The 62,826-nt window shown below is 41.9% G+C and overlaps 2 protein-coding genes across 2 annotated transcripts; one reads left to right on the top strand and one right to left on the bottom strand.

Annotated features, from left to right (window-relative positions):
* Positions 1-6,233: 6,233 nt before the first annotated feature.
* On the bottom strand, positions 6,234-24,987 carry NDC80 (NDC80 kinetochore complex component). Its single transcript, XM_066625677.1, has 17 exons — positions 24,910-24,987; positions 24,017-24,127; positions 22,243-22,329; positions 21,203-21,329; positions 20,783-20,952; positions 19,586-19,688; positions 17,860-17,949; positions 14,536-14,629; positions 13,232-13,338; positions 12,941-13,085; positions 11,434-11,639; positions 10,478-10,630; positions 9,876-9,965; positions 8,655-8,747; positions 7,812-7,942; positions 6,790-6,892; positions 6,234-6,461 (listed from the first exon to the last, which is right to left on the bottom strand). The coding sequence occupies exons 2-17, from the start codon at positions 24,115-24,117 to the stop codon at positions 6,324-6,326; spliced, it is 1,938 nt and encodes a 645-aa protein (XP_066481774.1). The 5' UTR covers positions 24,118-24,127; positions 24,910-24,987; the 3' UTR covers positions 6,234-6,323.
* A 1,487-nt stretch (positions 24,988-26,474) lies between these two features.
* Positions 26,475-45,199, top strand: METTL4 (methyltransferase 4, N6-adenosine). The gene is made up of 8 exons (XM_066622812.1): positions 26,475-26,903; positions 29,235-29,297; positions 31,564-31,918; positions 32,284-32,353; positions 34,260-34,434; positions 35,058-35,164; positions 36,929-37,020; positions 43,523-45,199. The coding sequence occupies exons 1-8, from the start codon at positions 26,484-26,486 to the stop codon at positions 43,678-43,680; spliced, it is 1,440 nt and encodes a 479-aa protein (XP_066478909.1). The 5' UTR covers positions 26,475-26,483; the 3' UTR covers positions 43,681-45,199.
* The last annotated feature ends 17,627 nt before the right edge of the window (positions 45,200-62,826 follow it).

Raw genomic sequence — 62,826 nt, 5'->3', positions numbered from 1 at the left:
TGTTTGTTTTATGCAGGCAGCATAAGGACATTGTTGGCAGATGATAGCATAAATCACATTGTAGCCGATGAGCAGGTGAATGAAGTATTGGGTCCCTGAGGACAAGTTACAATGCTTGGTAGGCGGGTTATTTGGAATAAATTGTTTCTGTATATTTTCTCACTTAGCACTAGTACAAAACCTTGCAGACCACAAGACTCTATTTTTCTTGGAAGAGATTAACATGACTGCTCCCATGGAAGTGATTGCCCAACTAGTTATTCAGAGTGTCTTACAGCCCAATCCTATGCATGTCTATTCAGAAGAAAGTCACATTATAATCCATAGGACTTACTTCTGGGTAAATATGCATAGGATTGAAGACTTAACCCATTTCTGTCCAGCCCACAGGTGTACATATTTGAACCCTGTTGTGTATATGCAACTTTGGGCAGAAATGGCTTAGAGCACAATCCTAACCAGGTCTACTCAGAAGTAAGTTCTATTACTGCTAATTGGGTAAGAGGCACTTTTTCAAGTGGGTGCTCCTTTTTTTAGCAGGGGGAGAGTAACTGGCCCACCTCACCCCAGCACTGTCTGTTTTAGTGGCTGTCTGCTGGTATTCATTTGCATCTTTTTAGATTGTGAGCCCTTTTGGGACAGGGAGCCATTTAGTTATTTGATTTTTCTCTGTAAACCGCTTTGTGAACATTTAGTTGAAAAGCGGTATATAAATACTGTTGTTATTATTATTATTATTTTGTTCAGTAGGGCTTACTGTCAGGAAAGTGTGGTTAGGATTGCAGCTTTAATCTCTGAATTACAGTGTCACCAAGATCAAAATAGCCCTGAGAAGCTAGACTTTTTATGCCTTTTGTCCAAAGGGCAATGCTAGAAATATGTTGGGTCATCTTTTTCCCTTTGTACTATTTCCCATTCCCCCCCCCCCCCCGGCACCCAATTCCTTAGAAATTTCTTGGAGAAGCTGCACTTGCACTTGCATTATCAAAACTTGCTGAACATGGCATAGTGCTGGGGCATCATATCACTAAAAGCCATTTAGGCCAGGTCTCTCCATGGGCCGGATTTGGGGTTGGGGAGAATCCTTCCCCCTCATGAACGGAGCTTACCGTTCTAGCGTGCTGCAGCTCTTTTTCTCCTCAGATTAGGACATGGTGCTCTGGTCAGTTGCATCTGCCTGGAAATCCATTGGGACATTGCACCATAGATGCAACTGCCCAGAGCGTTGCCTTGTCTTGACCCGGTAAGAAGAGCCATGGTGCACCAGTGTGGTAAGTGCCGGTCGGGCTGGGGAAGCTATTCCCAGTGCACAGCAGTCTCCAATTTGGAGACTACTGATTTAGGCCAAGAAAAGAACAATGGCTTCTAGCCTGCCACCAAACCCTTAAGCTAATTCAATTTCCTAGACACCTTGAGTATCAAAAAGGTGTAGCAAGCAAGCCCCTTTGGAGAAATTGAAGACTTCTGCTGTCTTCTCAATCCTTGAATCAATGATGTCTAGGTTCAAAGCAGTCTGTGGGCAATCCTCAATTTAATCTCTCTCAAGAAAGTTGAACCAGCCAAACCCTGAGGAACTAAAGATAAATACTTTATTGCCATTGTACAAAGTACAATGAAATTCCAATGCACTCCAAGACACGGACATAAAAACATTTATACAACAATCATACAACACATTTAAATCCATTCCACATTCAATACTACATATACATCTATTTATATAAATATCTAAAAAAAAAATACTCCTGTTTCACTCAAAGATTTGATAGATAGTAAAACCCAGTAAACATTTGAAGATGCTGTGTTATCACATTCCTAGTAATTTTTAAGTTCATTGTTCAAAATGGTTATAGCTCTAGGATAAAAACTGTTCATAAATTGTGTGGTATGCATCTTAATAGATCTATATCATTTGCCAGAAGGCAGCAATTCAAAAAAAATATTAACTGGATGAGAATGATCTTTACGAATATCTTATGACTTCTGTAAATGAACTAATTGTTTATAATAAACCCTTTGGGGGACAAAAATGTAGAATAGGTCCCAGTTGACTCAGAAGATTGTTTTACCCCATCTTTAAAAACCCTATAAAAGTTAGGAAAAAGACTCCTGAATTGTTTCTTTCTTGCCTTCTCAACATCACCTGTTTGTGTCACCTGCTGTCCTGTATGACAACTTCCATCCCACTAGCTCCATACCAACCCAGGCACGTAGAAAGGTCACTTGCCTTTTTGCCCATCTTGCTGCTGTTTTCTTTTGCCTTCTCCTCCCTTCTCACTCTGCTGCAATTAAGCTAACTGTTCCTCTACCCAGAGCACTCAAAAAAGCACCTTCATTTTCTGCATTGGGCACTTTGTGAACATTGTTTGCCCCATTTTCCTCCAATGAATCACTTAACATGAGTCTTGAGGTCCAGGGGGTTTGCCTGTTAAGCCTGTTTAGGAAAAACTCTTATTCTTTGTCACTCTTGCTTGTTTTCTGGGGGCCCACTGGATCTTGGCTACATAGCTGATACCCTCTCCACCAATATTCCTTGTAAGGGGTCCGCAGAACTATGACATCAGCGAAAGGATCTTCACAGCAGTGCCTCCAGAAGCTTGGCAATATCACTGGACTTCCAGAAACACTGCTTCCCACTTCTATGTTTAGTGACAAGAAACCATCTCAGTGGATTAAAGAAAGGTGACCTTGGCCATTGACCCTTCTCCCTATCTCCTGCATACAGCCTGTTGACAGTGCAATTTGCTGCTTTTCCCTCCTGTCTTTTGAAGTAAATTGCCAGCTGACTCATTTGAGACCCCATGTCACATTTTGAATCTCAGTCTTTTATTTCAAGCGAAGTTGCATCTGTTTCTCTGTGCCATAGCTCTCGTTCACATTTCATTCATAGATAGCTTTTGCTTACTGCCCCTTGCTTACTGACCAAAGAGCATTTGTTCCATGGCTAAATATCCTCATTGCCAGAATATGCTAATATATCTCCACCTGTGCTTCTGCTCACCCCTCCTTTCCAAGAAGCCAACATCTGTTTGTGTTCCACTCACTCACCCTCTTTTCCGAAGCTAAAACATTCTCTCTGCCCCTTACTTTTAAGGCAGTGAACACTTAGATCACTGTTCATTTATTAGGTTGCATTCATTCCAATTCCCCTTTTCTTCTATTGTACACTTACCCCCTTCCTCCCATAAATACTGTGTTTGCACTTATACAGTGTTTGTCAACTCTGGTAAAAGCCAGCTTCCAATGGGGTGCATCACAAATGTACAGCTTGTACAAACAAGCTTTTCAGAGCATGCATAAGAACACTTGCATGTGTGGTAACCTATACCAATAAGACAAATCCAATGAAAATGTCACTATTTTATCTTACTGCAACCTTGAGATTAGATTAGCATGTATCAGTGGTTCTCACACATTCTCTCACACCAGGATCAATTTTTTAGAATGAGAATCTGTCAGGACGTGAAGTGATCTGAAGTGTTGTCATGACTGGAAGTGACATCATCAAGCAGAAAAATCTTAGGCTGCAATCCTACCCACATTTACCCAGGAATAAGTCCCATTTACTATCATTGTTAAAAGAATATACATAGTAGCTTGTTAAAAGTACAGGTCTGTAACATTTCCCCAAATGCAGTCACGTACCATAGTAGTATTAAGTCTAATCTATTAAAAATAAAACATTGAAATGAATGGGGACCCACCTGAAATTGGCTTGCGACCCACCTAGTGGGTCCCAACCCAGTTTGAGAAATACTGGCATATTATCTGGCCTTATGGTGTTATAATAGTAGATTAATATTCTTGTTTCATTGATATTGTACACTGTCACTTTGAGCAGGCTGTCTCACCATTTTCTCATGATGGAAACAATGGGAGATAAAGACACTGCTTTTGCTCTGCACATGCCTCTGAACTTGCCCCTTGCTTGTGAACTGTGTACAGAAACTGTAACTGGCACAGAATATTGTAGGTTACACTGACTACTTGTAAAAATGTGTTTAGCACCACTGAGAATCAATTGAAATAAATACTACTATTTTAGAATAGTCTGGTTTAAAACAATAACCCTAATGTGAATATTAAAGCTTGAGCATTTATCCAATAGAAAAGCAGCTTTTAATAGTCTGTGTAAAAACAAACCATGATGGTATATATTTGACTCTTCAAGGTAAAACATAACAACTTAGTAAGGCTATTACTAGGGAAAGCCCTATTTAATGCAGTGAAATTTCCTTACTATGACTTTGCACTGTAAGTCATGCATTTATTAGTATGGGCTTCCTATGACCCTAGTGGCTAACTAGTGATCACAGGTCCTGGAATCCAGATTTTAATTAGAAGTAGTTGTACTCCACTCTTTAGTCAACAAGTCTCTCAGTTTACATAAATCACTAGTTGAATGACTACAAAATGGTGGTGCTGATGCCTCAGTGGCTTCTTGTACTCTTCTGTGGTGGTTGCAAGGGACCCTACATCTTGAATGTATCTACCTCCTCCCTTATGGAGCTGCTGGTGATTATATTGTGAGGATAATCCAGAACCCACTTGGGGTTACCTTGTACTCTTATGTCTTCCAAACTACTAGAAGTCTGAAACAGAACTAGGCCATATACCACCAACTGATACACACATGTGCACACATGCACACACAAAGAGGAAAAGCCAGGAAATAGGTAAAAATAATTTACACTAGCGATATAAACAAAAATTTTAGCACTAGGTAAAAGGGTGGCCCTTAGAACTGTTGAAGAGGAAGGAGAAGCAGGATGTTGTAACCACAAATAGATAGACACAAATACTGTCTAGTGTTGAAGAGTTTGGGTGTCAAACCAAACCAATTTAAAATGTTAAATTGGAACACATGGGCAGAATAAAGCAACAGTTAACATAGTTACACTATACAGGGACTCTATAGGGGATTTTGCAAATAAATAACTACCCCTTCTTGAAGGAGATGAGGGTAGCCTACATGCATGGAGGTTATTCAATTTTATCTTCACAGCTACACTGAAAGTAGTTAGACCAGAAGTTCTCAAATGGTCATGACTTGATTTTGGGTGGGTCACAAAAAGCTGGGCAACACCACCTTGGATTCTGGCAGTGAGTGCCACCGTTTTCCAAGCCTGCATCAGTCGTGTATTGGAGAAGCTTTTCTCCCTCAGGGTCTAAAAGAGCAGCATGAGCAGGTGCAAAGGAGCGAGGCAGCTCCTCGCTTTTTTCATTTCTCCAGTGAGCATGGCTTTTTTCCTCGCTTTTTTCATTTCTCCAGTGAGCATGGCTGTGTTGATAGGGCAGAGCACAGCCTGTCTCTTGAATTTCAGGTGGGAAGCTGAAACTGCCCCTCCCCCCCTTGCCTTGGATAGGCTCCTTTGAAAAGCTAATTGCACAAAGTTTGGGAGGGAGGATTCAGAGCTCAGAAAAGGATCTTCCTCCCATAATGAAGGATTCACTTGGTGAAAGTTTTGATGTGCTGCAAAATGCAAAAAGTGTATTTCTTCCTATACAGAAACTAAATCACTGAGACACCCAGGAGAGGGAGGGGTGGGGGAACTGGACTGAGCATGTGGGTAATCAGAGAGAGGGTTAGGAGAGATGGGGTGGGGGGAACGGGTGAGTGGACTGAGCATGTGGATGATCTGTAGGGCTAGGTGAGATGGAAGACTCACGTCTTACAGGTGTGCAGACAAGTCTGGTTTTGCTCTGTCTGTAGGAGGCTTCAGGTTAGTTAGTGCCATGAACACTGATGGGCATATTCAAAATATATCGCCATGTTCAACACTAGCCAGAAGCAAGCACACCCTTTACACACACCTCATTACAAGAAGTATATTGAATTTTGCAGGTGGAGTGCTTGGTAGCAATGGTAGCATGGGACAGAGAATTGGAAAAGCTTCTGTGCTGGAATGTTTTCTTTTGTCATTTGAAGTTTATGGGTTCCTAGGTGAAAACCTGGAGGTGATGTCCCTTCCTGCTTAATGACATCACTTCCAGATATCACTTCTGGGCATGACATCACATCCAGGTTAATGACATCACATCCAGTGGGTCCCGGGCAGATTGTCATCATGAAAAGTGGGTCCTGGTCTAAAACGCCCAAGAATCACTGAGTTAGATCCATTGCTTCAGCTGATCAGTTCTCATCTATGACTGCTGAAGTGCTGAAGGAACAGTAAGAAGGGGATATTTACTTTCAAAATTTTTTATTCATATATGAAATATACATGTACCCATTAAACTAAAAAGTAACATTTATGCACAATACAATGAAACAAAAGTATATAATGCTTCTGAACCCTACAAGATGCTAAACTCTTTCATCCTCAGTTGTCTGAAGCATTTAAAGTGTCCATCTTCTTTTTGTAGCTGTCTAGTATTTCTCTCAAGTTAGCCAATGGTTCTTCAGACATAAATTCATGAAATTCTCTGTCAATCTTGGCGTTCTGTTCAGCCAGGTATTTCTAGATTAGAATTACAACAAGGCAAATTATAGTCTAGTACTGTGTTTAATATTTTGTTTAATTCCTATTTCAGGAAATGTATAGCTACATACAAGTTACCATGTACTAGCAGATTCACTGCAAAGCACAATTTCTCTGTAAATATCTTTCATAAAACGAAGCATGCAGTGATGAAATGTAGAAATGTTTCATGGGAACATATTTTGCTACAACTAAGCATGCAGATGGTGTGCAACTAGAGGAACTGCTTTTGCAAAAGTTAACAGAAAGGAGATTCCATGATTTAAGCAAATTGAATGACTATTTCAGCTTGTTTAGGATGAGTTACCTCTACAGATTCAAGGTGAGTAAATATCAGTTCCAGAAGGTGTTGTAGGTTTTCATCCACTTTCCTACTCTCTTCTGATGTAATTTGCACAACCACTTGGTATCTGGGAAACAAACAGAACTCTTAAGCCAATTGACATGAATTGGGTTTAGGCATATCTAACTCTGTGCTAGATTGTGGACTTTGTTTCTTGAACATTCTTTCAACACAGGCACCTTACAAGTTCTTGAGGAGTTTATAAAGGTACAATTTCAGATGTGTTGACATCATATTTTTTTCCCCTCAATGCATGAGGCGGCATCCCAACTAAACACTTATGCTCTCTGCAAATTGGAAGTTCTCCAGTTGGTATGCCACCCACTGTATCTAGGACAAATGAGTGAGGCCTGTAAAGAAAAACCACACTTAAGTTACATTCTTGCTATTTTCATATTGGCATCCTGTGTACTCTGATGCTACTTAGGAAGCTATATTTGAGGGGCAAAGGACAAATGCTACAATATGATTAAGACGTACAGAGAAACCTTATTTGTGCATTGTAAAGATTATACAGGGCAAATTATTGCCATCACTAGCATAATATACTTCAATCACATTACATTTCCCCCATCTCATCAAATCTAATTAAGGTTACCTAATGATTACATGGTGCCATCTCCTCCCACTTCCAATCTCACTTTTTCTTGAAGCTAGAGGTCTATGACTTTTATTTAGACTGCCCCATTCTAATAGCAATGAGATGTACATGTAACAATGTTTGCTTACATGCACATCCCTCATTACTGTGCCCTTAACTCTCCTTCACTACCTTTTCTTCACAGTGGTTAATTTACCACTGTTGAAATCTAGACATTAAGTAGTTTAGGCAGGTATCTTTATTGTTTATTTGTTGCCACATATAGCATTTATGCTGTACAAATAATGGAATTTACTTGGAAAACAATTATGAGACAGAATGTGTAATTAGTAAGCAAACTCTTAAAAGATTTAGGACGAACACAGCATCATAGCATTCACTTTACCGGCATCGGATTTCATGTAGTTCTTTCATAGCTTCACTGACACCCTCATTGACTCCACTTTCAAGTAAGAATCTATGTTTCTCCATCAGTTCCAGCTCTTTGACACCTTTTTCTTCTTCTTCCTCTGCTTCCTATAACAAACAATTTCACAATCTTTTTATGTGAAAACCTCATGTTCACCATAGATAGGGTATACAACAAAGGTTCCCCAACTCTCAGGAAGAGTTTGGGACCTAGTGTTTGCAGGAGGGGGCTGTGGAATGTTTCTTCCCCATAAAGCAGTGGCTCAAAACTTTAGGAGCCCATGGACCACAAAGACAAAAATAGGAATTGTGGACCACATGTGGCTGTGGCTGTGCTCCATCACAGACTATCAAATAGGATGGAAAATGGATCGCCCACAACCACAGTTGACACTTCAGTGGATGGGCTGTCCATTTTCTTCCCTCTTTGATGGTCCATAGAATATTTCTTGCTCAGTGAGACACTGGAAGTGATCAAAAGTGGTTCCCCCCCCCCCCCGAGACCTAGCAGACCACTTCTTAGGGTCTCACAGGTCAGGTTGGGAACCAGTGTAATAAAGGCTAAAACAGACTCACAGTGCAATCCTATGCATGTCTATTCAGAAGTAAGTCCTGCTGCACACAGTAGGGCTTCATTCCAGGAAGGTGCATTTAGGATTGCAGCATACAATATCAGAAAAATTCAGCCAATCAGAGAAGTGAGCTATTCTCTAATTCCATACATCGCCTATCAAAATGTACATCTGTATATCAATATAATGGATGTTGAAGAGTTGGCCTATTTGTCAGGGCAGGATATGTTTAGAAACTTTTCACCTACCTTGATTTTCTGCTGTGTCACCTCTTCTAGTTTTTGGGCTTCTTCTGTCAGCATTTTCACAGTGTTGTTTTGGTCTGCTTCCATTGTGCTTACCTTAAGGAATGTGCATTCAATTAGAAGGAACAAAAAGAAAGAGGAACAAAGGCTCCTCAGGAAATAGCTAATGCTTCTGAATTCAGACCTGGCTCACCTTTCGAAGTGTATTTTCTAGTCATGGCAAGAAACAAAGTGAACATGCTGGCTAAATGATTTCCAACAAGTTTGAAACACTAAGAACTTTGTGTCAGATTTTGCGTTTAAGAGATCCACCATGATAGTTTTTAAAAAGTCATTTCAGAGTAAAGTTTGGAAATACATAGGTTACATCTATCCAAATCAGAAGTTCAAGTGTAGTAGAAAAGAAGTTTCAATGCCCTGTATAGGGCCCTGACCCTTCCCCATTTTATTTTCATTTAACCCTCACTTTACTAGTTACTTGTACATGAAATCAATGCAGGAAAAAAAAAGCATGTGTACAAGTCTATGTTCAAGTCTCCTCTCTGCTAGCTGAATGGGAAGAGGTGGGTCACTTAGTTCCACAGTAACAGCATGAGTCAATCATGTGAGGCCTAGCTACAGTAAGGTGGCTCTAGGAAGCTTGTGTTTACTTCCAAATGTTTATTACTGGCCCTGTAGGGAATGAATTTTCTTATGTACACATGGTCTAATTTGTGTGAGTTTCCAGGTGGGTGAGGCAAGATCAGTTTGCCAATTGGCGAGTATTTGTATTTTTAAGTTTTATTCCTCCTTTCTCAAAATGACTTAATGTGGCTCACAAATGCAACAACAAAATTACAAGTAGCCATAACAAAAAATTATAGGGGGAGGGAGAGAGAAAGTAAAGATAAGTCTGTGCTTGTTTTGGGGTTTTCCTACTTGCATTTGATACACTGTTGATTTTATTATAATTGTTCTTATATATTTGTTTTTGGATTGTTGTACTGAAGTGTCTGACAGGATAAGATTTTGGAATGAGATTGCTTATGTAAGCATTTGAGCATAGTATTTTTGTGAAAAAATGACAGTATAATCAAAATCAAATTTGAGGGAAGAGTTTTGGTTTGGGAGGAAATATAAATTTAAAAATTTTATGGAATATAAAGTCTGCCTTATGAATATATTCTTTATTGCAGCACATAGAGGAGTGGATCTCTCATTAGGCCAAGATAGTTAGACACTCACCTGTTCTAAAGTATCCTCCAAGGCAATTTTTCTCTTTGTAGCATTAGCAATGTCTTCATTAGTCTTATTTATGAGATGTATAAGGGGAGCCTGCAGTAAAAATACCATTTTTTAAAAAAAATCAAAGGTTGTATGTTCAAAGGTAGTTTTTTTTTTAAGAATGGAGTATTCTTGTTTAGTAAAAGGTTTTTTCAGAAACTGATATAGAAGACATCTTACACCTTGAGGAATTTTGTCCAGCAGGTAACGCTCAAGGGAACCTACTTAAGGTTCCTATATTATAAGCAGTACCCATAGCATGATGCTTGTGGATTTACCCATCTGCTCTCCTGCTTTCCATATTTCCCCCTTACTCTGCAAGACCTTCCCCTCTCATCTCATGCTACTGCAAAGGACCCCCTAAACCTTAGAGGAGCTGGGGGGGGTTCAACAAGGAAGATGGGGTGGGAAAGCTGGATTCTGCAAGTGCAACACTCTGGCTATTACACTATATTTAAAGAGCTTGAGACCATTATGGATATCTAGATATACTATATGGATTTGAGACAAAACTCAAATGGCTAATGTATCAGAGTTTAAGTTACACAAATAGGCACACTTACCTGAATCTGAGTTTTATATTTGACTAGACAATTTCGACCTGAATCAGGATTAAATTTAATCTCAAAATCAGTGCCCCCAGAATTCTCGGTACTTAGAGGAATTAGTTTCAGCTTTCGAGCCAGTTTGTGGTAGTCTGCCAATTGAGCTTCAATCTGTTGAAGAGAAAAGGCACAAGCTTAAAAAATTTACAGCACAATCCAAACTGGCGCTGGAACAAGGCTAGCAGGCCTGCCCCATATCCACCATGAGTTTGGGGCTGCAAGCAGCTCAGCCTACCCTGGGTAGAGTCGCAGTAGCCCCAGTGGATCTACTCGGATCCGATTCACCTAAAGAGGTGGCACAAATCCAAGCAGCCCAGAGCTGTCCCAGGCACACCCTCCTCTGCCAATGGCACTAAAGTGGTTTACGGCACTTTTGTGACACTGGTGGGTCTTGCACTGGCCCATCTCCTTATTTGGACTGCACCCTTAGTAGTTCAAACTGAGTGTAAAGCTCCTCCAAAATGACTTATTTCTCAAGCATTTTAGTGAAGTTGTTGGGACCAGTTCACATTTGAATTTTAGCTCAGAATTTTTACTGGACATGCAGAACACCTTTTCCATATACATCTGCCCAGATAGCCACATTTTATAGAAGTTTCATTTGCATTTCCCCACCCCACCCCCCATGCCTTGCAAATTGTACAGTTTTGTCCTGCATCTTGTTCTGCTTCCTTTTCAAATGACTTGCTAAACACAAGGAGAAAAATGCAGGGCTACTGTCATGCATCACATCCTGGGCTACTCTAAAAGCCTTCAATGTAGGCAAAAAAGGGTTTCCTCATGATCTAGCATTCACCTTTTACCACTAGAATCCAGTCCTGCTAAAGGGAAAAAGGCAGAAGCAACAAAACGTGAACTTGAGGGGAGGGGGCAGAGAAAAATTTTTTGGAAAAGCCTTTTTGAGATTAACATACCGCCTCTTTTCCTTTAGCATATTTTAATTCCTCATTCCACAACTGATGTTGTTCTGCTTCCAGTTCTTTGGTTACTTTATTGACTGCCTGCTGCAACTCATCTCTTTCACAATTCAGTCTTTCAATATCCGCAATGGAGTACTTCTGGTTATCACAAATATGTTTCAGACGAGTGTTCTCCTGTTTCAATGCTTCAATTTCCATGGCTAAGTTTAAGAAAGAATATATTTCAAACTGTTAGGATGACAGAATGAAGAATGGAAAAAGATATAGGCATCTCACTGTGGATAGGTCTCCACCTTGTGGTCTTATCATGTCATGAATATGCATTTATGTGGAAAAAATTTCAAGATGTTTGAAATCCAACCTTTCTAAAAAAATTCTCAAGGAACTTATTGAAAGCTAATTAGCAATATTAATGCCTGGGGTCAGACTTGTGGACTTTCCCTCCAGTGTCTCCTCTGATGGCTTTGATAGCCTGAGCCTTGGCGAGGTCTTGGGGGTCTGTGTCATGCCCACCATCCAGGCCTCAGTCATGCCTCTTCCCTTGGAGGAGCATGAGGCAGTCCACAGGTACCATAGCATGGCTGTGGGAAGGCTGAGACATCAGCAGGCAAGGCCACATTGCTTCTGGCTTCACAAATGCTTCAAGGTCCTATAGCAAGGGAGTGTCAGAGTCTAGTTGTTGCTCTGGAGGAAGGTTGTGGCTTTTCCTGACATGAGGCAGGAAAGGTGCATCCCCAAGGCAGGTCAGGTGCATCCCCAAGCAGGCAAGGAAATGCCTCCCTTCTGTAGGGAAGTGGGTGGGGTAGCCTCTGAGGACTGCAAAGGCCCAGGCTGGGGATAAAAACTGGGCTTGTAATGAGGGTTGGGCAGACTCCCTGGAAGAACAGCAGAAGAGACTGCCAGATGTATTGAGGTGGCAGCCAGACAAGACCCATACCTCCAGAGACGCTCCTTTGTCTCCCCAAAGGATAGAGGACAAGAATGAGAACAACCTCCATCACACCTTTGAGGCCCCGGCTGTTAGCAGCCCCTTCCTGCCAAGGGATATCTCCCCAAGAACAGCCAGCAGGAAGGATAAAGTGTGGTTAAGGGGCAAGAGACCCTATCTGGTGAGCAACTCCTCAAAATTAAAATGGAAAAGAGACAGTGAACATTGAAATTAACTCATGCATTCATAAATGCATGTACATAGGCATTTGTATTCACAAGTCAAGGAAAAAACTGGCCACATAATTTGGTGTTACTAGTACTTTGCATCCTCTATACTTCATATTAAAAAATCTATTTTAGTTGTATAAAAATCATCATGACTAACTGCACATTGCCTTTATCTTTCCCCAGTAATTCAATAACAGCTCCTTTATTTCTATGCAGATCCTATTGAAGCTCTGTAGGACAGAGATTTGCAGAATGAAATTTCTAAAAGGACATGATTATTCTTTTTCATCCAAGAACTACATTTTAACACACAAGCTTTAGAGAATCTGCACTTTGTCCTTACCACCAGCCTCAAGCATGTCAGTAATGCCCTTTGACTTCTGACTGATACTGCTTGAGTGAGACTCCAGGGTGGTCATATAAGCCTTGTATTTCTGACTGTCTGCTTGTAATGATGATTTCAGTTTCCGCAGAGTAACAAGACGATCCTTTTTCATTGAAAAACAGAGGGTAGGAAGAAGATTGCCATTTAGTTAACATACTGCAATAAGATCAATTTTTTTAACCAAATGAGATAGAAGAAGTTTAACATAGCCTTAATATTCTTCCCAAACCAATGTAGCTATTTACTAACTGGTTCACTTTCTCTCTCCTTCTCACGTCTTGCAATCTCTTCATTCAGCCTTTTTTCTTCTGCTTCTTGAGCATATATGCGTTTTTCATCTATGTTAAATAGATCCTCTGAAAGAAAATAAATAAAATCAGAATAACTCTTTAGTTACTCATCACATCAGTGATACCAAATAGCAAGGAGCAGGGTAAAATAATACTTTAGGAACCAAGTCTAGTGTTTTCTCAGTTGCCACAAGCCACCTCATGGAACCAGTGGGATATTTTAAAATACAACAGGTATACATAAGAAATCGTATCACTTATATCAAGTTAACTAATTGAGAAATACACTAACCTAACTACAGGTTGAGACTAATTATTCGCGTGGGTTCCATTCCAAGCATTCACATGGATGGCAAAAAATGCACTATAGCAAATCAATTTAAAAAACAAAGTTTCTTTGCTCTAGTGATTTAAAAATAGCCTTGCTGACCTTTGTAATGTAAGATAAGAGTCAATAAGAAGACAATCCATCAATCGGTCATCCTCCAAAAGCTTACAAAGGCGCTTCACTCAGCCCCTGTCTTCACCAGTGCAAAATTATCACCTTTCTTTCATGTGCTCAGGGGGAAGGGAGGGGTCCACTGGAGAGAGAAGGACTGATGGATTGTCAGCCAGCTGCCCCCCCCCTCATTAAGGAGGCTATTGTTAATTGGTGATGAGTCAAATCCATGGATAAACAATCCATGTATAAATAGACTGGCCCTGTATACTTTCTGTGGGATACTCCACTTTAGTCAAAGGGAGCTAGGCAAAACAAGATGGTTTCAGCTATATCAGCATACTGTAGGTCAAGGTCAGTGGTTCTCACATATTTAGCACGCCCCCCCCCCCCCGGGACAGAATGAGAATCTGTCGGGACCCACCAGAAGTGATGTCATGACCGGAAGTGACATCATCAAGCAGGAAAATTTTTAGCTATCCTAGGCTGCAATCCTACCCACACTTACCCAGGAGTAAGTTTCCTTTACTATCATTGTTAAAGAATATACATAGTAGTTTGTTAAAAGTACAGGTCTATAACATTTCCCCAAATGCAGTCAGCCTTCATGGTAGCATCAAGTCTAATATATTAAAAATTAAATACTGAAATGAATGGGGACCCACCTGAAATTGTCTCACGACCCACCTAGTGGGCCCCAACCCACAGTCTGAGAAACACTGCTTTAGGTAATTAGACAAACTCATTCACTTTGGTATAAACAAATATTCTACTCAGCAAGCTACAGAAGAGAAGACATTCTACTAGATTTAAAAACTACTTACTTTGTTTTGACTGTACTTCAGCATCAAATTCTTCAAATGTATCTCCACCCTTCATAAAGTGGTCATAACATTTTATAGTGTAGTCTAAAAAAGGCTGACAAAATTATACAAGTCATCTTGAATCCACACAAGACTTTTTTAAAAATAGAAACAGATTAACACTATGCTACATACAAAATTATGCATGGGAAGGATAAAGTGGATAGAGAGATGCTCTTTACACTCTCACATAACACCAGAACCAGGGGACATCCACTAAAATTGAGTGTTGGGAGGGTTAGGACAGACAAAAGAAAATATTTCTTTACTCAGCGTGTGGTCAGTCTGTGGAACTCCTTGCCGCAAGATGTGGTGATGGCATCTGGCCTGGATGCCTTTAAAAGGGGATTGGACAAGTTTCTGGAGGAAAAATCCATTATGGGTTATAAGCCATGATGTGTATGTGCAACCTCCTGATTTTAGAAATGATCTATGTCAGAATGCCAGATGCAAGGGAGGGCACCAGGATGAGGTCTCTTGTTATCTGGTGTGCTCCCTGGGGCATTTGGTGGGCCGCTGTGAGATACAGGAAGCTGGACTAGATGGGCCTATGGCCTGATCCAGTGGGGCTGTTCTTATGTACAGGTCAAACTAGGTATATATTGGTTGTTCCTTGCTATCCATGTAGATAAAAACATATCTGTCCATGTAGATAAAAACGTTCCTTGCTATCCCCAGTAGAGAAAAACATCAGTGGATACCAAATCAGTGGAAAAATAGCTTTAAAGACCCACTTCCAGGTTTCTTGCTCCTCCATTGTTGCCCCAGAATGCATTGGTATAGACACTATACCACATTCAGCCACTAGATGGGGTGAATAATGGAATCTAATGGAATGAAATTATAGCATGAAGGTAGGAAATTGAATTCCGGTGCTTTTCCCTTGATACAAGTCATTTAAAGGTGGACCTTGGTATCAGTGGTGAGTCAAATCAGTGGATACAGAGGTCCCACCTGTATCAAAGTGGTGTTTTATGAACCACGGTTCCCTCTCATTTTCATTGTAAGTACATTTTACAGAACCAGCCAAATTTGTTGAATTTTGAACAAATATGAAAATGTCAAAATGATTTTGTATTTTGAAAGTCTACTGTATTCTGAACTCTGTGTTGGGCTGGCAAAATAACCTGTGCAGACTTGAGAAGCCCCATTGTGGGGCTTGGGGCTTTCCCCAGCAGGGGGGAAAGGAGACTTCTGCTCCCTTCTCCAAGTAGACCTATGGTTGCTTCCCAATGCCTGCTGGATACAGCAGCAGCTCCTTGGCGCTGCTGCTTCAGGATTGGGCTGTTAGTGTGAGTTACTTTTGAGCCAATATAAGACAGCACTGTAAGAATGCAATTCTATGCAAAGAGTAAGATACAATGGATACAATCAGACTTATTCCAAAGTAGGCATGCTTATAGGATTGATCTCAAGAGAACTAAGCAGGGGAAGTTAAAGCAAAGATACTATAGAGTGTGAACACAGAATTGAGAGAGTTTGGAAGTTGTGTCCATCAGGCTAGCTTTGCAAAGTGATAGACTGAAGGGATTCAAGAAGGAAGTTAATGGCTTCTAGGTGAATACAGGACATTTGACAGGTGTGGATAGACTTTTTAAAAAAGGTTTATTCTATGTGTATACAGCAACTACTTTAATTCCTAATATACAAAATGAAAGCTTTGCACAGATAATTAAAGTTTGCATACAGTTTAAGATATTAGACTACAAGGATATCATTTTACTTCATTTATATTCAACTCTTTGTTAGCCTCAAGAAAGTACCTTAGATACTCAGGTATAGCAAGTGAAATTTTTGCCAAGTAATCAAGCTCCAGTTATCACTTCGCCTTATCTCTGGGTCAGAGGGCAGAGCCTTTCAACTCTGAACAGTTCAGTTTCTCAGCTGAGCTGTTGCTCAGCTCAGGCAGGCACCTTGTTAGTTGCTATAGTTACTTTCCAGGGACATTCCAGCCAAAGTTAACCTTTTAATCTCCTTCCTTCTGGTGCAGCCTGGTTCTGCTTTGCAAATGCTTGCAAAGCAGGTCTGTTTTTTGAAACACCAGGATGGGACCCTCCTTCCCAGGCTACAATTCAGTGCACCATTACTTAAGAATAACACCCATGGAAAGTAGTGGGTCTACTTCCAAGTAAAAAGGGTTGCAAATATATACAGGTGCATTTGTCTGCTGTGAATTGAATTGCACACTCTCAGTTATGTGTTATGAGTTGTATGTTTTATGTAGAGCTTCTGGCTTAACACACCAGATACCTTAAAGGTATCTTTGATTCATGGTTCTCCTCATGTCCACCTTAAAGGTGAATTTGATTCATGGATCTCCTGCAGTGGTTCCCAACCTTGCATATCCCTTGGCAGCCCATTTCCATAAATTGTACCCTTCATATTAGCAAAATGTTTGTAATTAATACAAGCCTTCATCTCCTCTATATGAAAGTCCAAACTTCATGTATTCATCACATATTTTCTCTTTTCATCTGTTTGAAGAACAGAACAGAAGACTCTGCCTTTGCACTGTTTTGCACCAGAAGTGTGCTGAGAAATTCTGGGTGATTGATCACTTTTCATACTATCTTTCAGCTTTTTACTGTGCTGGTTTTCAATCAGTGGTTCATAGATGAATTGATGACCAAAAACTAGCTGTTTGTGGGGCTTTCACAGCCAACTAACTACCTCCCTTCCTGCCTTGCTGGTCCTTGCAAGGCATTCCTGCCTTGGAATGGCAGGAAGCACAGCCTGCCTTTTTCTGCCATTATTTCATTCTTTTTCAATTACCCCTAAAGGTCCTATTCAGTGTCCCTGGGAGTATGTGAATACCAGGTTGGGAACCACTGTTTCACTGGTATGTCGTTTACAGTGCACTTACTCTGATAGTGTTTACAAAAAAAGTGGTGAAGACCAGAATTTTAAAAAGAATAAAAATGTATCTTATGATCTCTTACTATGTTTTTAATAAATTAGAGACTACAGTTCTAAGGTAACAATTAGTGGTAGGTTATTTTTCAGGATCTGGCCTTGGGTAAAAACAGACAAAACTATAGTCAGAAACCCCCCTAAGTTTAACCCCTGACTTATCCAAGGGTCATAGAAAATTCCATGATTGTTGGCTCAAAACCTGCCCTCGACTTATCTGTGGAGTCGACTTATAGGTGAGTGTCTGCGTTAACAAAGAATATGGGCTTTAAAAATCTAGAACAAAGCTTTTTGGGGATAGATCTCAACAACAGTTGAAGTCTCATAGCATAATCTGTTCTACTTTTGCAATTTAGGGAAACATTGTTAAGATACCTTATTATGTACAATTTCATCTTCAGTCTCTCCTCCCAAGGTCTGCCCTTCATCAAATAATGGTGGGTTCTCCTTCAAAGTAGAATACAACTGGATAGGACAAAAATGATCAGATAAACATGCACAAATTAGTAATATCTCACGGAATGATGCCGTATTAAGATACTGGTTAGTTCCATAACAGACTACTGCATTGTAACAAAAAATGAAGATAGAAAGTAGTTTCCTTAAGAGAAAGAAAGGTATACAAGTTCACTGAACAACAAACAAATTAGGTGTTTAAAGTTCTTGTCAATATCAGATTTGCCACATTAGATGCTGCAAGTGCAGCAATAGTACATATGCTTACATATTTTCTATTACTGAACACTTGAGATGTGACCATGCCTGGTTTGGATTTTTATGTCCAGAAATATGAGAAAGATGAACCTTGAAGGACTCCAATTCAGCCACTGCTATTGCCTGGGGAAATTAACTGGGTCATTAACACAAGAGTCCCATTGGGTCATTAACACAAGGCCTTTTAAAGGGCTGGTTGGGGCTTCCATTGCCAGAAGTATTGCAAAATATCACAAAGGCCATCTGATTAGTGACAGAGAGTGTTATTATGAGAAAAAGAAAGCCCTGAATGGAAGTAACTCAGGTCCAAACAAAGCCACCCACTTTTACCATTTGGATGCACTTTTGCAGGAACAAGAAACTACCATCCCCAAACAGTAGCTCAGCACTTCCCAACTTGGCTTGCAACACCCTCAAAACCCGGAAGGAAGTGATGATGAAGTGAAATGCGTCACGCACTGACATCAGACACTTAACTTTCGAGTTCAGAAGGGTGTTCAAAATAGCGGTAAGAGGATGAGGTCAGGTTTTCCTCCCTGCCAGGCAGCAGGCAGCCTCCAGTGCCCTGGCAAGTGCCTTGCGACGCCCCAGGATGTCATGACGCACACTTTGGGGACCACTGCAGTAGCTGTATCCCAAATTTCTAACCACAAAGTCACCTCCAGCAAGACCTGTTAGCCTGCTTTTAAAGGCAATATATTCAAGGCAATACAAGGCAATGTACTATAAATACATTTTTTTCATATTTCACAACATGTTTGCTAACAATAATAGTGATGTTGAACTTGAGAACAAGACTACTTAATAGAACCCTGGAAACTAACCTGTTCTTGAGTAGAGGAACTTCTGTATGGCTTGAATATTGTTGCTTTAGCCAAATCTTTTCAAGGTAATGCTATACATTTTTCAACCATTGACAAAGCAGTTTAGAATTTAAGCTGCTAAGAATCTGACTGAAGAACCCACTAAATAAATTTTGATTCCAAAATTATACATATCCCAAGTTTAACCCACAGATATAAAATGTGCTTAAATTGTGTCCATTTACATTTTTTAAAAGATGAAAGTTGAATGCAAATCCAACACCTGCTAATTGGGCAAAGAGACACTTTTCAAAATGGTGTCCTCTTATATTTAGCAGGAGGAGAGCAACTGTCTCTCTTAACCCCAGCATGGCTTTTCCAGCGTCTGTTTACTGGTGTCACAGTCTACATCTTTTTTAGATTGTGAGCCCTTTGGGAACAGGACACCATTTATTGATTTGTTTTACCACATAAACTGCTTTGTGAGCTATTCCTGTTGAAAAAGGTGTATATAAATAATCATCATCATAATAACATTTACAAAAAGGAAATTGAAAATATTCTGACAGTTTTATTTATGATACCTTGAAACAATCTATCAACCAGACCAAAGCTGCTACAATCTGAGGCCATGTATGTGGTGCTCCCACTGTGTACATAGAGCTTTTTGACAATGCAAATGGATACCTACAGAAAAATACAGAAATTGAAATAATTGTAAGAAACATTTTAATTTAAACAATCAGAGGAGTCATTACAAAGTTCTATACAACATCTGAAAATTCAAAGAGAGGCATTTGTTTATGCAAACTGATCACACATAGTGGCATGAGAGTGCCAGTGCAGAAAGATATAATTTGGTTGGCTGCCAAGATCAAGCTGAAGTCTGATCTCTCTTCTTCTCCCTTCTAAATTTGGCCACCTAGTTTATAGATATACTCTTGTGCAATGGTAGGTGAGGACAAGCCATTTGTAACAATTTTTTGGGGGTGGTGGTAAAGATTGACAAAAAGGTGCATGTTTAGGCTCATATAACGTGTATTAGAATTCCCTAGACTCAAACAATTAACAGAAAGTACTAGTAAGTTTTTTTACATACTTGAAGAATGAATGACATTTCTAGTCTGATTATAGGTACCAAACTAGTAGACTATACAGTAGCAGTTCTATCTGGGATCTATGTGCTCTTAGATATTTGTCATGTTTAAGTGTACTTGATGAATAATGGAAGATTCTTTCCCTTGCATCCAACCTCTTGTATGTCTAGTGTGTTTCCTTTAGAATTCTGAGCCTTCAGGACGTAGACCTGTCTTTTCACTCTATATAAATCATATACATATACAAATACTGCTACATAAAATATAAGAATCTTTAATGATTATGGCTGCAATCTAAACACACTCACTAGTGAGCAAGCCCCACAATAGGACTTCCTTATATTTTTTACAAAGCATGTCTGAGTAGATATGCTTACGACTGCACTGTAGGTTTAATATTTGATTTTGTGGCCTGAGAACTGGGACACAATTAGAAGACTTGTACAAACGTAATTGATCAAGGGAAAAAATTTCTTATTCAGAAATAATCCCAATTATAATTAAGTGCTTGCTAAGCCCTGGAATCTCATTTTGCCTAAGTAGTCTTGTTTCCAAGATATAATTGGACACAATAGTTCAACATTTTCAAAGATGTAGTTTGAAGCAGTTAGTGTATACTGCATAAAATAGCTTTTGGATATTTCTTTCTTGCTTACAAAAAAGTATAAGAATTCTGGTACATACCCAAGCTCTTTAAAAATTCTTGGGATTTCTTCTTCAAACTTAGAGCTAGGAAGTTCATAAGAGTGGCAAAAGAGCCCATAAATAAAACTGAAGATTTTCACAAAGTCCCTAACTGATGGAGTCTGGAGTGACTTCACAGAAACAGGACCATATCCATAGGTTATAAGAAACTGAAAACAGAGAGAAATATAGCATACATGGTTGATTTCTTGCCAGACTGAGAAGCATGAAGCTATGCATGATCAAAATTAGGTGCTTCATCCAAATAAAATATTTGGGCAGCCAAATCCTAACCTGCACTGGCACAGTCAAGTTGCAGTATCCAGCACAGGTTAGAAGGCAGTTGGAGATCTCCTTAAAGTAAAGGGGATATATTTGTAGCCCTTACTTGAATGCAGGTATTTTACAAACATCACCTACATCACAGAGTTGCCGGATGCATTGCTGGACAAATGCTTTGTCATGAAGTGGTCTAGGCTCCTTGATCTTCTCCACACCCCCAAATGCACCATATTGGCTATTTCGTAAACTTCCAGGTCCACTAGTTCTAAAGTCAAAGCAGTGAGATTTTATGACTGTTAGCATTCTTAAATAACTATTTATGGGAACAAAATGATTTTGACAGGAAAACAAGAATTTCTTATAACCAAACAACAGCCAACAGGTCAATGTACTTCATCAGAACATTTGTCAGCGGAAAATGGAATGCTAGGTAAATAGTATCTGGTGCCCTTTAATTCTCTTTTGGCATTCAAGCACTGCTGTGTCCCAATGTTCTGCAGCACCAAGAGATAATTTTAAGAAAGCAGCAAGAAAGAGGCAGATGGTGATGAAAGTCTAGTGTTCACATCACTCTTGTGAAAGGAACTAGAGGGAAGAAAAGTGCAAGGCTGTCACTACCATTTCCTCCAGTTGAAACAGTGAGGAAGTCCTGGATTTTTGCTGCCTCCTCCTACCAAAGTGCCCAGTGCTTTCCCCCTCCCATTCCAGTGAGAGGAAGAGAAGGGGTAATGTTGGACAGCTGAGGCACACAGTGCTCTCAGTTTCATCCATCTCCTCTACTACAGTGGAAATGCTGCGTGCTACAGCAACTCAAATACTGTAACTTCTTTCCTAGGTTATTAGACTAGATAGGTCTAATAGGTCTGGTTTGATCCAGAAGGGCCGTTCTTATAGCATGATGCTCTTCACCCAATTTGAAAAAAGCCAAACATCGTTTTCCAAGATAAGAAGTCTACGGATGCCTTCATGGCATTCCCATCCAGCAGCTATTTATAGGAAAGGAAGGATAGCGCTCCACTCTTCCAGATTGGAAGCAACACTACAGTTACACAGCCTACTCTTCTAAGTGGCATTCTTAAATTCCCCCATGTTCATTTTCTTCTAGCTACTCTGCCACCTGAAGGCTATTCTAGCACCATGGTCATTGTACGACTTTAACATATGGTCTGTCACATTACCTTTTCCCAAAGAAGCTCGTTTTTCTTTCTGATGTTCCTGGTGCATACTTTCCCACACTCAGCTTTCCAAAGGCTGTCTTGTCTTGTCTTCAAATGAAAATAATGGTTTGGTATAAAAATCATTGTTAGCTATCATTTATTGTAATTTATTTAAGGCTATATGCTACTTTCCATCTTATGGCCCCAAGGCAGCTTCAAATGTAACTTAAAATAATAAGATATGACAGTACAGATAAACAAAACCAAGCCAAAAGAACAGATCAGTCTCTATAAAAATCAACATAGTACAGCAAGCACCTCAAATCAATGTACTATATCCTAAAAGCCTGGTACATAAGAACATAAGAACAGCCCCACTGGATCAGGCCATAGGCCCATCTAGTCCAGCTTCCTGTATCTCACAGCGGCCCACCAAATGCCCCAGGGAGCACACCAGATAACAAGAGACCTCATCCTGGTGCCCTCCCCTACATCTGGCATTCTGACTTAACCCATTCCTATAATCAGGAGGTTGCGCATACACATCATGGCTTGTACCCCATAATGGATTTTTCCTCCAGAAACTCGTCCAATCCCCTTTTAAAGGCGTCTAGGCTAGACGCCAGCACCACATCCTGTGGCAAGGAGTTCCACAGACCGACCACGCGCTGAGTAAAGAAATATTTTCTTTTGTCTGTCCTAACCCGCCCAACACTCAATTTTAGTGGATGTCCCCTGGTTCTGGTATTATGTGAGAGTGTAAAGAGCATCTCCCTATCCACTCTGTCCATCCCCTGCATAATTTTGTATGTCTCAATCATGTCCCCCCTCAAGCGTCTCTTTTCTAGGCTGAAGAGGCCCAAACGCCGTAGCCTTTCCTCATAAGGAAGGTGCCCCAGCCCCGTAATCATCTTAGTCGCTCTCTTTTGCACCTTTTCCATTTCCACTATGTCTTTTTTGAGATGCGGCGACCAGAACTGGACACAATACTCCAGGTGTGGCCTTACCATCGATTTGTACAACGGCATTATAATACTAACCGTTTTGTTCTCAATACCCTTCCTAATTATCCCAAGCATAGAATTGGCCTTCTTCACTGCCACCGCACATTGGGTCGACACTTTCATTGACCTGTCCACCACCACCCCAAGATCTCTCTCCTGATCTGTCACAGACAGCTGACACAAGTAGTGGTGAAACAAGTAGGATTTTAATAGATGCCTAATTAAATATAGTTTTATAAAACAGTTGAAAACCAACCATCTGGAAAGAGATGGGGCACTAGGGACTTCTGAGGTGGGGGAGGGAGTTCCAGAGCTAATGATACCACCAAGAAGGTCATCGCCTTTGTGCATACCAACCAGTAAGCCACCTGGGGCCCACAACATCTTGGACTTTTAAAGATCACAACCAGGGCTTTCAGCTGCATCTGGAAACAAACTGCACCTATTCAATCCCACCATTTCTGCAAAGCCTTCGATCCACCACCACCCCAACTATACTGTAAGTAATGTTAATTAAGTGTAGGTGATAAATATTAACCCTCAGTCTCTTACTTTCTCTCAGCACCCACTTCTCTTCCCATTATCTCCCTTGTGGTTCTTTTAAATTGTGAGCCTACAGGACAGGCACCCACCTTTATGCAAAGCTCCATGTACAGAAATGGTGCTAAACAATCATGCAATGATAATTCAGTACTACTATTTGGGAGCCAACCACTCACTTCTGAGTGGAGCGAAGCAAATGAAGGGATAAACGAAACCCTCTACAACAGGAACTACCTGTCTTGACTTACGGTTGTGGGGTATGAAGTCCCATCTTGTTGGTATCCTGTATCCTGAGAGGTTGGATGGACTGCCGGCAACTGATGCGGCTAGTGCTTGAACTGCGCCTCATTGCTGTAGAACTGCAACGCAAAGAGAAAGAGTTGCCTTTAGTCATAACTGGTGAGCAACAGGATCAGTGGGTGGGTGGGAGTGTCTGAGCAAGCGGACCCTGGCAGTTCCCAGCCCCTGCAGACCCAGAAGCTGTCAAAGAGCTAGGAAAACAGTCTCCAATGCCAGGCAAGCTCCCTCCCTCCCCAACAGCAAGTAATGAAGCCCAATGAAAGGAAGGGAAGCCTTCAGTCAAGCAAGCAGGAGACAGAAGTCACCACACCAGGAACCCCACTTGGGATTAGGCAGTGTGCCAATGGAATTGATGCAATAAGCCTATCCAAACTTTCCTGGGAGTAAGTCCTATTGACTATAATGGGACTTAATTCTGAGTAGACATATTGGGCTGAGAGGGGTGCTGTGTGGAGGAGCAGGGGGGAGGAATTGCTTTCATTCAGAGGAAAAAAGGGGAGGTAAAGAGACCAATGCTATGCATGTCTACTCAGAAGTAAATCCCATTATAGTCAATGAGGCTTACTCTCAGGAAAGTGTGGATGGGATTGCAGCCCCAGAGCCCAGTCCTCTGCCTGTCTACTCAGAAGTAAGTCCCATTAGAGTCACTGGGGCTTACTCCCAGGTAAGCGTGGACAGGACTGCAGCCAGAGTCAGTGCCCTCCCGCCCCGGGGGCAAAATGACAGCAGGCGGCGGCGTCCGAGCTGGGCCGCCAGGAAGAACGTCCGTGCCCCACAAGCTGCGCCTTAGCGGGGACTACGAGCAGCTCTCGGGCCCGCACGAGCCGCCGCCCTGCAGCACCTCCGTCGCCTCCCCAACGACGGTGCCTGAGGAGAGGCAGCTGCTCAGCTCACAGCGCGCGCCCCCTTCTCCGCCGCCAGCTTTCAAAATCGCCCGCCAGCCTACGTCAACGGTGACGTTTCTGAAAGCCTTGACGGGCGTGAAGAACGCGCGTGCGTCACTTCCTCTCAGGAAGTTGAACGCCATTGGCCGGTGCCTAGGAACCGTTTCTCATCTCTGCGGCGCGCCAGCAGGCAAGTCGATCCTCGTCTCTATGGTTCAGTCGGTTCGATGCTCCCGAGTCGCGGGGGGCGGGAGGCTAGTCGCTCGAGGCACGTGTTGTGGCGGCGCACGGGCCTCACCAGGGCTGCGTCCCTGTAAGCGAGGCGCCTCCTGGGCCGGAGTGCGGCCTAGTCCAGCTTCCTGTGTCTCCCAGGCGCCTCGGGGGGCGCCCAAGTCAGCCTACCTCTGAACTCAGGGGGCTGCACAGATCCCTCCTCCATCAGTCTGCCCTGCCCCCTTTGAGAGGCACCCAGGCCGTCACCACACAAGGTTGGCCACCCCATCTTAGAATATGTGTTCGGAGTGATAGTACCTGGCTGTTTATCCAGTGTGCAAAAAGAATTAGCCCTCAGACTTGAATGCTTTTTCACCACAGGTATTTTGCAAGGTCAGTGAGGTATCCCTTTCTGATAATATGGGATCTTCTGATTTGCTAGGTACTCCAAACTGAGAGGCGTGAATGAGGTGTTTGTGAGCTAGAGACCCTCTTCCAATTTCTTCTAAGTAGAATGCGGAGTAATATCTGAACTGCACTTTAAATACAAGAGATGGGCAGCCCAATCCTGAGCTGCCCGCGGCACCCAGGCTCGGCAGCACCGAGAACGGCTGCTGCCAGATCCTGCACGCCCCAGGCTACCACGGACGGTGCCTCGGGAGAAGGGGACTTTTGTCCCCTTCCCCCGGGTAACGTAAGCAGTCCTGCAGTGGGGCTACTCACAAAAGGTCACTGGTAAGGTAAAGGCGTTTGTGTATGGTGCAGAGCCATCCGCAAGCGCCTTGGATCCTGTGAAGCGGAGCTCCGTGGACCCACCTCCCTCCCTCCCCCGGCACGCCTCCAGCCCACCCTCCTCCCGGTGTCACGCCTCCCCCCCTCCGCCTCCTGCAGGCCTTCCCCCTTCTGGGAACACCTCCTCCCCGCCCCAGTCCCCATCCCCCACACATTTGCAGCAGTGCTCAGTGGCACAAAGCTGTGCCGCCGAGCGCAGGATTGGGCTCTTAGATAATAGGGTTCCTGCTGTTTAAACTAAGAAGAATAAAATGTGTACTTCTGCTGCATATGATTGGATAGTTCCAATTGATATCCAATGATAGTTCCATCGAAGTCTTGGAAGGAAATTAAAAGAAACAGTTTTGAATGATCAAACATCATATACTTCAGAGATTATTTTTCTGAACGCTAATAAGTCAAAATGTTAATAAGCTGAAATAAGGCTATAAGGATTGCTTCTTTTGTTTTCAGGGAAATAATGATTTTTAACCAATTATTTGATCCAGTCAAAGACTAATGCCTTGAAAACTCAAGAAGAGCAGACATGTCTATTGTGGTTTGTCTACCAGCTGGGTGGCTGTTGGACCATCTCTCCTTCATAAACAAGTCTGGCTACCAGTTGTGCCACCCCCATGACGACTCTGTTGGGGTCTTTTGTGATGATACTGCTACTGCTTCCTCAGATATGGAACCTGCTGTGTCTGCTACCCCAGGAACAGCAAGTTCTTACAGATCAAGTACTGTTTCTGATTTCAAAGATGCAGGAAAGAAAACAGGTGAAACAATAAAGGAAACTTACATATTTTGGGAAGAGTTTTTTAATGTGTTAAAGCCCCATATAACTGCATACTCTCAAGTAGAATCTCAGCAAAGGAATTCTGGACTTGGTCGAGAAGATGCTGGATCGGAACAGCACGAGGGAGCCCAGAATGGCAACTCTTACTCTGCAGCAAATGCCAAGAAGGTATAGCATAAAGAGACTTCTGATTACCAAGGTACTCTGCAACCAAATTTAGTTTAGAATTGTTTCAAAAAGACCATAGATCTCTTACTCATTGATGAAATAAATCATTGTATACTCTTCCTGGAGCCAACTTAAGTAGCCAGCTTGATGTAATCCTGGGCTTTGAATCTTCTGCAGAAGTGCAAGTAACCAGTGTGCTTCTCTATAATATGGTTACAAAAACCTACAAGGCTGCAACCCTAAACATACTTACCTGGCAGTTCCATTGAACAGAGTGGGACTTACTTCTAAGTAGACATGCATAGGGTTGCCCTGGAGAATTATTACAACATCTGTAAGCAGAGGAAAATCTGAGGATAGCACACAAGTTCCTGCAAGCAGAATTTTCTTACTTTTGTAGGCCAGGGTTGCTTAAGGTATACATTCTTTCTGAAATAGTAATGGTTCTGTTACTTCTGTGCCATCTTTAATAGTTACTAGTTCTACTAAGTACTATAAAAGAAATACATGCCTTCATTTTAGATCTGCCCCACTAATGGGCTAAAAAGGCACCCTTTAAGTTGTGGTTCTCTTATACTTAGCAGAAGGAGAGGAACTGCCCCTTGCTGAACCTATTCTCCATGACTCCATCTAGTTCTAGAACTATGTAAATTAGTGGTGAATTACTGAATCCTGTCTGAGGGCCAAATCCTATCCAACTTTCCAGCCCTGGTATAGCCATGCCAGTGGGGTATGCACTGCAACCTGTGAAGGGCAGGTTGTTACGGAGCCCTCCACAAGGTAAGGGAACTTTTGTTTCCTTGCCTCGGGGCTACATTGCAGCTGCACCAGCACTGGAAAGTTGAATAGGATTGGGCCCCAAGTTAATTCTGTAAGGGCACAATCCTAACTGGCACATAGGCCGGCATAAGTCCCCCGGGAGGGTTGCAAACATGCTGTAAAGCACATTTGTGCCTCTGTGGGAGGAAGCTGCGTTGGCACATGTAGATGCACCAATGTGCGGAGGCTGGCAGAAGCCTCTGCGGCGGCTTCCTCGCCGCCGCTTGTGTCAGCGCACCCGTGCAGACACAAGCAGCAACGGTAGGCGTGGGGGGTGGGAAAGAGACAGGAGGGGGGTGTTTCTGGGTGGGGGGAAGGCGGGTGATGGGCAGCCCCGGGGGTGGGCATGTGGAGAGCCAGGGGCGGGGCTGGGACCCAGCAGTTATGCCAGATCCCAACCCCTGTCCCCAGAGAGAACAGAGTGGCTTCCAGCCACTCCACTCTCCTCAGACTTGCGCCACCTCCAGAGGTGGCGCAGGTCCAAGGAGACCCATTGGAGCGAGCAGCTGTTACCCTGGGGTAAGGGAAAGAGCTTCCCCTTGCCCCTGGCTGAGCTGCTGCAGCCAACACACCTGTGTTGGATGTAGTGCAAAGCTCCTGGCTTGCTCCAGTGCAGGTTTGGATTGCACCCTAAGTTAACTATGTCTTCTGCCAAAAGGTATTTCTTTTTAAACTTACTGCTTATCAATGTCATTAGGTAACCGCAAGATAAAATTAAAGAGTGGAAGAGAAATCTTGGTACCATTTTCCTCCTAAAGGTATGCCCCTCTTTAGAACATTTAGGGTGCAATCCTAAGCAAATTTCCAGCACTGACATAGCTGTGCCAATTTTGCATGTATTGTATCCTGCAGTGGGGTGGCAGTCAAGGAGGCCTCCTCAAGGTAAGGGCATGTCTGTTCCCTTACCTTGGGTCTACACTGCAGCTAGGTCAGTGCTGGAAAGTTGGTTAGGATTATGCCCTTATTTTCTTATTTTTAGCTGTCATGGCTACTGACATTTATTTTTGCCTTCCATGGTAAAAAAAATAGCAAACCCAAAATAGCTTACAATAGTAAATTAGCATGGGCTTATATGGGAATTGAACTCAGGATCTTTCATACCCAAGATGAAAATTATGATCCTGATCCAACAGGCCTGACCTCAGTCGTTCTGAGGACGCACCATGGCACAGATTTAAACTAAGGGCACTGTGGTGCCTCTCAGTACTAACTACCATGTTGGCTGCAGCTGGTGAGTAGGTAGTGCTGGTATTGGTAGGGATCCATCAGTTGCCTGACCATATAATTCCTCCTATTGATGTCATCTGAGTATGTGGCCCAGCTTCACAGAAGCAGCTCCCATTCGAATAGGAAATGTAGGTGACAGAGCTTTTGGTTATCTCTTTTTCTCCTGTTTTGGAATGCAAATTCATCACAGAATTGACTTGTAGCCTACAGTTTAAGTCACTGAATGCTGTGTTGTTTGCATTTAATAGCAGCACTACTTACATTTATGCATGTTGTTGACTTTAGAAACGAAAAAGAAGAAGTGAACTCAACCATGGCGAACGTGCTGCATTAGAATATCATTTAAAGGTAAGTTTGAAAAAGAATCATGATGGGGAATTGTTTATTAAGAATTACACTTCCATTACTGCAAAATTTATACCTGCACATTTATTGTGTGCAAAAGGCTCTGTGTACCAAGAAAAGTTTAATGAGCATATTTCTCACATAAAATGATTAATTCTGCAAGCTGGCTAACTTGAGAGACCAAGAATCTGGTCATATCTCCTTCTCATTTCAGAGCCCAGTGCTGAGGTCCGTGGCACGGCCCCACGCAGAGGACCTCAGTCGCAAACGTGCCATAAAGCACGTTTGCAGGGCTTACCACCGGGCTCCTGCCGGAGCTAGCCCAGCTCCAGCCGGTGCTGGGCTAGCATGAGGCGGTTGCCCGGGTTCCGCAGTCTCCTGGACTGCTGGGCTGCAGAATGGGAGGCGGGGGCATAGCCGGAGGCATTCCTGGGAGGGGTAAGGTGGGTGGGAGGCGTGTCGGGGGAAGGGGAGAGGCAGATCTGCAGAACCAAGCTCTGCAGGATCCAAGGCACTCGGGCAGGGCTGCTCGCCCTACACGAGCGCCTTTACTTTAGCACTGACCTTTTGGTCACCGCTAAAGTGAGTAGCCCCATTGCGGGGCTGCTTCCCTTACTAGGGAGAAGGGGAGGAATTCAGCAAACACTCCTTGGGTTTTTTAAAGCAATCCCCTCTGTTGCTACCACACCTGCCCCTGTGTGTATGTGTGAGAGAGAGAGCAAGAGCAAGAGAGTGAGCTCCACCTTGCTGCATGTGATCTGGCTGCAGAGGTTTTTCACCCCCTCTTCCCTTCTTCAGCCTCTTTGCTGGCTCCAGGAATGTTACTGTTCCTTGCAAGGGGAATCTCTTCCAGGGCTCCAGGGCTATTTCCCTGCCTGGGTGAGGCAGAGCCTTTTTGTAGTGTTTTGGGCTGCCTGGAATCAGTGAGTGAGCGCAGGGCAAAGGAGCGCAGATGCCAGCACAGGGCAAAGGTGTGTGTGACTTTCAGTGCCCCCACCCCATTGAGTTGAGAGAAATCCGCAGATAAAAAATCAGTGGATAAATAGGCTGCACCTGTATATGAAATAAACAATAAAAACAGAAATGTAAAACAAACAGCTGCAGCAATCAAATTCCCCTAATCCTTTACAGTCTCCTTCTGCAGGCCGCAAAGGTGAAGGAGCCATAGCAGACCATTAAAAGATTGTGGGCAAGACTTTGCAAAAGCTGTTTTCACAAACTTATGTATATGGTGGAGTCACTTATCTTGCACAACAACAATCTGCCACTAAGCCATGGCTTTTCAAACTGGGGTGTCACCTGTGGGCCCTGGTCTCTGCCCTCTTAAGGGGTGGGGGCAGCCAGGAGGCAGGGAAGATCACAGGGGCTTGTGAGATCACAGTACACTTACCAGAGCCTCCTTCAGCAATTGCTTCACTTTTGCAGCTTCGGGGAGCCCTGCAGACAGTCGCGCAGGGCCCCCCCCACACCCAGGAGGCTGCAGGAGGCTCTGGTAAGTGCACCCAAGCCCTGCAGCCCCTTGAGCTGCCCCCCCCGACTTACAGTGGTTTTCAAACTCCCTGAGATTTTGAAAACTGCTGCATTAAACTGAAACCAGTCCTCTCATGAGTGGAAGAGACTTTTTTACTAGTAGAAGCCTTTGAATCCAAGCCATTATTTATAGAGCAATACATTGGTGTATTTTAGATTGGGCTATTTCAGAAGATACTTCAATGTCTCAGTCAGACCCATGTGATTTAGGTTTCATGGTCTCCCCTTGTATCTGGCCTATTTGGATAATTACATTGGGCAGTGGTTCAGATGAATGCTCCCCCACTCCCCAGCAATTAAGAAAAGTGGCCAGGGTGTGAGGAGAGAGGCCAGAGTGCACAAGCATTCTAAATGTGCAAATCCTTAATCTCATGGGACTGGTTGGAATGATAAGAGTATCAGTCAACTATCCACTTCATGTATCTGTGGCCTTCTCATATTGTAGTTTCAGATTTTTCAAAATTTGCTTGGATTATATTGTGTTTTCTGTTGTTAGTTCAAATAATCTTAGGCTGCAATCCTAACCACACTTTCCTAAGAGTAAACCCCATTGAGCAAAATAGGACTTACTTCTGAGTAGACCTGGTTAGCATTGTGCCCATTATATTACAAGTCTCGGTCACAAACTGCAAACTCTGAAGTCAACTAACACCTGTATCTGAACTGGAATTTTAAATTTACTTTTTCTTCGGCATCCTATTTCAGTTGTTTTTCTCTCTTATCTTTTGTTACTATACAGATCAGTGGGGTTATTTCAGAAGGTACAAGAATTTTGGTGCAGGAGGGACTCAGAAGTGGTTTCCTTAAGTTAAGGTCTACTGAACAGATTGGGACCAAGACTCATATTTTTGCACTCAGTGACTGTGGTTTGGCAGAATTATGTGAGATGGCAAAACAATTTTCTTCTGTGAATGAAGCTGTTTCCGTAACAAAAGAGGACATCTCTGCTCCAGAACATGTTCCAGTTTCCTGTATCACAGAAAACAACACAGCCCATGCAAAGATAGTGACAGTAATTGGACAGAAGTACCTGTTTCCTCCCAAAAGCAGTTTTCTTTTATCTGATATTTCTTGTATGCAGCCCCTTCTGGACTGTAAGTACATTTCCAAGTAAAATTGCCTGTTAGTAGAACTCTCTTCCCTTAATAAATGAGAAACATTTTATGGTACATTTAAAATTGACATGTTGTCCAATTAATTTGATTGAATATGAAATTGAGACATTGCAGTTTAATCAGAAGTACATCTTTTATCTTTATGTGCATTCAGAGCTGTCAGTAAAAACTTACAGTGGGATTGAAAAATAAATTTTGATTACTGTTTCAGAAGTCAGGAAAAAAAAGCACATTTCTATTTCCTGAAAATGTCAGAAAATCAGATACTTGAGTTATGTCTTATTTAATTTATGTGCTTGATTTTCAGTGCTGAAAAACCTTTCTTTCTTCTGTTTTCCTTCTAGATAATAAAAAATTTGGAGTGATTGTGATTGACCCACCATGGGAAAACAAGTCAGTTAAAAGAAGTAATCGGTAAGTTTTCAAATGTTAAACGTAACGCACGCACGAACACACTTTAACAGCTCACCTTTAGTATTGCTGCAGGACTTGCGTTATAGCTTTATTTTAGTTCCACATGGGCCAGCCACATGCGGCTTGTACCAGTGAAGCAATGAAGATTCATACATATATGTACCAGGATATCTACACAGATCACAGAATCCATTACACTGGCTTAGGTAGTAATTAACTAGGGAATTAACCAGGGAAACTTTACTGTGTTTTAGTTTTTCTTCTAGTTGGAAATCTGAATGTAATGAGTTTTGATTCTTAGCATTCTTTTAAGTGAAATTGCTGCATTAGAACGCGTGAATTGCTTCTCCAGTGGGATACTGTAGTTTTGTATTAGTAGAACTTCAATTAAATTGAATCACTTTAATATGAAAGCAGTGGGGAATCTGGCCTTATATATTATAATGATACTGTGGTTGAGAAAGTGGGGAAAGGTGAGATTTCAGGCTGCGGTTTAACAGCGGGATGTTTTTGAACTGATTTTTTAAAAATAAGAGTACTTTATAATTGTAAACATGTTCCTAGAAGCAATATAACTTTGAAAGCACTCTACTATTTCAAGGCTGATCAAAATGAATGGGATATGTGCCTGTGGAATGTTTTGCTAGATTAAAACTTTTCAGGTGTGTGCCTAATTAATCACATTTTTAAAAATGTGCCAGGTAGGACATCAGTTGTGGAAATTTGGAGCAGACCTATAAATCCTTTAAACTAAGTGATGAGACAAGTTAAAGCACCATCATTTCAGTTTGTGTTGTATTGTGTAAATGCTTTGTGTTGACTCAAGGCCATTCCTGTCCTTCCAGTGCCGATGCAGCTGCAGTGCTGCTCCGAGGTAAGGGTAACAGACATTTCTTATCCTGAGAAGGCCTTCCTGATTGCCCCCCCCCCACTACAGGATGCAGTACACTCCCTGTTGGCATGGCTGCATTGGTGCTGTAAAGTTGGATAGGATTGGGCCCACATACAAATATAGTTACTGCCCCACCCCGGACTATACGGTTGACATACAAGCATTTCCGTGTGGATTCTAATTCCACTGTTATTTGAATGATGGGGGGAAGGTGGTATCATCCCATTTTGTTAAGTAGGGAGGGTGGAGAAAGGAACAAGCTGTTAATTCCAAGATATGCGGGCTTGCTCGTAAGCCCTGAATGGAAGGAACTTAAACATACTTTTCCCGATCTTCTCTACTCTGAATTTTCTACACCAGTGCATTCCACCCCATGCAAAGCAAGCAAGCCAAAAGCCCTGCCATATTGGATTTAGGCAAATTGTATCACCTGAGAAGATTCTTGGAAGAAAGGTAGTGCTTATGTACTCATTATGTCTGCTTCCCTTGAAGTTCCCAGTTTATTAATTTTGGCAACGTCGGCCAAATTCTACCCGTTTATATAGTACTCTGTAGTAATAATGACAAATGAAGAAATGCAATAGAATTGGTTTCTGTTTGCATTCATAATTCACTGTTCTATAGTGTGTTTGAAATTGACTTCAATATAGGTTACAAAGTACAAAAGCATTAATAGTTCTACACGTACCACTTCTCTACAGTCCTGTATGAATACTCTGAACTGCAAATAAATATTTCAATGTGGATATAATTTTTATATGCTTTAGAACGTCTGATTTTGGGGAAGGATAAATATTTTAATCCATATTGCTGTGCCTGTTGGATCAGAATGTAAAGAAACAAGCATCCCTGGTGCCAGCAGATTTCACCACTGGATGTCACTCTTGACTCAGATATTATAGGCATGAGAAAATGTTTGTAGAAATGATCAAAGTAAGTGTGATGCTTTATCAGGGCCTGTTTTCCTTGCTAGCTTCGGGTCAGCTCAAATGTTCTATGTACATCCACATGTAGGTATGGTTACTTGTCACCATGGCAAATCAAGCAGATTCCTGTGCCAGCCCTGGCGGCCCCAGATTGTCTTGTGGTCACGTGGGTCACTAACAGACAAAAGCACCTGCGTTTTGTAAAGAATGTACTTTATCCCCACTGGTCTGTGCGTGGAGTAGTTGAGTGGTACTGGGTGAAAGTAAGTTGCTGAAACATTTCTCTTTTATCCTTCTGCAAGTTTTGAAATCCTTTCCCAATAACAGTATTTTTTAATGTATGGATCCCATTTAAAATACATTTTCATTTGTTTGTGTATTATTTCTATTATCTTCTCTTTCAAGGATCACTTACAGTTGGGGATATCAGTCAATTAAAGAATTCTTAATAGATTAATCATATGACAGTATGAGTTCAGTTTGAGTACTGAAATCTACATAAATGTACATATGCATGAGACTCTTAAGAAAAAAGCAGCATGTCTTGGTTTTCAGATTGAGGGTGTGTGCATGTTTCATGGCCAGCATAATCTCAAGAAGCTGCAATCCTCCTCCTGTATGGGACAGAAGGTGGAATACCTCTTCTCAGATAACATTTCCCACTTGTGGTTTTTGTAAATTATTTTTTGCAATAATACATAATAAGAGATCTACTGTCCAATGGCAATCCTAGTGCAAATATAACTCTTATTTCACTTTTACTCACTCAACATGTGCATAGATTAGACTGAGTGACAGTGAAAGTTTTACTAGGTTAAATGAATTGAATAAAGTTTATTGCATTGATTTGCACTTGCAAAATTGATTTTGAATTTCTTTGTATCAGGTTACAAAGTCTGGAGAGTTTGTCTTTCCATTAGATTCATTGCACAAGAAACCTTATGAAGTTCTCATTTTGGGCAGAGTCCAAAGAAATCCAAATGTACCATTAAGGTATAAGTCTATTGATTTCTTTATATTATTAATGTGCGCTATTATTATATGACATTCATTAGTGGTACTCAGCTGAGGTTACAAACAAGCTCTTAGGACTGGGCAAGACCCTTTCCTAGCATACCAATTTGGAATTTGAAGTATGCCTTGTACAACTGTAAGAAAGCGTCAAGCTGTAAGAAAGCAGTAACGTATTGTGGCCCTTATTTCTCTATATTTATATAGCACCATCAATGCTATATTTATTTATATAGCACTTAGCAATGGAAGAGAAGACCTGTCCTAAGAGTCTCACCATCTAAAATAGACACACGGGATATAGCAGAAGAAGAAGCAGGGAGAAGAGTGATACTGGGCAATTTAGGGAAGAACATGCAGTTGTTTCAGGTACATGTACCTAGAGCGTGTTGCAGTAAGACAGAAGGACTGGGGTAGTGCCAAAGGCTTCATGGATGAGGTGGGTTTTGAGGAGGAATTAGAAGGAAAAGGCATCTCTCTGATGATCAGAGAGGGCATTCCAGGCATAAGCAGCAGCAAGAAAGAGGGTTTGGAGCCATGAGGGGAACAGAAGACCTTTGAGTGTCTGAGGGTAATTGAGCCAGAGGAGTGAAGGTCATAGTAGGTTACTGTTTTCCTTGATGTTGCAAAATTCTACTTTTCTGGCTATGATTTTGGGAGGACTTGCCAGCAGATACCACTAAATGATAGTCAGTAGTTTCTAAAAACTTGAGTGAGATGTCAGTGAAACAGTTGCATACGTTTCCTCTGTTTGCTCCTCCCTCCACCACTTTCCCTCCCTCCTTGCCTCCTTTGTGCTAATATCTAGAGTAGACTGTAAGCCCATCAGGACAGGAACCTGCATTCTTATTTTACACCAGCTGTCACACACATTGATTGTGCTATATAAATAAACATGTATGTGAAACGAAAACTGGGAGCAAAGAGTAACTTAGGTTTATGGCTTGGTGAGGTATTTCTCTCCCCTTTCCTCTTTTGAACAGGCAGCCTCTTTGCTATATTACAAACACAGCAACCTACTTGGGGAACTCCCTTTTCAATTTTCTGTTTCGCATAGGGGTATTAGTGTTAAAGAAACACAACATAATTAAAGTTCCCTTAGTCTCACTGAGCTAGGTTCGCAGTCCTTTGGCCCCTGGCCAGGGTCTGTCCCTGAAAAGGCTGAGAGCTGGTGGTTTAGTACAGCTACTTTGATGTATACAGGTGGGTAAATTTAACTAACCCCAGCCTAGACAAGAAAGGATTATTGTAATAAAACCGGAACTCTCCTGCTGACATTGTATAAATTGGGTATCTCTTATACCCACCTTGATTTCTTTGACCAAAAGGCTGCAAACAGTCCTTCCATCTCATGTTAACAACTCTGGCCTATTGGTTGTTGCTGCCAAATAAGTTTTTTGTTCCCTTCAATTAAATAGAGATCTGTTTGTTAAGAGCAGGCAATAGTCTACAGCTGAAATGGATATATTAGTTGTGTTATATTTGTCTTCTTCCTGTAGTCTTCTTCCTTTATTGGTTTTTTTCAGAAGCTTAAGCAATTTCATAAGCTATCCTTTATCTTTCAGAAAAACAAATATACTCTGCAGTTATTTAGTTTCCGCTGAGGCTTACCATACAGTGTGATAGTGAGAGTACCTTGGTCCCTTATTCTGCTTGAGAAAAAAAGTATCCATTGAAGTATGGGTCTATATCAAGATACCGTATTTGTGTTTCTCACTTGAGACTTTCCCCTTCTGTTTTATGTAGCATTTCAGAAGACGAAACACTTCACATTCCAGATCATAAATTAATTGTGAGTGTGCCTTGCACTCTTCATTCACATAAACCTCCTCTTACAGGTATGTTCTTGAAATAACTCCATAAAGCTGAATATTTTCATTTTCAAATACAGATATCCGTTTGGCTAATTAGTGGCTTGAGAAATTTTGTTCCTTTGTTTGTGTTTTTAGTTTCCATCTGCCCCTAATGCATAGTGAAGCTGATAAAAAAATATATCTAGATTTTCAATATATGTGAATTTCATTCTCTGTTTCCAGCTTTGAATCTGGACCGTTTAGATCAGAGATACAACTGCATATGCTTTATAATTGTCATAGCTACTTTAAAAAAGAGTTTGACCATGAAAATCATCTAGTTGTATTTGTTTAGTGTTTACCTAAAAAGATTGCATCTGAAGAGGGTCTAAATAGAGCATCATCTTGTGCATCTTAATGGCAGTTTGAGAGGTTTGGGTAGATTCCATGTTGGTCTAGGATTCTATCAGTACCACTCAAACTGTTGATCTTAACATTAGTTTGTTAACTTGAGCAGTCATTGTGGAAGACTGAACCTTGTATTTTATCATGGCAAGCAAGTTCAGTCTGAATGAGAAAAGTGCTGCCAAGCAATACCAGTTGGTAAAGACTTGGAGGAAGAGTTCTTTCCTTTTGGTTTCTTCTCAGGTTAGGTCAACTTAGGTCATTGCAGTAGCTATGACCTAAATTCAGTTCTGATTTCAAACTACTCCTGCTGATTATTAAGGACCAAATTTTGAATCTAGTTTTGAAATTCTCAGTGGATGGTGACATATCTTTCAATCAGCACACTCAAATTATGCTAGAAATTCAGATTTCCAGTTTGTACCACAACCATCCCTGATTTATTTGCAAGGCTTTTAGCCAGAATATTTTTAAAATGCAAAATTATTTTAAGTCTAAAGCAAACTAGAAAAAATTGCACCAGAACCTCATAGTCTTATGGGTATGAATACAAAGGTCAAAATTCAGTGTTTTCAGATGAATAAAGCCGTTCACGTTATGAAGTTTGAAGTTATGTTTCTTACTGCTACTGTGTACTGAATAAACTATTATTAGTCAAGGAAGAGGTCAAGAAATCTTTGTGGATGTTTCTTGAATAAAGCAACTGTGAGTGACACCTTATTAAAAAGTACAAACAAGCAAGAAACAAAGTTCATCATGTTTATCATACATAAATATTATATATTTAGTATATAAATATAAATGATGGTAATATCTGCATCATTTATTAAAGGACATAGTGCAAAGAAAGTGACAAGAGAAAAACCCAGCATGTGATCAGGAGTGAGGAATGCATTGTGTGCATAGAAAAGCTAAATGATTGACTCTGCAAACCCTAACACACTTACTAGGAGTAAATGTGCTTAAGATTTCACATTAAAGCTTCCATTCTATGGGCATGGCACACCTCACTTGCATCAGGCTGCATGAAGTTCAGCTTATAAAGGAAGAACCACATTCAAAGTCCTGATAAGAAGAAAATCAATTTTTAAGGCAAAATTTTTAAAAAACTGTTAATGAAGGAGGCTATGAAATTTCCAAAAATATCCAAAATACTGGATAGACTCTGATAAAATTAGCATTTCTAAAGGGTTGCCAGGACTATACAGAGAATTCAGATATGGATTTCAAACTATTGAACTCCAGACTGGGGGCAGGGAGTATATTTCACTATTAATGTCCTCTAAGTTGCTGAAGTGCAAAAACCGGATAAGAGTGACAAATAGTTCCTAGATTTGCCAGAAGAGGGAAGTGGTTTCAAATTCATAGCTGATTTTGAACAGTATGAAAATGAGCAGAAAGTTGGGATGAAATGAAATCCTGATCATCTATATCAGTGGTTCCCAATGTTTTTTTCACTTGTGTACCCCTTGGCAGTCCATTTCCACAAATTGTACCCCTCTTATTAGCAAAATGTTTGTAATCAATATAGTTATTATTTCAGATTTTATGTTTTTAACTACTAATCCATAGCTGATAAAACATGAATTGATGAGCAGAAAGTAGCAGTTGCTGGAGCTTTCACAGCCAGCTAGCTGCCTTCCGTCCTGCCTTGCCAATCCTGCAAAGCATTCTAATACAGACCTGCCTTTTTCTGCCATTATTCATTTATTTTTCAAATACTTCTAAAAGTCCTGGCAAGTTCCCCTGGGGATACATATACCCCAGGTTGGGAACCACTGATCTGTATGTATTGATGCTTCATTTTAAGGATCAACAAGTGTCGCAATATTAGTATTTATGCTACTGTCAACATTGTAAATTTCCCTTGGCAGCTGTATAGGTTTGGAGACCAGGCCTGGCCACAGACTCCCTCTGCTGGAGTGGCCCCAGAAGATAGTGGCCTCATTCAAGGATATCGGTGCTCTAATCCAGGGTCCCAGAGCTCTGAGGAGGGAGCAGACTGGTCAAGTTCTCCACCATTTGACCAGTCTGTTCCCTCCTTGGATGGTGGGTGGGGTCAGCCGTGCCATTGGTTTCAAGTCTCTCCTTGCCATCAGGCTGCATTCCCAGCCACAAAGCATCACCATCAGCTTGGACTGGCCCTAAAAGCCTTTTTTTCTTGAGTTCGGCTGCTCCTTTTCTGGCCTAAACAACCCCTCTGTTCCCCATAAAGGTCTTTGCCATCTGCCGGTGGCTCCTCCCTTCCAGCCACACTCAGCCTTCCTCTGTTTCCCAGGCTACTTCCCCTACCCTCTCCTTCCCCCATTGCTTTCCTGGTGATCCATAGCCTGACTCCAGCCTGGCTGAGCATTCCTTCTCCTATGTCAGCCCTGCACCCCAGCACCAAAAGTGCCTACAATGGTTGTGGAACCTTTGCAAGGCCGTGCCCAGGCCCAGCTCTGCAAGCTGTTGGCATTGGCTGCAACTCCCCTCTCTCACTCAGTAAGTCCACCCCCAGACAATCATATTTCTTCTTATGTTGCAGAATACGAATGTTGATATATATGTAGTCATTAAATGACTGATTATATCAATTTATTTCTCTGAAGGAAGAGGAATTGGCATATTAAAGTAAGCTATCAAAAAGCGGCATCTTGTTTCCTGCAGTGCATTTAACCATGAAATCCTGACATTAGGAGTTTCTTATGATATGTTTTCTGGGTTTAAGGCTCCCAGCTTTGATGTATCATTCTAAATATATTTAAACTATGAAAATATAGAAAATGAAATTCAATTCCGATTACTGCAGTACAATAGGCTTTTTCTGGTTCTGCTTGTGATAGAAGTAAAACATGAATCTGATAAGTACTGTATGTAAAAGACAGGTTTGAATTTCTGATATTTCATTCTGCTAACTTTGGAACTTTGCTCACCTTGAGGGGTAGTCCAAGCTATTTCATTTTTGTTGTTGTCGTCCTGCTAACAAAGGTTTCTGTTCTCCTGCTAGCAAATGTTTTTCAGCAGCGTCTTCTCCTTGTAAAGGAGAGACCTCATGAGGGATCTGGTCTCTTATGATGGTGTAGAATTGTCCCAATGAACAGACCTTTGCTGTAACCTCCTTACCAAGCCCAGCCTGGCTGAGCCACAATCACATAATTGTCAGGTGACTTGAGTTGGTGAAGAGACAAAAGACTGTAAAGTGAGAGCAGGCTGATTCCTCATATCACAACCTTTCATCCCAGTTGTTCCAGGCTTAGAATAGGTAAGATTAAGCCTGGAGCATTGATATCCCTATCACCTTTCTCCAAACCTAGGTTGGTTGGATCACACTGGTCCTCTGTTGTTAACTGTTCTTCATTGTTGCTATTCTTGCTAAACCCCTGTCACCATTAATGGAGGCTGCATAGCAGCGGAACGTGGTAGAGTGTTTCTTTAGAAATGTTTTTTTTTACCAGTGCGCATACAGTAATGAACTGGAAGCAGGAACAGGAACGCAAAACAGGGATTGGGCAGCCATGTCTTACAGCATGATCCTATGCATGTCTGCTCAGCCTCACTGAGTTCAGTGAGACTTACTTCCAGGTAACCATGTATAGGATTGCAGCCTCAAACTATGATCTGCAAAGCTCTCCTAAATCTGCTAAGACTTGTGCAAATGTTAACTTTTATTAAATTGTCTAGCCTTCCCGATGAAAAGATTCCCTTTTCTGACACCAGATGAATTGGCAACAGTGGCATTTTATGGGCAGAAGCAAACCTTAGCAATAACCATGTAAAACAGTTTCATGGTATTTGTGTAGGAAACCAAAAAGAGCAAAAAGAGATGAAATGCTCAGTTCTTGCACATAAAATCAGAGAAGTCTGCAGAGAGGGGAAGAAGGAAAATTGGGTTGAAAAGAGAATGCATATAGGTAGGGTAGGAAATTTATACCACAAAGTTTTCACCCTGTAGAGCTTTTCATTCATTTTTTTTTTCCAAGTAGAGGGTACAGTTTGAAGTGCAGGGTTGACCTGAGCATTTTTCAGCCTGGGTCTGCCTTTGAATATGGATCAGAAACTTTGGGCACAATCCAAACTGCATCTTGGGCTGATGCAAGTCCCTTGCACTGGCCCAGGAGGGTCGCAAACGTGCCACAAGGCATGTTTGCGCCTCCTTAGGAGGAAGCCGTGTCAACGCATCCAGATGCGCCGACACATGGAGGCTGAATCCAGCCTCTGTGGTGGTTTCTGTGCCAAGGCTTACATCAGCCTGGCTGGTAAAAATTTTCCTGCTTGATGATGCCACTTCCAGTCATGACATCACTTCCGGTGGGTCCCGACAGATTCTCATTCTGTCTCAGTGGGTCCCGTTGCTAAATGTGTGAAAACCACTGGACGAAGCATTGTGAAGATGAGTACCTTGTAGGATTGAACCACAACTATGCTCTATCTGTGAGCTCTTGGCCTGGAATAAGGTTTCACCCTTTTCCCCCAAATAGGTTCTATGCTTTTAACAGCTCTAAGCATAAATTCTCAACAGGTGAACTTTTCCTAGTTTCTTAGTGATGGGACAAGCCTACCAACTGACAGCCCAATCCTATCCAATTTTCCAGTGCCAGTGCTGCTGTGCCTATGGGGTATGCACTGCTTCCTGTGTTGGAGGTGCAGTCACAGAGGCCTCCTTAAGGTTTGGGAACATTTGTTCCCTTACCCCGGGGCTGCATTGTGATTGCACTGGTGCTGGAAAGTTGGATAGGATTGGGCTATGAATTGGGTTCCTGCCATGTTAAAGGTACAGAGAAAATTGTGGCAATCCTATCATAATATTGGCTATGAACCTAATTAAATAGGGTTACCAGATACAAAGGGAGACAGAGTGCCTATACTTTTAACCATTGTATAGAAGAGGGAATTTTGGCAAGTGTAGCTTTTCAAACCCTTCCATGTTGAGCTGCACCTGCCCAAACTCCCTCTTCTATACAATGGTTAAAGGTATAGGCACTATGTATCCCTTTGTATCAGGTAACCCTATAAATAAACAGGAGAGTGACTTTATGGATGTGCCGACAGTTTTTGAATTGAATTTTGTCAACAAAATTGTATTCTGTAAAGTGCTGAGCACTGTAACTGTGATCTGAGCTGTGAAGATATTTGAAACTTTTTGGTAAAAATTTGCTGAATGATTGATTGCCTTCTAAAGTGGACACTGGATACCAAATGTGATCACTGCTTTCCAAAGCCTGGGCATCCTTTTTAAAAGGGATTATAAAATGTATCTGATTGTACATACTTAATTTACAGTGCAAACAGTTAATCATCTATTTAAGCAACTAGATAAATATCTTTAGCTAGTGCAGAACTGATTTAATTGGTGGCTTTGTCCCAGGCAGTCCTAGGAATAAGAGTTCTATAGGAAGCAGTTAAATGCAGCAGACTCAATAAACTCTAATCTCAAAGTCTAAGAGTCCACAAAAGGAAGCCACAATAATGAACTCATACAAGCATGGGTATGCACTAATACAATATAAAACAACCCCCAGTCATTAAGCATTCATCTCTAAGGCTGCATACGTAAGAGTAAATGCTATTAAAATGGTTGGGCTTAAGTGAAAGCATACATGTGTTGGATCTGCCTGTGAGCATTTTTCCCTGGGAGTAAGTTTTCATTAAAATCAATTGGTACTGACATGTTTCGGCTCATGTCTCTTAATTTCTGTTTTTAAGCTGAAACTTTCACTCCCAAAGAAGGGATTTTAAAAACATTCTAGGTACAGCTGGCCATGCATTTTTTGAAAAGCTCACTTCTAGTCAAGAGATGTTAAGGCAACAACACTAGAAAAAAAAAAATCAGAGGTCATCTGTGGAGGTACTGAAATCCTCATTCCCTGTCTCCGAATGAATAGCGATAAATCAGAGCGACTGAAAGCGTTGACAGTATTGTTCATACTCTCAAGGTCATTTATTTCATATGCCTTTCTTGACTATAAATAGTAAAGCTGGCTGATGAAATCCTTGAAATTAATTTGGTCTCCTTTTTTTTTAATGAAACGTTCTTTTTTTCCCCCCATATTGCAACAGCTTAGAGGAAATTGATTTTTTTTTAAAACCACTTCTATTTCATCATCCTTATCCTTGTGTTTCTTTTTTTCTCCATCTCTTCTTCTTCCCCTCCCCCATGAAGAGATCTTAAAAGAATATACCAAGCCAGATGTGGAATGTTTAGAGTTATTTGCTCGGAACTTACAGCCTGGCTGGACCAGTTGGGGCAATGAAGTTCTCAAATTTCAGCACTTGGACTACTTCACTACTTTGCAGAAAGACAACAGCTTTGCACAATGATAAAGTGACAACAGCTATCTGTGTGGTGTGTTTTCTCTTTCTGAATTTCATCTTTCCCATGAGGGCTACATCAAGTGAAGTATAGATATAGTATACTGCTATAGTATAGTATAGATGCTGGAAATTAACATTTTTAAAAAAAAAAATCCTTGTGATAGCAAGAAGGTGATGCCTTCAAGTGCAAAATTTGGTCTTTTTGTAACTGGATTTCCTTTGGCAGTATGAATTTTGCAGTCTATGTAGAAGATAATACACATATGCATGTCTACTTAGAAGATAATCTACCCGGTCCATTGGAGTTTACTTTTGGGACATTGTGTTAGGATTGCAGCCTTACAGCACAATTCTATTCATGTTTACTTGGAAGTCTCAATTCATTCAGGCTTACTCACAGGTAATTGTGCATGGGATTGCAGCCTAAAGGCCCAATCCTATCCAACTTGGGCCCAATCCTATCCAACTTTCAGTACTGGTGCAGCCACAATGCAGCCCTGAGGTAAGGGAACAAATATTCCCATACCTTGATGAGGCCTCTGTGACTGCCTCCCCACCACAGGATACAGTGATACAGTTGGCACAGCTGCATTGGCACTGGAAAATTGGATAGGATTGGGCCCTAAGTCATTTGGACCACTGTTAATGGCAGCCCTCAAAACTTGGGCATGCCCTTTCAGTTGGGTTCCAGGGTCTTTATATGTAATGGGGCCCACCACATGTAGATCTCTTACCGAGTGGTCGCAAACCAGCATGTGTGAATGTGAGTAAAAGAGAAGAGAGAATAAATGTATTTTAAATGAGCAAGGCATACTCATTATTGTATGCCAGAAGTAGTTGTGGGTCTGTTGAACTGAACACTGAACTGCAATCTTAGGCTGCAATCCTATGCACATTTTCCTTGGAGTAAGTGACATTGAACTCAATGGTCTTACTTCAAAGTAGACATGCATAGGCTTGTAGTGTTACTTTGGGACCAATGGATGGCACCCAGAACAACTCTTCTGTGAGTAGAAATGCCCTCCATGATTGCAACCTCAGAAGGGGCATTCTGCTCACGAAAGGTCCATTTGAGCAAGCGGAATATTCCTTTCATCCTCTGATGAAGCTGGCCTTCATGAGGTGCTTGTCATTCACAAAAGTGTAACTCTGGATCCTCACGTGTCTTTATTTTAATGCTTTTCTCTGATACATTCAGGATTTAGATTGCATTGACTATGTATTCTTCTGATGTTCACTCTTCTTTAAAAAGATGTTCTACAATAGTTAATACAATAATTAAAATCCCCCCCCGAACTGATAAACGGTGTATATCCTTCTTTCCCCTGAGGGTTTGCTCTGAAAAAAAAATTGCTCTAATAAAAATTACCATATGTTTGTATTCAAGACTGCAAGAAGAGAAATATTTCAAGAAGAAACACTACTATTTATAAGAGAGCAGAATAAATCTTACCCTGCTACAAATTCAATAAACTTTGAATTGTTCAGTAGTCTGTTAAATTTTTAAATAAGCTCTGGAAATTCACAAGTGGACTGTTTTTTGTACTGTAATAATAAAAAAAAAATCAAATTTTGGGAATACTTTTTCTTGATACATTATTTACAGGCCTTTTATTTTCCAGTTGTGCATTTGATTTTAAATGCTTTCTTATTTTACCCTGTAGGACATTCAGAGCTAAAATAATGTCTTTTTTATTTTGGTGGGAGGAGGCAAGATACAGAACACAAAGAGAATGAAACTATCTGCTGGTGCTTCTTTTAACTTTTAGGTAGACAGCCATTTGTTTGTCCTTATAGCAACCAGGGGGCACATCATATAGGCACTGTCCAGAAAGTTCCTGTAGATATTCCCAATGGAATCGTTGCCATTTTATCCTTTTGAACACTAGACCCTATGCTATATACAGCTGACTGGAACTCCCTGAGGAACCCTTCTGTACCCTACACTTTGCAGGACTGTGGTCTTAAAGCCCCCGGCTATGCAGAGTTAGAGTCAAACCACACATTACTTTGAATGCATGATTTATTCCTGTATGCTTTTGATAAACAGCACATGCAAGGTGCACAAACCAGATCAGAACTGTGGTGGGAGGCCTGATGAGTTTTCACGCTTTGCCCATTCTGTGGTTCTGATCTGGATCACACATACTACTTCAGGAAAAAAAGAAAGCTTCCACACGGACACCCACAAGCTGGAGTAAGTGGATAGAGGGAAAAGAAAGACCCATCCTACAGTAAGTGTTTTGGCTAGATGGATTGTCAGAGGCTAGGTTTTTTTTTTACCTATAGGAAAACGGGCAGAAATACCAATAGAGTAACCTGGAGACATCAGGGACTCCATACATTCATATGAAGGAGCATAAATTAGCAGAAGTGTTTAGCTGGAATTTCCTCACTTGTTCTTCTGCTGGTGACAGAGTGTCAGTCTTTTATCAGCAGTGAGGGAGTAAGACAGGGAAAAGAGGAAAATCTTATTTATTGAGATCTAGCAACTTGAGACCTCAACCTGTCTAGAATTGCATCAGATAAAATTTGTCTCATCAGATAACCACAGTGCCCTTTCTTTCCCGTCATTACTTTCTTTGAGTTATTGAAGAAAGGAGAACAGATCATCCACTGGAAAGGTTATGTGAGTGTGAGTGTAATGAGAAGGAGGCTGGAACAAGGAAGTTTTCCAAATGGTAGAAGTTTCCAAAACAAGGTAGTTTTCCAAATAGCAGAAGTGATCAGGTGAGACCAGAGAAATGGGAGCAAGCATGACTTGTTTCAGGGGTGGCTGTTTTGGATCAAGCCGGGGGGGGGGGGGGGTCAGGAACAACTTTACATGTCTCCCAGAGAGAGGAGGATGGGTGAGACTGAAATGTATCCAGTAATAGTTTTTAGAATTAAGGAGAATCCAGTCAGCCTGAAATTGATGCGTTGGAAGCCCTTGTCTCCTAATTGAAGATACATGGGATGCTCAGTGCATAAATCCAGTTGCTCAATGGTAAGAGGAAGACACTATAGGTATGCTCCAGTGTGCTCTCTTTTTCCATAATCATTACATTTTGTGTTAAAAGCAGCATTGCAAATTGGTTCTGGACTAAAGTCCTGTTTAACAGTGAACAACTTGCAGCTAAGAGAAATATTGCCATTATTAGAAAGAACAACTTCATTTTGAAGATATTCTAAAGTCATTTAGGGTATATAGGGAATGTTATAATCAAACTTATTTTTTAATGAAAGTGAAGGTTGGAGTTTGATTTTAAAATGTCAAATTAGCATATGACCTTTACTTATTTTTATACTCTAATAAGCAAAAATATGATTGGTAATGCTTTAGGAGATATTTTTGGAACAGGTCTATTGATGGAGGCAAACGATGAAATTAAATTGCATAGAAATCTTCCAGCAGCCCCAAGAGGCCTCCTGTTTGAGAAGGTTAAAGCTGATGCGTAAAAAAAAGTATTTGTATGATCAGTATCTTCTCCTGTAAGTGTTTTGCTTGCAGTTGAGCTCGGGCTTAATATCGAAAGGAAAAAAAAACCACCACCCCCCCAAAAAAACTGTACCCTAAGACATTACTGTGGTTATTTAGGAGATAACAAATGTGATGATTTGTTTACTATGTTCATCATCCTCCAACCATCATTTGAGATAGGCAGGAAATACAAATTGGGACTTCTACACAAATCATTAGTAATAGAAGGAGTGCTGAAAGATGTGGGGGCATAGAATCATATTTATTCATGTCATTGAAAGAGGACTCGACGATGACTCACTTTATGGATCTTTGAACTCGTGTGCATTGTTTGTGAAGCCTTTCTTGACTTTGTCTAAGGTGACTTTCAACAGTGCGGTTATTCTGGACCTGTGGGCTAAGACCCACTGGTGCACTGTGAGAAAGACATTAATTTAGGTGATTAAAAGCTGTGAGGCTGTGGCATACCTCCTTATTAGTCTACAAGAACAGTTAATTCTGCCGTGTTTATCCATTAGGAGTTATTGAATGATCCAAACTGACCTGACACATAGATATGCCAAAATGTTCCATCCTCTGAAGAGGCTACCTGCTCCGTATCTGTGTGAGTCACTGCCTTCAGCATGCCTCCTACCAATCAGGAGAGAATGCTTGGAGTAGTGATTCACACAAATGCAGCAACAGGTCTCTTTGGCAAGCAGATAATTCTGCATCTAGTGTGAGAATTTGGGAGTGTGTACTTCAGGAACGCCAAGTTCAGAGCATTGCAGAAGATCAACAAAGTAAACAGTAATATTGCTTCTGCCCAATCAATGAACGTGTCCCAGAACCTCTATTCAATAACACACTCTACTGCATATAATTTTTCACCCAGTAAAGAACAATGCAACCTTTTCCCTGACTGAAATGATACTTAAATATTATTATCAGTCATATCTTACAGCTCCTGTAAGCATTTAAAAATCTATTGCACACCATTGGTCACTGCAGCCCTATTTTGTGTATATATAGGCTGTGTGTTTCTGTGCTTCATTTACAGTGCAATCCTATGCACGTCTACTCAGAAGTAAGCTCCATTACATTTAATGGCACTTAGGCTGCAATCCAACCCACACTTACCTGGGAGTAAGCCTTATTGACTATAATGGGACTTACTTCAGAGTAGACTTGCATAGGTCTGGACTCTTATTCCCTAGCAAGTTGTATAGGACTGCAGTCTTAGCGCCCAATCCTATCCAACTTTCCAGCACCGTTGCAAGCACAATGCAGCCCCGACGTAAGGGAACAAATGCTCCCTTACCTTGTGGAGGCCTCTGTGACTGCCTTACCACCAAAGGATGCAGTGCACGCCCCATTGGCACAACTTCACCAGCACTGAAAACTTGGATAGGATTGGGCCCTTAACTGCCTATAAAATGGAAACTCTTTTTCCTATCCTAGTATCAGTTTGGCAGACCTGATTCTTTAGAATAGCTGAAAATCTGGTTTCTTAGATTCTTGAAAATTTTGCGTCAATTTGATGGAAAGGCCCAAAGTTCAAGTCAGTAGAAGAGCAGTAGGATCTCTTGTAGAAAGCAAGGGAAAATAAAAATGAATATAAACAACACACATGAATGAAACGATAACCGAAACAAATCAAAACAAATAAAAACTTGAAAGATGCCAGCTGGAAGTCAGCTAAGAAGTAACGTCAGGTCAGTGGTGGAGCACATGCTTTGCATAAAGAAGATCCCAGCTTCAATTCTTAGCATCACCATGTGGGGATGGAGAAGACCCCTGAGAACTTACTGCTGCTCACTGTGTAAACTATACTGGTCTAAATGGACCAATAGTCTGTGGAATTCAGGTTTTCAAGGTTCAAAAGGGTGCCCTGTGTGCTCATATGAAGGAATAACACCTAACAGAAAGGAGGGTCCATTACATAGTACTTACATAGTCCAAGATGTAGGTCCCATTTTGTCATACTCTCTGTAAAGCCTCCTTCCACTATTTGAAAACACCCCTGCCTGCTCCTGTTAATGTTTCTTGCCTGTTCCTGTGTTTGGGGAAAGTCTGGTGAGATCAAGAGAGGAGGTAAAGAGTGAGTGGGCAAGCAAAACCAATTTGGAAGACTGACACCAGTTATTTCTCCTTAAAAATCTCATTGGTTGAGCAATTTGTAGCAACAAATGCACCATTTGGAAAGGTTACATCAGGAACAGATGTTGGGAACTCTGCTAAAATGGAGGAATTGCCTGTTACTTATTCCTGAAATGTCAGCTTTAGGTCTTCACAGACAACCTAATTAGGGATCTGATTTGTAAGGAGCGCTTTGTTGCAAATAACCCTTTCTGAGTCAAAGTAAAAACAAAAATACAAATTTTAAAAAAGAATAGTTGTAAATAAAGTCAAGGGCACTGCTGTTTTTAAGGTTCCCAATGCAAGCCTGCTAGGATGCTATCCATTGCCAGCATCATTTTTTAATCCATCCAATCATTATAAAATGTTTTCCCAGTGAAATATAATTGTTTTCATTTAAAAATCATGGCACAAGACATCGAGTCTGAGACCAGATGTGACACTTAAGCATTTCCTACTCTGATGAACCAGACAATCAAATAATGTAATTAGTCCCCCCATGAGAAGCAGGCAGAAGTCTGATAGCTTTCCTATTTAAGAATCAATAAAATGGCAACATGGTAAATCTGTCCAGGCATCAGTAATATAAATGCTTTATTGTGGAAAAAAAAATGAAGCATCATAAAGGCCTGATTAAGGAGGATTACTGATATCTTCATTTGTGATGAGCAGTGATTAGCAAATAGTGCATTCCTTTTCTCATAACATAAATGTCTGCAAAGGAAGGCAAACAGTAGTTATACCAGTGACTGCCAGGCAAGAATGCTGTGCAAGATTCATTCCAGTGATATAGTACTGAGGCTATTGGGGGCCGGCTTCTCAACCCTTGTAAAATGTCAAATGCTCTTATGATAGCAGGGAAGCTGGGCCAGTTTGCAAGAAGGTCTGCTGGATTCAAGGATTAGCACACTGCAAGATTTCCCCCTCTCCATCTGTGGTTTTATACATAATAATGGGCTCTCGTCCCTGCAAATAAGAAATGCTATAATGGACAAAGAGGCACATTTTGAAGGGCAGGCTCTTTTAGATTTAGCAAACTGCAACCCCCCTCCTTCCAATTCATTGCAGCAGAAGGTCCTCCCAGTGGTTGTTGCTGGTGGCTCCCTTGTGCTTCTCTTCAGATCATGAGCCCCTTTGGGACAGGGAACTATCTTCCCATTCTTTTTGCTATGCAAATGGCTTTGATAACTTTTTGTTGAAAAGCAGAATAGAAACACTCATAATGATGTACAATTGGATATTGTTTTTGCACTATGGGAGGAGACATCCAGTATTTATTTTCATTTCTCAGAGTCTGATCATATGGTTATCCTATTACATTTCTATACGACTTTTCTTCCAAGAATGGAATTTAGGAGAGTGTACACAGCATGACCATTTAAGAATTAAAATGAGAACCTTCTATTACAATGGTGAAATGTTTTTTCACTTCCGTACCTCTTGGCAGCCCATTTCCATAAATTGTGCTCCTCATATTAGCAAAATGTTTGTGATTAATATAGTTGATGTTATTTCAAATTTATATCTTTTCAGCTACTGATCCATATCTGATTACACAATCTGATGTCCAGAAACTAGCAGTTGGTAGGGCTTTCATAGCCAGCTAGCTCCCTTCCTTCCTACCTGGCAAGAATACCAGCCCAGCAAGGCATTCTAATACAGACCTGCCTTTTCCCGTCATTATTCAATTCTTTTTCCAGTACCCCTGAAGGTACTGGCAAGTACCCCTGTGGGTGCATGTACCCCAGGTTGGGAACCACTGCTCTATTATAAACTACAGCATACTCCACCCTTTCAATTTCTTACTTGGTATTGTGCCCTGCAATAAAGAAGCATGCATGTTTGAGTGCAGTAAAAAGTGAATAAGGGCGTAACCCTAACCAACTTTCCAGCGCCAAGGTAAGGGCAATGCAGCTCCGAGGTTTGTTTGTTCCCTTACCTTGAGGAGGCCTCCATGACTGCCACCCAACTGCAGGATGCAGTACATGCCCACTGACACAGCTATATTAGTGGGAGAAAGTTAGTTAGGATTTGGGCCTAAGAGTTATTTCTTCTGGAATATGGGGCTGTATACAAAGTATCCACCTGATTTCTAGGTGGTCTCTCCCATCCAGGCACCAAGCTAGATCTGCTCAGCTTCAGCAGAGTAGCTACACTGCCTTCAGAGCAGATAGGGATGGACTATTCCCCACTCCATTTCTCCCTAGAAAGACATCAGGAGCTGCCACTTGCAGATACATTCCTCACTCTTTACCTTGGAGGGATGTGGATGCTTGCATTTGGAGAGCCCATTGTCATTTGATTGCAGGATCTCCCCAGACCCAGGAAAGTGAAAATCACCACACTTGCTCAGGGCGGGATGGTGGGGTTCTCACATTTCTACTGTCTTGTCACATGTTCCTGGCACTGAACAGTGGTGTCACTAGGGTTCGCGTCACCCCCCATGCAGTTGACGGGGCAACACCCCAGATGGTGGGCATGGTGATATACCATCACTCCGCGCCCACTAGTTTTTGGCTGTACCTTTTGATAGAACAAAGATAGAACACATTCTGCATGAAATTACACATTGATTGATATATAACATGATGGTATTATTCTTCCAAATTGTGATTTTGTGATTTTGGTCAGTAGTGGTATAACACGTACACACACCCCCCCCCCCAGGGTGTCAACTTACTAACACCTTATTGCAGCAGTTCTCAAACTTTTAGCACTCGGACCCACTTTTTAGAATGATAATCTGTCCAAGACCCACCAGAAGTGATGTCATGGTGGGAGTGACATCATCAGGCAAATTAAAATAAATAAGTATAAATAATTAAAGTAAAACAAATAATTAAATAAGCAGAAGCCAGCCCTGGTCCACCAAGTGAATTTCCTCTGTAGCCTGCCTGTAATAACACCCCCCTCCAAAATCAGTAAGGTTTTTACTGATTACTGATTACTGATTACTGATCAGTAAGGTTTTACTGATTACTACCCAGTGCCCAGTTCAATTGTTTAAACCAGATCACTGTCAGGATCCACCTGGCTTTGCAAGTCACAAAAAAGTTCACCTTATCAGCTGAAGCCTATGTTTTGATCCTTTTTAGTGGGGGGGGGGAGGGCTGCCTTTTGGAGCATTTGTTGAGCTCCAGTTCCATCAGATCAGGACCATTCTGGTGGCTTCCCATTCCCCTTTGCAGGGCCTGACCACTAGCCAAGGTACGTTTGCTTACTTGCAAGTAAACGCAACCATGAGGATTAGTTTCACTTTCCATAGGGCTCAATACATTCGTCTGCTTGGAGGGAGGAACTTCCTTCTCAGGTGTTTTTGTAGGCTGCATTCATTGGATCAGACCATTCTGGTGTCGTTGGATTCCTCTCAGCCTGCCCTTTCTGATGGACTAAGGCAAGGTCACCTACTCAAAAGTAAATGCGCAATACAGCTCAGTTTCACTTTCCCTAAGGTTCCATGCATTTTTTGTTCTCCAGTTTTTTGGCCATCAGGTTTGATAGTAAGGAGATATTTCACTCTGGTTTTTTGCATTGCATTCTGCTGGAAATTCTACATCCAACGGTATATAACATAATAGTATTACTCCTAACCACTGCGATTTTAGCATGTCACCCCCTCCCCAGTGCGCATCACCCCCTGTGCGCATCACCCGGTCCGGCCTGCACTACCCACACACCCCTAGCGACACCACTGGTACTGAAATAATATTCCAGCTCTATGGCTGAGACTTTGATAAAATAATTAGCCCTGAATTTTGTACATGCTCAGCAGTACTCTTATTTTTCATACATGCACTCACACCCACATGCATGAGCCTATGGGGAAAAAAGCCCTTTGGTCTGTTTCCTGGCTCAACTTTAGTTATCTCATTTTGAAGTTTTGTTTTTGTGTATGATACTGGTGCTACTTCTTGCCTGTGGCTATGATGGGAAAGTGGTGATTGCTGCACACTGTGATGGCAGGCAGTCTGTTTTGCACAGTCTTCAGTTTCATTGCCTCTGAAAGACTGTTCCCAGGCTTTGCGCACTGGAGAGGACACTCTGTTCCAGAACCATAGTCTTCCGAGACTGAAGGATGCCATTCAAAGTGTTAGGGTAGTTTTGCTCTCATTTGCACAATGCCCTGCTGTCCTTGTGAACTGAAGCCCCAGAAGGCATTATTCTTTCACTTTGTAAAGTAATCCAAAGTTTAAACAAGCACTAGGGGGTACCTGCTACTTTCTATATGTAAAGGTTGAGTGGATGTCATAGATGTTGAGCTCATACGGTGAGAGTTAGGGAGGATAGTAGCTTCATGGGGCAGAAAAGGCACTAAACACTAGGACTGACATGCATTGATCCACAAAGAGAATGATAGAGAAATGGCTAGTTGAGGATGGCCACAATGGACTTTGAAGAAAAGCAAGCAGCCTGATCCTGTTTAGGATTAGGAATACCCAAGTGCATTGATTTCAATAGTGTAGCTGGGGAGGGGTCACAGGGGTTACAGGACCCCAGGCAGCACTCTTCCAGGGGGACAGCAGTGTGACCCCTGCCATAGCCACTGGGGTCCTTCCTCCCTTACTTGCCCCCATTGCCCCTCTGAATGTGGCTGTGCTCTGCTCATGTCTAAAGAATGTCCAGGAAGCCTCCACAGGTTCCAGAAGTCTGTGTCCAAGAAGCCTCTCTGGGCCTCAGAAGACCTCCTAAGGCCTTAAAATGTCACTTCTGGTTTTAGTGGAAAAGCAGAAGTGAGGTTATAAGGCCTCCCAAAGGCCTTAGATGGCCATCAGAGGCCTGGGGAGGCTGCATGTGTCCTCCCTCGGCCTAAGAACTATCCACTGGATGTGACTGGAGAACAGCTCCAATCACATTTGGAGGGAGCACAGGGATGGCCTTGGAAGATGTGCCCTGGGGCAACACACCTTCTAACTATGCCACTGATTGCTTTGCAGAGGTTTAGACATACCTAACTCAGGGCATAATCCTAACCCACTTTCCAGCACTAACATAAGGGCAATGCAGTTCCTAGGTAAGAGAACAAACATACCCTTACTTTGAGGAGGTCTCCGTTACAGCCACCTAACTGCAGGACACAGCACATGACCCATTGGCATCGCTATGTCAGTGCTGGAAAGTTGGTTAGGATTTGGGCCACAGACTGTTAGTTGAAGCAATCATACTTCAGGCAAAAGTTGATCAGTGTTTATTGGTTTCATCAGCACAAAGAATTTTTTTTTTTTTGCTTTCACTTTTAGTCATTATTATAACCCATGACCAAAACAAAAATTTCATTATGACAAATATTCTCTCCCTCTCACATTTGTACAAACAAGGCACTTGCTTGGGGCAGGCAAATCTCCTCATCTCATATAATATAAACCCATGCAAATAGCTCTGCAGGCTTCCAGACTTGCACTAATATTATAATGAATAAACATTTAGAGTGGGGTATTTAAATGTTGTAGGGAAAAATGTGATAAATGAGAACAATGTTTTGTAAAGCAAGAGATGCAGTTTGTCACAGGCTCTGAGCAGAAGGCATAAGCCTAGTTTCTTAGAAGATAATTCCCTTACTAGAAGTTTACCAGAATAGATTTGATTGATCAATTAAACACTGCTTTTTGATGGTTTTATATATTTCCATTCAAACACTTGAACCGCTGCTCTGCAGCTATTATTTCATGTGGGGAGCACTCCTTTCTCCAACCTGCCATCATGTGAAGCAAGTGTAGCAAGATCCCTGCAACCTACTGGGTGCTTTGGAGCAGCTATTTGTTGGCTGGCATCCTGCTCTCTGTCAGTGTGCTTCAAATTCCTGTCCCCCACCCACCCTCCAGCTGTTCAGTCTGAGATTAGCTGGTTACCTCAAGCTAGGTAGGATTTTTTTTCTGTCCACTTGGTTGGCCTTGGTTGGTAGTTGTTTTGTTTATCTCAGACAAGGAGTCAGGTTACTTCTTCTGAAGCTGGGCAGTCACATCTCGCAGGTTTGGTATGGGCCAGGGGGCAGGAGTCGGGATTTTGGTGTGAGCACTGAAGTAAGCAGAAATCAGTGAGTGAACCAGTACTGATTCCTAGAGGCTATCTGACTCAGGGAGGCTGGTTGGTGAACCCTTGAGCTTGGAGTAGGAACGGAGTTTGGGTTTGGAGTAGGAACGGTTTATTTCAAAGTCTTTCTGGCTTGGTAGAGGTAGTGCTGTCCAGTTTACCTGACCCCTTAGGGTTGGTATAGAGACGCTCAGGCTGTCAGTTGATGATCCACAGCTTAGAGTTAGTGTGAGAAGGCTTCAAAGGGGAATAGATGGTGGTTTGCTGACTTCTCTGGGTTAGATGTGCTATACCAATTGGGAGGAGTTTTGAAGCAGGGTCTGCTGCAGGTTTATTCAATGTTTGACTGGCTTTTAATAAATTGTTGCCCAACATATATTCCAAACAGCTTGTCTCATGTGTTTATTAGGGCTGCAGAGAAATGACTTCGCTTCTCCTTAATTCCCTACTTAAGTTAGTTGGCTTCCTTGATCCTTCTACTGGGCAGTGACATGATTGCATCACCAGGGGCCAGCAACAGCTGGAAAACCTGTATCTAGTTGTTTTGGATACAAATGTTGCCTTACCCCCTCACAGCTGAAGTCGGGAAAAGTGGTCTGAAGAACAGTTATAAATTTGGCAACTTCCTCAGGAAGGAGGACAGAGCCAACATGACATTCATCCCCACCTTTATTCTGTTCTACAGTGGGAAGATTTCTTTCCTGTGCTTTTCCTGAGACTCTGATTGTAGCAAGCCTGGAATGTCCACTCTTTGCACTGTCCTTCTATACAGGGCCTAGGAGAGGGGGGTAAAGGGGGTAATTTCTACCCGGGCCCAAGGTCAGAAAGGGGCTCAGGAGCCAAAGGAGGGGGCCCAGAAATTTCCTGGGCTCTTTTCCTATCTACTATTTTCCTATCTACTCAGACTTGTTAACCGCATGGGATGCTGGGGACACTACCATGAACATGAGGCTGCAGCTACTGGCAAGCCATATATGCTGGGCTGAGAAATGCATACATGACCCTCCTTAACACAGTGTCAAATCTGGGAGGCAACTGGCCTGCTACAGTAGCTCTTGTGGATCTGCTTACTATGAAGGAGTGGATAGGAGCTCAGGGACACAACTGAGAAGCTACAGCTGCTGCAGATGTATGTTTTGGTGCAGGGCCTAGGAGAGGGGGGTAAAGGAGGTAATTTGTACCTGGGCCCAGGGTCAGAAAGGGGGTCCAGGAACCAAAGGAGGGGGCCCAGAAAGTTGTTGGGATCTTATGTTTTCCAATCTCACCCAAACTCACTGCCTGCACAGGCATGAAGTGGCAACTGTTGCAGCAAGCCATACACTGAGCCGAGGAATACATTCATGACTCTTCCTAACACAATGTCAAATCTGGGAGGAAACTGGCCTGCTACAGTAGCTTTTTGGCTTGTGGATCTCATAACCACAAAGAAGTGTATAGATTTAGGGATACAGTTGTGGGGCTACAGCTGAGGCAGAAGATCATTTTGGTGCACACAGCTCACTGTCCACTCTAGTCCAAGCTTAACTATGATGATGCTAATTTTCTGCAATGGATTTTTTATATTTCAAAGATTTTAGAGAGACTTAGGAGTGTGTTTGGTTTTCCACATTACATTATCTAACTGCCAAAGCCGCATGGTTGGGTAGATCAGGGCTCTGCAGCAAGAAGCCTGATAGACCTGGCTCCAAAGTCTATTCTGGCTGTCAGCACCCTCCCCTGATCTATTTTGCCCTGTGTTCTGCCTGCTCCTGTTACCCCTCCCCCTTTAGGAAGGGGCCCAAAAGAAACTTCATACCCCCTGATAAAATTCGTCTCAGAGGCCTTGGGGCAAAGCTTCTTGGGGGTAATTTGGAGCAGTGCTTTTTCATAAGTCCCTAGGGGCTGGGGATAAGAATAGGCCCTCAGTTTGGCTGTACTTGTCGTAAGAGGCGACTAAACAGCCACCGGGTAGATGGGACTCGTCAGCTTGCGAAGGCAGCTCATCTGAGAGAAGGAAAACTCTGATCCCAAACCTCCACTGCCTTGTGGCTACATCCAGTTATGGAAAAGGCTTCAGGAGTCAACCTCGAGGCAAAATCCGGAGCCGGAGTCCCTGAGGCAGTTCGTGGCTGAACAGAGTCACGTTCTGGCAACTCCTGCGACGCCGCTGGAACCAACCGTATTGGCCTCTGCCTTTCCATTGGACCATTTCAGCGACGTGGAGAGGGGGGATTTGCTGCATGGGTAACAGCCTATCCTCCATACCTACTTCACCCAGGCTTCGCGCACTGGAGAGGACACTCTGTGCCAGAGCCACCATTCAGAGCGTGACACCATAGTCTTCCGAGACTGAAGGATGCCAACAGCTTTTTCATACCATTGGGGGGGGGAAGGAAGGATAGAAAGCCATCTGAGTAATTTTGAGGGGGCGGGAAGCAGAGAAGGAAGGTTATGCAGCCTTCTCCCCCCATTCAAACTCCAGGCTCCTAAGAGTGTTTTTGAGTAAATAAAGTCATTGGGATAGGGGTAGGAGGAAGACAATGCACAGCAATATTTCCTACCTTATTTTTAGCTCAGGTAGGGCAAGCAAAGGAGGACTTTGAACCTTCATGTAAGTCTGTGGGAAAATCATTTCTGAAGAGAGCTAAAATGCCTCTCACATTGCCTAAAAATCCATGAAGACTCTTAAAAGAACTGTACTGTACTTTTGAATAGTCACTTAAATTTGATATTCCCATTTCTGCTTAGACACTTGCCATAAATGATGCTTAAGAGGCTCTAGAGTTCTCATATTATGTGGCTCTGATTCTAAATGTGGCAAAACTTGAGGGGGAAGACCTCATCATTATAGAGAAGACCATTAATAGCCCAAAGCATTGATTCTAATGTACTTTGTGGTTATCTCCTGTGGTGGCAGTGCTGGCCTGCATATTTTCTATTGGATAGTGTTTATCAAGAACAAAAATTCCTGAACTATCTCACTTTTGAAAATATGTTTTATACTCTTGGACAGGAGTAGTGTGATTCAATAGATAGATGAGTGATGTGAAGTTGGACTTCGGGAAGTCAGGTTCAAATTCTTGCTCAGAGATGGAACGGATTAAGACCTCTCTTCTAATCTTTGCTCTTTTCTTAGCAAGATATGTCATTGTTTCCTCTTTTCTGTGAGCAAGGGTGGTGCTGGGATTCAGCTAGGTTGGATACGGGCTGAAGGTCCATGCCTATCAAAGGGTGCATGGATCATCAGCCAGAGTCCAAGCCAGCTGGACTGACACCTGAACTCTCAGTATTGGTGGCAACTGAAGCATCCAATGTCATATCAGGGCCACATTGAGGAGATGACTTGTTTGGCCCAGTTCAGGCTTTTGCCCCAGAACTCCTACAACCTGGCACTGGTAGTCTGGCAGGAAGCCTCTTCTCTCACCATGCTCGATGTGAACAAATTGCGCATTCAGGGGAATATGGCTTGGAATTAGGGTTGCTATAATATCTGGATTGATTGGGGGTGATGGATTTTAGTCATCCCACTTGGGATCTGTTTTCTCCATTAGCTGGCCCGGATTGCTGGAAAACAAAACCATGTTTCCAGCTGGAAGCAGAGATACAGGTAAACTCTATTCCACTATATAACTTCTCTTATAGGCTAGTAAAAAGTTACTACCCTGCTTTATTCTGTAAACAGTTTTGATGTTGCCAAGCTAACAGTATAACCACATTCTTAATGAAATGTTTGGCTCTAGGATCTTCTTTTCATGGCAGTAACATAATGCAGAGGCTATCAGAAATTGTCATGGAAACAAAGTTCTCCAAGTGCTTTGTGCAAAACCAAAAATAACAATTACTGCAGGTAGCACCATCAAATCTGTACAGATCACAACGATCCCTCTACAACTAACTATTCAAAGTCTGACCCTGCCCATGACATTGAAAATACAAAGAAAAATAATCTTGAATGCCTAACCACCATCACCACATAGATACTGTATTTGGTTCTTTTGACAGCCATTGATTACTGCTAAAATTACATGTGTTGCTTCCAGAGTCTTCTTTGCAGTGCAATACACCTTCCCTAGAGGCATCTCTCAGTTCTGTCACCCAACGTGAAAGCTCATTGCACCACCCCCATGATTGCATTCCATACCAGACCATATAGAATAAATTACAATAACATACTCACAACCTAAATACAATGGCATCACTAGGGGTGGTGTCATCCCCATTAACTTTATTTATATATTTAAATATATAACAGTACAAGTGACCCAACAAATTAGTAACCAACAAAAAACCAATGGCCAACTAGATGGCACTCGCACAATTGAATAAGAGTTCTAGTATTAGCTCTGAATACATGGAAATGAGAGCTGAATCATACTAACATCTTATTGATTCCCTGCTGTGGCATAATAACACCTCATTGGCTCTCAGAACAATCAGTCTCATTGGTCAGTTTTGAAAATCCACTTTTTGTTACACAAGACTGTTACACAAAGTGTTTTTCTTTTCTGGTTAATTGTCCATAACTTTTTGTAGAATATAGATATTTTTAAATGTGATGTGTCTCATTGCATTCTGTATGAAATTCTACATTGAATGATATAACATTATGGCAGTGGTACTCAAACTTTTCTAGCCAGTGGCTCCCTTGAGCCTCGTGGCTGTTGGCCATGACTCCCCATCATGTTCCTGAGGGCTGGAAGTGACATCATTAAACAGGAAGTGGCCAGAAATATTAACTATATTAAATATAATATTATAATATGTTGTTGTTGGCAACCTTCAGTCTCGAGAGACTATGGTATCGCGCTCTGAAAGGTGGTTTTGGAACAGCATCTAGTGTGGCTGAAAAGGCCAATTCGGGAGTGACAATCCCTTCTACAACGGGAGCAAGTGCAGTCTGTCCCTGGCCTGTCTCCCTGGCTATGGGCCTTCCTTCTTTGCCTCTTAGCCTCAGACTGTTGGCCAAGTGTCTCTTCAAACTGGCAAAGGCCATGCTGCACAGCCTGCCTCCAAGTGGGCTGCTCAGAGGCCAGGGTTTCCCACTTGTTAAGGTCCACTCCTAAGGCCTTCAGATCCCTCTTGCAGATGTCCTTGTATCGCAGCTTTGGTCTACCTGTAAGGCGCTTTCCTTGCACGAGTTCTCCATAGAGGAGATCCTTTGGGATCCGGCCATCATCCATTCTCAAGACATGACCGAGCCAACGCAGGCATCTCTGTTTCAGCAGTGCATACATGCTAGGGATTCCAGCACGTTCCAGGACTGTGTTGTTTGGAACTTTGTCCTGCCAGGTGATGCCGAGAATGCGTCGGAGGCAGCGCATGTGGAAAGCGCTCAGTTTCCTCTCCTGTTGTGAGCGAAGAGTCCATGACTCGCTGCAGTACAGAAGTGTACTCAGGACGCAAGCTCTGTAGACCTGGATCTTGGTATGTTCTGTCAGCTTCTTGTTGGACCAGACTCTCTTTGTGAGTCTGGAAAACGTGGTAGCTGCTTTACCGATGTGTTTGTTTAGTTCGGTATCGAGAGAAAGAGTGTCGGAGATCGTTGAGCCAAGGTACACAAAGTCATGGACAACCTCCAGTTCATGCTCAGAGATTGTAATGCAGGGAGGTGAGTCCACATCCTGAACCATGATCTGTGTTTTCTTCAGGCTGATCGTCAGTCCAAAATCTTGGCAGGCCTTGCTAAAACGATCCATGAACTGCTGGAGATCTTTGGCAGAGTGGGTAGTGACAGCTGCATCGTTGGCAAAGAGGAAGTCACGCAGACATTTCAGTTGGACATAAATAATATTTATTTCAGAAATAAATAATATTATATATAAATAATAATATTTCAGCTGGAAATAAATAATATATTTATTATAATATAATATTAAATATTATATATATTAATATTATATTAATCATATCATTAATTAAATGCAGATCTTAAAAATATATTAATACACAGCAATATACATGCTTCATAAATGATCAGCTGCTGATCACTGTTGAAGACAGGATACTGGAGTAGATAGATTTTGTCTGGTCCAGGAAGACTCATTTTTTTAACTTTGTAAGCATACCAATAGAATTGTTTTATCAAATGAACTTTGTGAATAACCAGTCTGACCAACATTACACACACACACCCCTGTGGACCCCAATCCAACTAGTCATTTCTCCCATTCTCCTTGGATAGGACTGAACCCTTTATTAATTTAATAAAATTAAATTTTTCCAGCAGCTGGTGGGGAAAACAAAAATAGACCATGAAAATATATCAGAGCTGATAAGGGTTTGGTTAGGAAGCTGATTTGTCTCCTATACTAGGAGATGCACAGCTCAAGCCTATGCATATCTGCTCAGAAGTAAGTCCCATTAGAGTCAATGGGGCTTACTCCCAGGAAAGTGTGGATAGGATTGGGCTGGCAATCACTTCATTAATGGCTGATAAGTATTCCCTTCAAATAGTAAGATTCATCACTTTAAAAATACAGCCTCTCTTCAGTCAAACAAGATTAATAAATCACTTTAAAAACAGTACCCTTTTTCTGCTCCTGGTCAAGTAAAGTGTGTGCTTGCCTCTTCCCTCCCCCTTTGCCAACTGCATGGAAGAAACTTTAAGACCCCTGGTGACTGGTAAAATGGGAAGTGTTTTATTTGGGGAAGGGGAGGAAAGCAGGAAGGTTTGGAGATCGAAAGGGGGGAGTGGAAGAGGAAGGGGGTTGAAAAGAGATTTCACTTTGATGGGAAGCGATCTCAGGTTGGGAACTAGGAACCAACCAGACAAGGATCAGTGAGGGTTAAGGACTGCAAGCTGAGCATGCTTGGTACTTGCCAGATGGGGGTTGGAGTGGAAGAGCTTTGGAAACAACAGGCAGTGAACACAGAAGGCGGCAGCCTCAGAGTGGAGGGAGAAGAGGGTGAGGCAGCAGAAGCCACTCTCGCAGTCCCTCTCGGAGGGACTTCTGCTTTAAAAAAAAGCACAGACGACGGGTAGAAGACGGGCTCGTATTCTGCCCAGGGGTGTGACTGTATCACTGCAAGAGGATATCCTGCACCTCCCTAAAGAGCTGCGCCGCACAGTTTGAACAACACTGCATTATGGTATTATTTGAAAATTCCAAGATTTCATAATTTTGGCTCATAGGGGTGTCATCTCCCCAAGTGTGACACCCAATGCAGTCCGCACCCCCCGAGTGACACCACTGCCTTTTGCTCAGTTTTTTCATATTTTTATTTTAAAATATGCATTTGGCAATGGTATGTCTGAGCTGCACATTCTTAAGACTCACTTTCTCAACTTGATCGGTCTCTGGTGTCTGTGAGAAAGTCCCCTTCCCATTTTTATTGGTGGCATTTTCTGCAGCAGTTGCTGTAATCCCTGTAGCTCCTATGGCAGAGCAAATGGATCATTTTCCATCACCACCCTTCTTACGGAATTATGTTTTATCTCCATTTGTTATCTTTTACCACCTTAATTTCTTATTGCAGCTTTTCCTCTCCCTGTAATTGAAACAATTTGTCTGTAGTTGCACTGATATTGGTCTTTTTAATAGCCAGGCATGTGATATCCATCTGTATGT

Source organism: Tiliqua scincoides, chromosome 4 (assembly GCF_035046505.1).
Source record: "Tiliqua scincoides isolate rTilSci1 chromosome 4, rTilSci1.hap2, whole genome shotgun sequence".
NCBI lineage: Eukaryota > Metazoa > Chordata > Lepidosauria > Squamata > Scincidae > Tiliqua > Tiliqua scincoides.
The sequence above is the reverse complement of the archived record's forward strand: the minus strand, read 5'-3'. Positions and strand labels throughout refer to the sequence as shown.

Bases quoted from the DNA above. Each gene is read 5' to 3' on its own strand.
- METTL4 (XM_066622812.1), top strand. From the start codon at position 26,484: ATGTCTATTGTGGTTTGTCTACCAGCTGGGTGGCTGTTGGACCATCTC. The intron at 31,919-32,283 runs GTAAGTACATTT...TTTTCCTTCTAG, and splicing joins TATGCAGCCCCTTCTGGACT to ATAATAAAAAATTTGGAGTG. The intron at 32,354-34,259 runs GTAAGTTTTCAA...ATCCACATGTAG, and splicing joins TCAGTTAAAAGAAGTAATCG to GTATGGTTACTTGTCACCAT.
- NDC80 (XM_066625677.1), bottom strand. From the start codon at position 24,117: ATGAGGCGCAGTTCAAGCACTAGCCGCATCAGTTGCCGGCAGTCCATC. The intron at 20,953-21,202 runs GTAGGTGATGTT...CTCTGTTTTCAG, and splicing joins GCATCCGGCAACTCTGTGAT to TTTCTTATAACCTATGGATA. The intron at 9,966-10,477 runs GTAAGTGTGCCT...TTTTTACTGCAG, and splicing joins AATATAAAACTCAGATTCAG to GCTCCCCTTATACATCTCAT.